Source organism: Osmerus eperlanus, chromosome 22, assembly GCF_963692335.1.
Source record: "Osmerus eperlanus chromosome 22, fOsmEpe2.1, whole genome shotgun sequence".
In the NCBI taxonomy this organism is placed as follows: Eukaryota; Metazoa; Chordata; class Actinopteri; order Osmeriformes; family Osmeridae; genus Osmerus; species Osmerus eperlanus.
The window spans coordinates 8412665-8482442 of record NC_085039.1 but is presented as its reverse complement, the minus strand read 5'-3'; the positions used below and the strand labels follow the sequence as shown (position 1 = coordinate 8482442).

General features: G+C 45.6%; 6 protein-coding genes and 1 long non-coding RNA gene across 8 annotated transcripts; 1 reads left to right on the top strand and 6 right to left on the bottom strand.

Moving 5' to 3' along the window:
* Positions 1-32661: 32661 nt before the first annotated feature.
* Positions 32662-35008, bottom strand: dand5 (DAN domain family, member 5). The gene is made up of 2 exons (XM_062448446.1): positions 33389-35008; positions 32662-33240 (listed from the first exon to the last, which is right to left on the bottom strand). Exons 1-2 carry the CDS (start codon positions 33875-33877, stop codon positions 32959-32961), a joined length of 771 nt encoding a protein of 256 aa, XP_062304430.1. The 5' UTR covers positions 33878-35008; the 3' UTR covers positions 32662-32958.
* Positions 35009-35117: 109 nt separating this feature from the next.
* Positions 35118-38094, bottom strand: LOC134008867 (tetraspanin-16-like). Its single transcript, XM_062448448.1, has 8 exons — positions 37931-38094; positions 37521-37633; positions 37101-37298; positions 36880-36954; positions 36641-36748; positions 36286-36441; positions 35971-36054; positions 35118-35260 (listed from the first exon to the last, which is right to left on the bottom strand). Exons 2-8 carry the CDS (start codon positions 37587-37589, stop codon positions 35201-35203), a joined length of 750 nt encoding a protein of 249 aa, XP_062304432.1. The 5' UTR covers positions 37590-37633; positions 37931-38094; the 3' UTR covers positions 35118-35200.
* A 295-nt stretch (positions 38095-38389) lies between these two features.
* LOC134008868 (tetraspanin-1-like) lies at positions 38390-42615 on the bottom strand. The gene is made up of 8 exons (XM_062448449.1): positions 42534-42615; positions 40908-40988; positions 40011-40226; positions 39835-39909; positions 39536-39643; positions 39226-39357; positions 38983-39075; positions 38390-38803 (listed from the first exon to the last, which is right to left on the bottom strand). The coding sequence occupies exons 2-8, from the start codon at positions 40962-40964 to the stop codon at positions 38750-38752; spliced, it is 735 nt and encodes a 244-aa protein (XP_062304433.1). The 5' UTR covers positions 40965-40988; positions 42534-42615; the 3' UTR covers positions 38390-38749.
* A 1398-nt stretch (positions 42616-44013) lies between these two features.
* rab3da (RAB3D, member RAS oncogene family, a) lies at positions 44014-49408 on the bottom strand. The gene is made up of 5 exons (XM_062448463.1): positions 49134-49408; positions 47286-47522; positions 45549-45667; positions 45160-45284; positions 44014-44835 (listed from the first exon to the last, which is right to left on the bottom strand). The coding sequence occupies exons 2-5, from the start codon at positions 47520-47522 to the stop codon at positions 44648-44650; spliced, it is 669 nt and encodes a 222-aa protein (XP_062304447.1). The 5' UTR covers positions 49134-49408; the 3' UTR covers positions 44014-44647.
* Positions 49409-49473: 65 nt separating this feature from the next.
* pld6 (phospholipase D family, member 6) lies at positions 49474-52980 on the bottom strand. Of its 2 annotated transcripts, XM_062448459.1 has the most exons (5): positions 52860-52980; positions 52071-52182; positions 51480-51664; positions 51099-51328; positions 49474-50401 (listed from the first exon to the last, which is right to left on the bottom strand). In XM_062448459.1, exons 2-5 carry the CDS (start codon positions 52071-52073, stop codon positions 50142-50144), a joined length of 678 nt encoding a protein of 225 aa, XP_062304443.1. In that variant the 5' UTR covers positions 52074-52182; positions 52860-52980; the 3' UTR covers positions 49474-50141. The 2 variants fall into 2 exon arrangements, with proteins under 2 accessions (XP_062304443.1, XP_062304442.1); XM_062448458.1 differs by lacking the exon at positions 52860-52980 and having other exon boundaries at positions 52071-52344.
* Positions 52406-54173, top strand: LOC134008893 (transcription elongation factor 1 homolog). The gene is made up of 4 exons (XM_062448479.1): positions 52406-52496; positions 52885-53027; positions 53120-53190; positions 53287-54173. The coding sequence occupies exons 2-4, from the start codon at positions 52912-52914 to the stop codon at positions 53349-53351; spliced, it is 252 nt and encodes an 83-aa protein (XP_062304463.1). The 5' UTR covers positions 52406-52496; positions 52885-52911; the 3' UTR covers positions 53352-54173.
* LOC134008905 (uncharacterized) lies at positions 53991-59902 on the bottom strand. Its single transcript, XR_009928201.1, has 2 exons — positions 59665-59902; positions 53991-55490 (listed from the first exon to the last, which is right to left on the bottom strand). It is a non-coding gene; the product is annotated as an uncharacterized LOC134008905 (long non-coding RNA).
* Positions 59903-69778: the final 9876 nt, after the last annotated feature.

Below are 69778 nucleotides of genomic sequence, written 5' to 3'. Positions count from 1 at the left end.
TTTTCCCTGCTCATCCGGTTTGTCTAATCATTCTCATATATGCAAAGAGTTCCCCAGAAATGACAGTATAATGTACACTCCCATAATTTTGCCCTTGAGGTAAGATAAAGTGCTACAGTATGCATGTTTTTGGCTGTGCGTGTATGTGCATGTGTGTGTGTGCATGTATGTGTGTATGTGTGCATGTGTGTGTGTGTGTGCATGTGTGTATGTGTGTATGTGTGTATGTGTGTGCGTGTGTGTGTGTATGTGTATGTGTATGTGCATGTGTGTGTGTATGTGCATGTGTGTGGGTGTATGTGCATGTGTGTATGTGTGTGTGTGTGTGCACATAGGAAGGGAGGTTAGTTAGGCAGGGGTGCGGTTTTGGGGGTGAAGTCACCCTGGAGCGCGAACGCCAAGTACTTTAGGGATGCTGGGTAGTTGGAGTCATGCGGCTTTACGAGACCTCAGCTTCAACCCCTGTACATACACACACACGCATGCACACGCACGCATGCACACCAACACGTTCCATCATGTGTTCTCTCATACAGTATAGTATGCGTTCACGGGCATACTCACAGGCATACGCACACTCAGTATCTCGCACAAGCGGGTAAGAAAAGAAAGGGAGGGAGGGAGGAAGGCAGAGGGAGTAAAAAGTGCGGGAAAATAGAAGAGGAGGGGTTGATTGTTGAGGGACTCCCGTCCCTGCATCCCATGTTCTCTCCTCCTCTTCATTCTTCTCCCTCGCTTTCCCTTCCTAACCACACCCCACGGCACAGGCCCAAAACCTCTAGTCTTTGTGCTCTCTCTCTCTCTCTCTCTCTCTCTCTCTCTTTCTCTCTGTCTCTCTCTCTCTCTCTCTCTCTCTCTCTCTCTCTCTCTCTCTCTCTCTCTCTCTCTCTCTCTCTCTCTGTCTCTCTTTATATACATTTTCTGTTCCTCTTAAGCATTATTTCACTCTCTTTTCCCTTTATATCTCTTTATACCAAGTGTTCTCTCCCTCTTAGTCTCACTCTCTTTTTCGCTCCTTTTTCTCTCTTTCTAGATAGCTTTATATTGTTTCCCTCTCAGTCTCTCTCTCTCTCTCTCTCTCTCTCTCTCGCTTGCTCTCTCGTTTTGAATACTCTCTATTTCTCTCTCTCTCACTTTGTCTCTCTCTCTCCTACCCTCCCTGGCTCTCTATCACTTTGTCTCTCTCTCTCCTACCCTCCCTGGCTCTCTATCACTTTGTCTCTCTCTCCTACCCTCCCTGGCTCTCTATCACTTTGTCTCTCTCTCTCCTACCCTCCCTGGCTCTCTATCACTTTGTCTCTCTCTCTCCTACCCTCCCTGGCTCTCTATCACTTTGTCTCTCTGTCTCCCTAAACTCTTTGGCGGTCTCCGTCTGGCTCCAGCAGGGTTGCCAGAGCTGCAACCTCCATCTCAGTATTCCACGCAGGTCCTTGGCTATTAAAAAGCAACTCCCTGAAACCGCACACACACTGTGCACTGCCTCTTTTTTTTCAGAGTACCCCCAAAAACTCTCTAGAAACTGATTTACTCATTGGAACAAATTCTTTCCTGGCCCCCAACCCCCCCCCCCCCCCCACAAAAAACTCACCCCCAAAACAGATTTCCTCTCATTGCAACAATTCCTGCTCCACCCTCCCAACCCACCCACCCACCCACCAACCCCCATCACCACCACCAAAGCCTAGCGCCACTTTTAGTGGTTTCTCCGGCTAAGTCGGCCATAAAAAAAGCACATGTGAAAAGCATGCGCTGCCGGGGCTATAGTTGGAGCTTGCGGTTTCCCCTCCCTGACACACGGTGCAGCGCTGGGCTTGGTACGATGGCCTGTGGGCAGGAGCCGTTAAATATTGAACAGGGATGTAGCACACTGATACCACCGTCATTAGCATGCTAAACGTGTGAGACAGGTGGCCCCGGCTCTGCTTAAAACGGAAAAAAAAGAGAGAGAGAGAGAGAGAGAGAGAGAGAGAGAGAGAGAGAGAAGAAATGTGCAAGCGAGGCAACATTTTTAAATAAAAACACAGAAAAAATGACAAAAGAGAAATAAAAAAACTTTTAAGCGCTGTCGTGCGCGTGTTTATGTGAACGGTCTGCTTGCGCGGTGAAGTGTGGCTGCAGAGCGGCCGGATACTGGAGGCCTGTGTATGGGGGTCTGAGAGAAAACCATCTGACTTTTTCGTTTACAAGACTCGAGTTCTGTGTGGTTCGGCCCGTCTCGGGGTTTGGCCAGTGAATGCTGGCCTCTCTGGTGTTGTGGTAGTGTGACGGTCACCGGCCGCGGGCTGTGGGGTCACCGGCCTGGTTTCAAACGTTTGGGAGGATGTGATAGTGAGAGAAACTGAACAATTTACCATTGGCACATGTTAATCCTAGCCCGTAGATCAAGTCTTACCTTACATCACCTTATTGTAATCTTAATATTACCAGTGTTTCTTCTTCATGTTATACTATGTCCACTTTTTACCCAGAGGATATAAGTCCTGTCCGGGAAGAAAGCTCAGGAGAATGAATATATGACATAATTTACAAGAACTGCCTTTTGTATTCAGCAGCCTGCTTTTCTGTGGAACAGCTGTTGTTCCTTATCTCTTTATTGTCTCTGATCTCTCTGACCTTCATGCCTCAAAGAGACTTTGCTTTGTCTTTGATCTATTCATCGTTCTTGAGTCCTACTTCTTGTCTGGTGTCTGCTCTCTCTGCACTGTGTTGACCGATATAAATGTGTATAAACTCCAGAGCCTCGACTGAAGCGACCGTGGAGAGACACAAACAGAGGTGATGCTCGGTACAAATGACCCTACAAGTACCTGCTTGTGTGGTGAGACAGACGCATAGGGAGGCACAGAGAGGAACAATCGACAGTAGAGATAACGATAACAACAAGAGGTTTGCGTGTGTAGAAAACCGCCGTGCGTGTAGATGTGTGTGTGGCGTGAATGTATGCAGGGTGTGTGTGTTTTAGGTACGTGCATGTGTGTGTTTTAGTGTGTGCGTGTGTTTTAGTGTGTGTGCCTAGACGTGTGTGTACACATACCCGGTAGGTGTCAGACACCAGGAAACACTCCGGCATCCCTGGACCTCTGGAGGGATCTTCGTTCACCAGGTAGGTATCAGTGGCCTGAAACACAATGACAACAACAGTCTTCTTTAATCACCCTCCCAGACTCGTCACAGATTTGAAGTTGTGCGATGAAGCATTAGCGAGTCAAATAAAAGTAAAGTGGTTGTCTTAAAGTGTACCTGAGGAAAACAAGCTCATATGTTCTGGATTTGACCTTGTCAAGGCCCATTTCAGGTAGACATTCACTTTTTGTGATGAACTTGTGCCCAAATGACATAATCTCATTGCCAATTATCCGTCATATCTTTCAGGTTTAGAGCTAACCTCACTGCTGCTAGTGTTTCCAGATCCCTCCACATGAGCCCATTCTGAGAAACCATCCTTCACCTCTCCTTCGCTCTGACAATCCCCCTACACCTGGTTTCATATCCGCCCTGAAGATCTCCCTGTTCTGGAGGACGTATCAACAACTCAGATTCATCCATACATCTCCAGACTGGGATAAAGTGGAACTGCAGTGTGTGTGAGTGTGTGTGTGTGTGGGTGTGAGAGAGTGTGTGTGTGTGTGTGTGAGAGAGAGTGTGTGTGTATTCAGCAGGGTTCATCTGCATTCTGAGGCAGGCGGTCGGGCAGGCTAGAGAGGGCCCTGGCAGGGCCCCGGAGCTGTGAAATGGGCTCTCCCACCCCCCCCCCAGTTCTACCGTTGATTGGATCAGCCTAACCCACTCTACTGAGCTGACTGGAGCCCAAATCCCACAGCCGCGCGCGCTTCTGTGAAATCCTATTTCATTTCACAACTTTCACGGATAGCGAGAGGCGGCGGCACGCTCGGTGCCAACCCAGAAACCCCACAGCGAATTTCATCTTGTGGAGAGAAAAAGAAACCCTACCTGGTGTGTGTGGGGACTCGTTAAACGCACTTTTGAGATTTTTCGACTACACACACACACACACGAATCAACATCTAATCGTTAACATACACATTTTGACATACCTATGGATGCCCTGACACGCAAACACGTTTGTGCTGCACACAGACACCCACCAACGTACACACACACACGTGCATGCCACTTGCGCCGACACAAACCCCTATAATAAGAGCCAGACGTTGGCAGACCACACAGCCCCGAGTTGTGGTGAAAACAAAGGCTATTCATATCCCTCGCAATGAGAGGTCTGTACAACTAGCTCTCTCTCTCTCTCTCTCTCTCTCTCTCTCTCTCTCTCTCTCGCTCTCTCTCTCTCTCTCTCTCTCTCTCTCTCTCTCTCTCTCTCAGCTCTCTCTCTCTCTCTCTCTCTCTCTCTCTCTCTCTCGCTCTCTCCCTTTCTCCCTCCCGCTCTTTTTATTACGGATAATCTGCGCCCACAAACGTTATTTTTTCTGCGATTGTGCGATTTCTAATCATCTTTATTAGCATATAAACATGTATTTTGTTTTTTACGGCGAGGCCCTGCTTTTCTTTCTTTTCTTTCTATCTTTTTCCCTGCGCCATGTGGGCACACTGCTCTCATTGTTGAGACACGGGCTGCCTGAGCGGGGCACGGTGGGGCCGGGAGGGAGCGGAGGCCCGCTGATAAGACAGCAAGGCATGATGGGATAGGGGAGTCTGCCAGGCCACATGTGTGTTAGATAGCGCGGCCGTGTGTGATTGGCCGGTGGTCCTGATGGCCCGGATCCACGGCACCTGTGTTGGGGTGGGGGGGGGGGGGCCGCGGTGTAGCAGCAGTCCCGGCCCACAATGCACCAGGTGCACTTGGACCTCTGCGATTGGGCGTCCTGGGGCAGAGACAGTGTGTCAGGTGCACGAGGGCTCTTCCGATTGGCTGTTCTCTGCCCAAAAAGCTACGGGTGCACACAGGCTGGTTGCATTGGCTGCTGCCTCATTGACTGGTGAGAGTCTGAGTGGATGCCACTGGGACACAATGGCTGGGCGAGAGTGAGGGTGTGTGTCTATGCCCACAGACAGACCCACAGTGGCAGCCAAGACAGAGCCATATCAGCCAGCAGAAAGACAAAGTCCCAACAAAGCACCTCGATAGAACGCGAGCCGCAGCATACTCCGCCATTGTCAACACCGTGAACCTACATCTGATATAGGACCTGCGGGCAAGTAGCTAACTAATGCAAGTATGGCTCAATTATCTCAAGTACCAATGACCTAAATTCACAGGAAGAAGAAAAAACGAGAAAGAAACCCAAACATGGCGACTCTTTTTTATTCACAGGTGGACCAGACTCCACTGTGTACCTGCCAGCGAGGGCCACTACAGACACACTGACTCCCTTTGTACCCAGAACTCTACCACCCTTCAAAACATAAAAGCAACCTGTAGCCCTCATGCTCTCCTGGAGCACTGTATGAATTATATATTGTGCTATACAGGGGCGTCGTTAGACCCTTTTTACTGGGGCACGTGCCCCAGTATACATCTGCTGTGCCCCAGTAAAGTCTAAAGTTTGAGTTTTAACAATTTACTTTATTAGTCAGTGCCTTCATTTAGATTGATAATCCCGGAAAACATTAACGCAGTATCCCAATCAACGCTTGTAAAATCAAAGCAGTTTAACCGAAAACACAAACCGATGCCCGCACAGATTCCATGTTGCGCTCTTCTGATCTTGCCAAATAGCCACTGCAGCGCGCACACCAGGTGTCGGACTCGGCACACAAGTCAGAATTGAGGTAGGCTAAGAAAACATTACAAAACTAAAGAAAGTTTCTAAATGATAGGCCTACCGATCATCTTATTTGACTAAAACATAAAAACAATATTAGATGAATGAAAAAACAGTATTTGCGCTCAAATGAATGCGGTAAAAATGTTTGCGCGCTCGCATCAACTATTGATGTCCCTGCCAAAGCTGATATCAAACTTGCGTCCCTGAACTGTTGTATAGAGGGTTAAGCAAGGGGAGTTTCTATAGCCTAGTAGTGCATTGTGCGCAGCAAGCTTGAAAGCAAAAAAAGGGATATGAATTAGGGGCCTGTGCCCCAGTAGAGTTTTATGTCTAACAACGCCTCTGGTACTATATATATAGAGCATATGCCCGGTCCATATGGTAGGCCCAGAGCGAAAAAATCTCAAAGCCCCCCTTAATTAACATTTTAGAGGGAAGATTCCGAGGCGCAGGATTGAGTCAGTGACCTATTTGGAGTCCATCACCACCCAATGCAAATGTGTTAATTGAGACAGATTTTTCACCAAATAATATGCCGGGGCTGAATGTCGGGGGGGGGGGGTTTGTGCGTGTGTGTGGCAACCATCTGACAGGGAACTGGGTATAGGATTATTATATGGAAGCTCCGGGAAACTGACATCCGGCTACTGCAAAACTGACAAAGAGCGAGATTCTCTCGCTTGTTCTCTCGCACGCTTTCTCTCCTTTTGGTGAGTATATGTTGTCGACCATATGGCCAAATTCTTTGGAGGTGAGATCTCCAAAAAACCTGCTCGCTCGCTCGCACACCTCGGTAGGAAGCTTGCATATGAAAGGGCCTGATGGTGGAATTGGTTCTCAGATGGCTCCGTTTTAAACCATATGAATGGCACCGTATCAATGATCACACATATACATAGTGTACACACACAAACTCACAACTCACACACGGACGCGCACGGTGAAAGGTACACACACATTTGCGTCGGCACATACACACTGGCGACACGCACACAGGCCTACTCAGGAACACGCGCACGTTACATTTGCGCACACAGACGCCCCAGCACACCTGGAAGTTTGTTGCCCCTTCTCCAGAACCGGTTCTTCTGGCAGGCGAACAATTGTCACCGCTTGTGACACCGCTGTCAGCCTCTCTTCAACAAAGCGCAATTATTATCAGCGCTATTGTTTTTATTTACCGTCACAATTTGGTGGCCGGGACTTCAACTCAATGCCAAGTGAAGAGGGGGGAACGAACGGGGAGGTGGTAGGGGGGGGGGGGGGGGGGGGGGGGGACCGTCAAGCCAACCTGCGTGAGATGGCAGCAGCATCAAAGATGCTGGGGCCCGAAAAAAATACACACACACAAAAACGAAAAAAAACGTTACGTTCGGGCAGTGAGCGAGTGAGGGTATGAAAGGCAGAAATGTCCGCCGAGTGAGTCCCTGCCAGAGCCACCTCGGGGAGAGATGTTGGAAAAATGTGATTTTTCACACTGCCATCTCAGGGGGGTTGAGGGGGGCAGATAGGGGGGAAGAGAAAGAAAGGAGATTGGGAAGAGGGGGGGGGCAAAGGGGGTGAGATACTGCTAAGTGAGAGAGGTGCGGTGGGGGGGGGGGCAGGAATGGATATGATGGTGTTTGTAGTTGGGTGGTGGTGATGGGTGGGGGGGGGTTGCTAATTATTTCAGTACACTTCTGTGTTTTTAACATTAGTTCTTCCAGGGGTCAAAAGTGGAGCCAAGATGCAGTGCTGAATATTGTTTTCTTCAGCTTAATTGCACGTTGGTTTACAGAGCAGTAAACTGTGAGATTTGGACAGTATGAAGGATCTGCACCTACAGTGCTGTTAGAGCCCTGTGTGTGGATAGGCCACTGGTTGATTGATTTCAGATGATTTCAGCAAACACTGTTGTAAGTGTTTGTGTGTCTGTGTGTGTGTGTGTGTGTGTGTGTGTGTGTGTGTGTGTGTGTGTGTGTGTGTGCGCCTGCGCAGATGCATTGTTGTGCATGTTTTCTACTAAAAGAAAGTGGTAGGCCATGTGGTATGAGTAAACGTATAAGCGACTTGTTAAAGGCGTGGGTAGCTGACAATATGTAACTGACAGCATATTGTCCAAATAACGAAAAAAGAAAAAAAAGAAAGAAAAGGAGAAAAAAAGGAAAGCATAAAATCCCTTCGCTCCCAAACTAACCACAGCGTGAACAAGTCGGTGCAGAGCTGCAGGAGTTAGTGAGTGAGTCACGGCCCGAAGATGCACCCAACCTGGCGCCTTGTCAACAGCACATCCTGCCAGACAGGCTAGGCCGACCAGCGAGCCTCTCTGCGCTACGCTACACTGTAGCATTCGGGGTAAGACGCACTTCCAGTGACAGTGTTTGGCCGTAACCCGACGCCGCACCAACCCTCTGCTTCTGCATGTCCCGCTCATTCAGAGACAACTTAATAGCAAAACCACACAGTGCTCCGGGAGCCCGCTGTAGCGACTAAGTGCGCTTAACAATGAGGTTTCTCCTAGTACAATCGGGCCCTTTGTGTCTGACAAGGGCTGATCCTGGAGAGATTTCTGCGGTTATGGTTTTAGTGCATAAGAATTACTCCACAAAGACGACGGGCCGGCGTTACATTACAAAACATATGACTCAATAGGGCGTAATGTGTTGAGGTGGGGTGAGGACGGATCAACCTCTCTTACCCAAAAAACTTTGTCTTTAAAGTGGCGTATTGAAACAATATAATTTGTTGCTGATGACGATTATGGAGGCTCACCAACATCAACTGACAATTGGCTTTTATTGGATTGACACGAGACTGCTCAAGGTTGCCAATAATAACCACAGTGCATTGACGCATTCAAGCAATCAGACGAAATAAGTTTCTCAGTAGAAATAAATGTTTGCTAAATGTCTAGTAAATCACTGTTTAATTAGTTAATGAATTAAACTGAATTTCTTATAGGCTTTTGTAGTGACAAAGTTGTCATTGTCTGAAATGGCTTGATGTGTGTGTGAGAGAGAGAGCGAGAAAGAGAGAGAGAAATAAAAAATAGTTTGCAGTCTTTGTGTGTGCAGGTGCGTGGCAGACGTGTGTCAGCCTAAAGAAACGTCCCCTGCTTGCGTTGTGGCCAACTCACATCCACACTATTACAAAGACCAGGAGTAGGTGTGTCTACTTGGATTCATGCATACTAGCGAGGGCCTAAATTAGTGCGTAGCCTACTTTACAAGTACACTTAGATGTGTGCATATACGTACTAATAGAGGATAATTTGCAGGTCTCAGAATGTCATGCAACAGGCAGGTGACCAGACACTTATGAAAAACATGTTTTTTTTTCTCCACATCATTATTTGTCAGTTGTCAACATTTATCAGCAGGTGTGTGTTACAGTTGGTGTGTGTATACTGTAGGTATGGGGCCTATACGTGACCTACAGCATCTTTACGCTATATACTGAATATCCGCTTGCACCTACCCCTCCTTCCTCGCTACAGTATATGAAGTGTCATCAACTACGCAATCCAAGTACCCATTGATAAAAAACCCTGTCGGTCTCACACAGAGGAGAAAAAACTGAAATTATGAGGAGAGTGAAAGAGCACACGCTGTAACGGTTCTAGCACACCATAGGCCTAAACCACCCGGACAGTCCCATCCCCAGCCTGTCAAACGGCTTTGCTGTAACGATAAAACATGCTGTCGTCGCATATGCAATTCCGTTTGATGTGAGCAGCATGAGAGACTGCCCTCCACTTTGTCAAGCTTTTACATCCCCGCTTCGGCGTTTGCTCTTAATGCTTTCGTAACAATATAAGTCCAAATAAAAAGGACATTCCTTCATAGCAATTTACAAAAAATATACATTTGACTATAATACAATACTATTCTGCTCAAATGTGCTTAGGGAATGATAAGATTCATAATAATAGAGCTTGATATAAATACGCTGTGTATGAATGCATTGAGAACTATTAATTAGCCTGCAGAAAAGTGGAAACTCCCTGTACACAGGTGGTCCTGCTGTAGCTTACGTTTGAGTGATGCACTCCAAATGCCATCGATGAATATATGTGTTGTACAAACACACACTTAGCCAAAATAATTATACCTCAAAAACGAATCAATAATACACAAATAATCAACATATGCACAGGTAATGTATGTGATTGATAGACCCTTATCACATCCTTCTCATCTTGCCTCTATATCAAAAGTACCTGTGAGTGTCTGTCAATTATGTCTGCAAATCCCTTTGTTAAACAGTATAAATAAGAACAGATACGTCTAGTTAGCATTTAATTTGTAGATATAATGTCGAAGCTATAACGCTGTACCATAAAAGCTTTCTTAGCCTAAGTGGAATTATTGAATTACATAGCACGTACCATTATAGCGCAGGGAAAATTGCCAACACTCTCAATGCCCCATTTTGCTTTAAAAGTTCAGCTTCCAAAAAGTGAGAGAGGGAGCGAGGGCGAGAGAGGGTGACTCGGTTTCTTCACTACTACCGGAAGCAAAAAAAGACCTTTAAACAAGTCGGCCTGCGGCCCAGAAACCCGTCTTTCAAAAGTGAACCCTCACAAGAAGAAAAAGTGGAAAGGGAGGAACGAAGACCCTCGGTTTCTCGTCGTTATTCGGTGTGGTTTGCTTCACTTTCCGCACAACCTGCATCCATTCCCAGCATGCGTTGGCCTAAGAAGTTCGGGAGACGATTGCGTAAATGTCCCGGTGCGTCCTTTAGCACACTGTTAGCGAAGTTCTCACAACAAAAGACTGAGAGCCGAGCAGTCAAAGTGTCAATGAAATACCATGGACGGAGGTAAGCTTGAAAGTAAGTTGTTTATATTTCTGTTCCGTTTTATAACAGCTCCCGTTCTCCGACGTGATAGTCCAAACGAATATCAGTCCTCTCTCTCCTTCTCCGTGCTCGTTCTGTTTTACCCTGTCACTCTCTCTCCCTCTTGATCCACATGCAATCGGGGACACCCCTGGTCCCTCGCCGCCTCCTCCTCAAAGCAGATGAGATGAAAGACAAGCTTGCCTTCGTCTTCAAATCATAATTGCTTTACCGATATACCAGAATGCCTACACAGTCACCGACAAGTAGCACGTTATCGATATACGCTCACCAGAGTGCTGTCGAAGCCTGCATGTGCTCGCGTACAATGAAGGCTCTCCTGACGATTGGTTTTCAATACTGACACGATGACGTGCTATTCCCCAATATCAGCAACAAAAGAAGGTTAATGCCCTTTTTTTAAATGGAATAAGAATGAGCACAGTTGTTTACTGCATAGCGTCGAGGCCGGAGATTCAGCCGTTTGCGATCGGGGAAGCGTCGCGTTGGTGAATTATTAATAATGCGAGCGGTTCGCAGTCTGTCGCGCTCAGAGCGAGTGGCCAGGGTAGCAGCTGGGGGTTTAGGAGCATTAGTCGGGCTCGGGCTAAATCACGGGCGGCGGGGATTATTGCTGCACTGGCTTGTATACCGGCTGGGGACGGGAGGAAGGGAGAGAGTAGTCAGGGATAGAGGGCATGTGTATAGGCCTATAGGCCTGATTGGTCAAGTCAGGAGTTTAACTTGATCTTGAATTAGCTTTAGAGAAACACTATTTGTTACATACCCCATTTTCAATGGAAAGAGTCGGCCGATAACGTTCTAATAATGACAGAGAATGCACTTTTATCCAAAAGGTAGCTTATTTTAACAGCCTAAAGGCTATAGTCCACTTGGAAGGGTGGCATTTGGCAGTGTCAGGTGTAGGCCGGCAGGCCTGCGATCAGGAGACCTTCCACTCCCTCAAATCATTACATGCGAGAAAAATAGCCCAAACATCTGTCATTTAGACACAGTAAAGACCTTTTGGACCACTGAGATTACCAATATGGAGGCCGTTTGGGGAAATAAAAAGCTTAACAAAATTATCATACGCACACATTTGGGTTTGACTCTATAGGCCTATGTTTGAAAGTCAGGGTTTGGGTTAAAGTTATCCATGTCACTAAACATACACATAAAGCAACAAAAAGTAAAAACTAATCATTTCACACTGAACCACCTTGTCAAGTAAACACACACACATCCACCGGATCTCAACAACACTGCTTGGACTCAAGTTTTATGTTTGTTTGTTGTTGTGCATGTTTTCTCTCCTTTCTGATGTCAATTCGGTCAAAAACCTAAATGACATTCCTCAAGCATCAGGAGTAACATAACGGCCTATGAATTATTTAATATTGACCTCCTCAACGCATTTGGCATCGTCTATTATTGATGCATAATGAAATTATGAATTAGGTTATTATTTCAACCTAATTTAGATAATTCAATGTAACACGATAGATAAGTGAAAGGGGAGTGGGGGGGGGGGGGGGGGGCAGCAAGGCAAGTCTGTCACGCAGTTGTCCAGTCTAGGGCAGGCGTTGCAAAGTGCAAAGTTCTGATTAGCTGAGATCCGTTTCTTTAAAAACAGGCCACACGTTACGAGGTCAAGCCCATTTCACAGAACTGTGGCCACGGAACATTTAGCAAAAAGCCTCGGGATAAATAATTTTCAAGTAGCTTTTTTGTGTCCCTTATGATGTACCGTTAATACAATACTTTCAACATAATCAATTAGAACCGTTTAACAACTATTTAGATAGGCCAAGCTATAAAGGCATGTCAATGCCACGAGGATTTCATGATTCAAGATAAAGCCATAATGAGACTATTGAAGGAAAATCAAAATCCTGACTCCAGCAAGTTGCTAATATGAACAATAAAATAACACAAATGCAACCTTAATGGCCAATAGACTATTTAAAACTTTACAAAACTGGCAACCTTTCCATTCGCATCAAATAATTGACCTTTTTTGTGTGTCTCGGTAAAAAATATTTAATTGTCGAAATGTCTGGTGGACAATAATTTATTTTGAATAAAATCTAATAAATCAAAACTGTTTTCAACTTAGTCACGTTTGGGCATGTTATTCGTTGTTATATTGGTTGATAAAAAATCTTCAACTTGATCATATTTGATCTAGGCCTATAATTCTGACAACTTATTTTTTTTCAGGAGCGGATTTTGCAGTCTCTTCGTTGGACTAATATTTCACATTTGAAAACCCAGAGCAAACATTTTACTATTCTGTACCCCCCCCCCCCTCCTGTTGAATAGTATTCCACCTATCACCAACTTTTTGTCGTGAACCACAATAACCTGTGATCAGGAACCAGCCTACATCATGTTTTCATGGATATAGCCACATTTCAGATTTTTTGCATTTGGTCTTTGAGAGTCACAATTAAATATCCATTAATCATAGTTGTATTTTAGGCAATATTACATTAACTCAGAGTTAAAAAAAATTCAAAGTGAAAATAGTTGCTTTATTTTAATCATGTCGTTTTAGTGACCTTTACAAAAGTTTACATGTGATTGAAATTGGTATCTGGTCTTAACAATTTTTCAGTATGCCTAATACTAAATAGGCCTACAATTAAACGGAGGCTTTACTCAATGTGGTGAGAAAACTGTGTTATATCTTTCAAAATACTAAGCAACACAATGGCGCTTTAATGCCTACCAAAATTAAGTTTCATACTTCAATACACCATTTCACGATTACATTTACTTTTCATAATGCTCTCATGCATGAAATATTGTTTGAAACAAACGAAATAATGATGGAATTAACGAATTGATCAATTATACATATCCTATGGTGATTCCACCAATGGAGGCCTTCCTGTGCATGACCATGCAAACTAAGAAAATACGACCAAAATATTGTCTATATTTGGTTTAAAAAACTAAGTATGATTAAATAAATGCAGTTCATATTTGCGTCTGACATTAAGCATACGAACTGGAGCTACAATCTAATATACAGTGTCCAGTGTACAGCGGCAGAGACTGAGACACAGGGACATTTAGATTTGGACGAGAGAGACGGTGAACGTCACCTAATCGAATAAAATATTACTCAGAAAGGGATTATGTTAGCCAAATTCGTACTTGACCCGTTTTGATTAATTGAATGTATTGGTGGAAATATCTAAAGAATCATTAACTTTGTCAAAGCAATTAAAGCACAAACGTGGCAAACTATTGCTACAATTTCAATATTTGGGTAGACTAGTGGTAACAGAATATTTTATCCCAGTGACCAATTTTAGGTCACACAGTGCAATACAAAGCTAGGCAATGACTAAGAAGGCTTGTCAATGTTTGGGTGCGGTAGAGAAAAAGCATGTTAAATATCCGCACGTTTTAGAAGTACAATTGAAGTCTAATGTGGTTTTTCTTTTAATGTGGTGTTGCATGCCATTGAACCACATTTTAGTGCTCTTAAATATAGAGAATAATAGGTTATAGTGTGTAGTCCCTCAAACCATCAATATTACCTTGAATGACTTAGGTTAAGTAACTTGGAAGCCATTGACCCATATAATAGTTTGTTTACAATTTCAAATCAAAACATGTTTTTATGTTGCGTGCAGTAGAGGCCAACGTGCACATTTTTTTTTGAGATAGCCTATTTGCTTAATTGTAGGTGTCCTGCTTTAACTATCAGAAAGTATAATCGTCAGCACCCCCACACGCCTGAGAAAATATTGTCGAGAGGTTCGTTTTCACTTGGGAAAAGAACGTGGGACGAAACCTTTCTCTTAAAAATCGAAATAATACGTTCCAGAGAGTCAAAAAAACTAACAGTTGAACTTTTGTTGGCGCGCGTAATACGGCCTAATTGTGTTCACACGGCGCGGACTGAGAAGAGACCTTCCACGCATCAATTAGGAGAAGCTTTGGGCTAATGAACGCTTAGCACTGCAAGGTCTTACAGACCACAGCCCCGCTTAACGACCCCTTTAAACGGGACCGCAACGGCTCTGATACCACGCTGTTTAAAGACCAACCATTATGTGGGCAATGAGTTCTTAAAACCTCACTGTGAGCGGGTCTTAACGTGCAGGGATCAGGGAGGAGAGCTCAGGCCTGTATAAAGGGTTGGGGTTTAAAATGTGCTCTCTTTCTCTCTCTCCGCAATATGTTATGGAAAAATGATGCTGGAAAATGAGTTAGAGAAAATAATAAGGGCTATATGAGGTCAGAATGCAAGTCAATGTCCCTTAAGATTTTGGCATATATGGCAGTTATTCATTATAAGAAAGCATAGCCCCTTTTTGAGGAATTGACTTGACAATGAGATTTGACAGGGAGGGAAACTGAGAACTGCTTCAAGACCTTCATTTCCAAACCATGACTGGATTCTTCTGTGTAAATATCATGGAGGAGGGCAAGCCGTTGGTGGCATGAATCAATTTGGGCCAGCACTGGGTTTCCAAAGTGAGGTAAATGTAAAGTGAATGACAGAAAATGACAACAAATAGACGTCCTGGGAAACAACAACTACCCAAAAAACGTTTCACTCTGTGAACAGAAAGCCTGTCAACAAGCTTGCCTGATTTTAACGGACAAGCAGTCAAAACCTCGGGCCTACAGCAGGGCACGGTTTACATTCAGAAATGGTGAAAAAACACCTCATGGCCAAAAAAAAGAAAGAAAAAAAGAACTAAATCTTTTTCAAATTCAGACCGTGGCCTAGTGTTGGGCTCTGTGTTTTCTCCCCGTCTAATTGAAATGGCCCAGGCACAGCTCTCTGTGAGAGAAGTGCAATATCCCGGAGCCTGAAGAAAAACAAGGCTCTTTTTGTCTGTGGCTAGTGGTTTATCCTAGCATTGCCCGAGTGTTGTCTAGCATTACAAATCTCAGCACTCTGCTGGCCTGGCTCCTACCCTCTCACTCGGTCTGTTTCTTGCTTGCTCTCTCTCTCTCTCTCTCTCTCTCTCTCTCTCTCTCTCTCTCTCTCTCTCTCTCTCTCTCTCTGTCTCTCTCTCTCTTTCTCTCTCTTGCTTGCATTCTCTCCCTCTCTTGCTTTCTCTCTCTCCCTCTCTCTCTCTCTCTCTCTCTCTCTCTCTCTCTCTCTCTCTCTCTCTCTCTCTCTCTCTCTCTCTCTCTCTCTCTCTCTCGCTCTCTCTCTCGCTTTCTCTCTCTCTCTCAGAGACTACTGGGCGCAAGTAAACGAGATACAGAGATAGACACGGAGAAATGCACAGAAGGAGGGGAGATATATAGTCAGAGAGATGGAGAGAGAATGACAATGCAGGAGGGAGAGAAAAGAGAGCGTTTGGGAGGGAAAAGAGATCGTTTGGGAGAGAAAGTAAGAGAAAGATACAGAGAGAGAGAGAGAGAGAAGAGAGAGAGAAAACAAAGCGACCCAGGAGCACACTGGCCAACGGAGGGGTGAGGAATGCTCGGCCCTGGCACAGGCGCTGGGTACGTCGGGTGAAGTATCTTCACATTGCCGTGAGAGACCCCTTCCTCAATGCGTGGAGGCGGACTGGAACTCCACTCCCCCCCCCCCCCACCACACCCCTCCGACCCACCCACACCCCACCCAACCAGCTCAGACTTGCTCTCCAGACTCCCCCTATCATGAATCGGGCCCAACATTCTGCCTGTTCAGCTTAAAAGGTAAGGGTCAACTCCGGGCCCTCGTGACAGAACAGCAGTTTGTCCGACAGTGCTGGCGACGGTTGCAGGTCTATTTTACACGTCAACACAGTCATAAGCTATTATTTTCCATTGAGTTGACTGGTTTTAGTGCACATAGATCATTGGTGCCCCTTCAAACAAGTACTTTAAACTACTTTAATGGAGCTGAGTTGAGTTTACTGATACACGTGTGTGTGTCTCATCCTTCTGGGCTGAGGCGTGTCCTGTGGGCTGTAGTGCGGTGTGGGTAGGGTGTGTGTGTGGGTGTGTGTGCGGTGAGTCCAGTTCTTATCACCCCCTGGCATGAGGGGCCCTGAGGGCCTGATAATAGACTAGGCGCATCACGCTGGCACACGCGCACACACACGCACACACATGCACCAACCCACACACAAACACGAACAACAAAAACGTTGACAATGGACGTTTCCGACCTTAACACGCCCGGGCATAATAAACAACCGTTCGGCGTCCGAGTAATTGACGACGGCCAGTGTGTAACACTCAAGCACGTGTGTGTGTGTGTGTCCACATCCCCACGGCTCCCTCCCAATACGAACTCCTACTACTCTGCTTTGTGTCCCAAACAGCTAGCAAACGTGACACGGGGCACCTAAAGCAAAGTCTACGGCTGTAATTACACATCTTAAGTCCACAAGCAGAGTTACTGGCTAGGGGACAAAGACCGCTAGCGGTTTGTTCAGGGCGGGCAGGGTCCGAGTCAGCACACCAACCACTTCTAATCTTCTCCACCCTTGTTATTTGAGAAGTGGACAAGTGTCCACACAGCGCCGTGGGCGCGAGAATTCGTGTTTATTAGCGCACGCGTGCCCTGTGTTTGCCCATGCAAGTGAGTGTACGTGTGTGTGTGTGTGCGTGCACCACCCCCCCCCCTCCCTCCACACCCCGGCCCCCCAGGAGAAAAGAGGACCCCTAATCTGTTTTCCTGGCTCTTCTTTAAAGAGAGAGCAAGACACACTGGAGGCTCCCTCTGATCTGCTGCCCCATCCATCGCTTTCTCTCCCTCTCCCTCCTCCATCACTCCGTTTCTCGCTCCCCCATCATCTGTCTCTCGCTCCCTCTGCTTTGACTCCATCTTTTCTACCAGTCTGCTGTGCCCCCCCCCCCTCTCCCCCCCCCTCTCCCCCCCCCCCTCCTCCCCCTCCTTGTCCCTGCGCTCTCTCTCTCATCTGGTGTTCTGGCCCTGGACTGCCTTTTGTATATCGCGACAGCCTATCTCCCGAATCGGTCGCCTACGTCTATGGATTTGACAAGCGAGCCCCTTTCTCAGTCACCCTCAACGCGACTTTTGGTTTTGTGCGCAGGTTACCTCGCCCTAACCTCTCTCCGTCTCCGCCGAACGACTCTGCGTGGTGTCCTGCTGAGGGGTGTCACTGAGCGCGTCGGGTCAGAACAGGAAGTGAAGTGACGTGGTCAGCAGCCAGAGCTGCACGGGATCCTTTCTTTTGTTTTGCGAATGACTTTCATCATCTGTTCGTGTATTCTTTCACAAAGTGTCCAACTGCTTTATGTTGAATGGGAGGCTTATAATTCTGTATATACGAGCAGTTGGCATCTTTAAAGCCGTGGTTGCTCTCTGAATAAAATATACAGGATATGTATATTGCATCACTACACCGGGAAACACAAAATCAGCCGCCACGACTGCAGAGCCAACATTTGGTCCCAAAATGGCCGCTCTCCCCTAAGTGCTGCACCTCCATTTTGTCTCGTCTGGATTCGGCACCAGGCAGCACCTCCAGCTTTTTTGGATGGATGCTCTCCCTCTACCCCTCTCTGTGTTCCTGTGCCCAAAATGCCTGGTGCCGTTGTCACTGGTTGCCACGCGTGTCTGTTAACCTGCTCGTCCAATAGGAACCTGCCTCTTGACTGATGCTCCCTCTGTTTCCAGGGCGTCCTGCGGCCGAGGGCGACACGGGGAAACCGGCCTTCACCTCCCTGGACCATGGAGAGAGAGAGAGAGAGAGGGGGGGGGGGGGGGTTATACAGCAAATGAGCAACCCTGACCAAAAGAAGAAGGGGAAAAAACGAGAGTTGAGAAAGGCCGGTGTGGTGCAGAAAGGCCGGACCCCTTCCATATTTTTCCTCTGTAGTCAGTGTTTAAAAATATGAATATTCACGACTCCGTGCCCCTCCTAGAGACCCCCCACCTCCCCACCCCTCCAACCTCCCTCTCCCTAACATTTGGGTGGCAACACTTGGTAGTGGCACATGGTGAGACAGCTGTTGCAGGCCAACATGGGCATCTGTGGCACCACGGAGCAGAGGGGGGAGTGGGGGGGGGGGGGAGGTGGCCACGGCTGGGGCAGGGGCAAGGAGAGAGGGGGGCGACCCTGTGACCCCCCCGGCTGGAGCAGAAGCGAGAGTGAGGGAGGGAGAAAGAAAGAGAGAGAGAGAAAGAAAGAGAGCGTAAGGGACAGATAGAGAGAGCAAGAACAGGAGAGGCAGCAAGAGAGATGGAGAGAGAGAGAGTAAGGGAGAGAGCGAGAGAGAGAGTAAGGGAGAGAGCGAGAGAGAGAGTGAGGGAGAGCGAGAGAGAGCGAGAGTGAGAGAGAGAGCGAGCGAGCGAGCATCAGGAGCCTCCTCTGCCAGTGTGTGGGTGAAGCTGCAGCACCTGCCCCGTGCGGTGAGGAGCCAGCGAGCGTCCGCACCCCCAAACACCCAGCAGCAGCACGGCTCCTACTGAGGTGTTGGGCGTCCTGAACCCCACCGCGTTACACACCCACCTATCCCCCTCTCCTCTCCCCCACCTCCTCTTCAGAGGGGTACGGGGGACCATTCCCAGGGTGATTACCCCATGCCAGGTGTCCCGTCCCCCCCCCCCCTCCCCCACATCTCTGCTCCGGCACACCGCACACTCACACACACCGCACATATGCACCACACACACACACACACACCCTTGCCATTTCTCCCTCCCTAAAGCAGCCAGCGCTCTCCCTAGTCGCGATGCCAACGTGGGCAGCCTCTGCTTTGGCACTGCCCGGGCCTTCTGGTGCCCTAGATAGCTGCCTGGGTGTGTGTGTGTGTGTGCTCAGCCCAACTCTGTGTGGCCACAGCCAGCCTTTTAAACTGTGTCAACACTCCAGATGCTGAGAGAGACCGGGATTAAAACAGGCGTCTGTGTGCGAACACACACCCGTGCTTTTATCCACGCGACGTCACACACACACCAAACACACGCACGCTATCATACAGACATCGTTCTTTATCTGCCGGTGTCCCTGTGAAACATCTCAATATAGTACGTCGGCGCTTGGTGGAGCCACATCCGGTTCGGCAGGCTCAGTGAACGGATGAGACGTATCGCGACACTGAAAGGACCGGAAAAAACCCACAGCATGGATGGAGGACTACAGCCGTCGGAAATTCATCGCAAGTCCAAAATGACTTTGGCAGTCTCGCCTGACGGCGTGTGGGTGCCAGTGAGGCACCTTTGAAAGTGGATTTGGAGCGAGCAGAGAGAGAGAGAGAGAGAGACGGAGAGGCGACGAGACCTTAGGGACCTGACATACACACCCCCCCCCGTGTCCGCGCTCCGGGCCTTGAGCTGCGTGCCACTACCCTGGGGCCATGCACGTAACCTGCGCACACACACGCACACACACCTAGTGTCCACCTACGGTTTCTTTAGTGGACTGCCACCACCCTGAGGGTATGGGGGTCCACACACACACACATACATATACACACACATACACACATTCCATTGGTCATTCTGACGTCATTGTCCTATAGGTTAGAGAACATGGCTTGGGAAGTTGCTGTAGAACTAATGTAGAAGAAAGGGAACTTGAAAGCGAGGTAAATACTGTAACCAATATATTAGCTTAGGGATAAGTTCTAGTTCAATTCCAGTTTCATGTATGTGTGTATGTGTGTGTGTACGTTTGTGTGCGCTTGTTTCTTTTAATATGGCCATAATAGCAGAAGGATAAATTCTCGTTTCCAACGTACGTGTGTGTGTGTATGCCTGCTTACTCTTGTTAACAAGGGCCAGTAGGTAAAGCAGACCGGTCAGTGTGTGTGTATGAATGTGAAAGTGTGTGCTCATACACTAGTGTGTGTGTGTGTGTGTGTCTGTGTGCATAAATGCTCATACATTACTGTGTGTGTGTGTGTGTGTGTGTGTGTGTGTGTGTGGGTGTGTGTGTGTGTAAGCGTGTGTGTCCCAGCCTCTCTCTCCCTCTTGCTGAACAGTGGTTGTCGTGCCAGTTCTGGAGTGTTTGCCATAGCAGGAGCCTACCTTGGCACAGTGCCCTAATTTAGGGGAATTAAAAAGCACTAGACAGTCCCCTTTGTGCCACCGCGCGCCCGCTTTAATCTACCCACGCCTCAGCGGGCACCCACAGTGCAAGGAGTGGGCACCGTGCCCACACGACCCCGGGCAATATGGAAATCGCCACCAAAACCCCTAACTAAGCGCCCAGCCTGCCCCCTTGTACACAGGCAGCGCACACACAACGGTACACACACACCAGCACCACACCATCCCTCGTTCTCACAAGGTTCATGAAAATGTGATTCCCATACTTACACATATGATTAACAGCCCGGTTGCGTTCACACGCTAACACCATGGGCAGGTGTGTGTTCACACACACACACACACACGCACACACACACACACACACACACACACACTAGGACTAACGTAGATTGGCACAAAAACAAGTAGATGCCACGAGAGCACTGCAGATGTCACCCATGATGCTGCCTCCTGTTGAAGCTCCCACCCTCACCCTCTCACACACACACACTCTCTCACACACACACTCTCTCACACACACACACACTCTCTCACACACACACACACTCTCTCACACACACACACACACACACTCACACACACACACACACAGGTCTTGATATGTCTTCTTACTAGGATGGAAACGCCTCAGATGTACCCAGCCTGCTTTTACGTGAAGAGATATGAAACCGCACGCACGCACACACACAGACACACACACACATACAAACACAGACTTTGGTGGATATTGGGGTTCTTCTCTTTGAAGTGGAGGTAAGTGTCGAGCAGAGCGTTCACAAAACCCATTTCTCATGAGGTCATCCATTAGGGCTGATAGAACTGGCACAATCTGACCCTGTCTGACTGGCACCTCCCTCAGCTCCTCGCAAACGCAACGAGAAATTGACTGATTTAATTACGCCCAGGGAAGATACGCACACACACACACACACACACCCATAGTCTTCACACACTGTAGGGCCTCTTACTTTTAAATAGTGCTTATAGAGACACACCACTTGTGTGTTTGAGCTTGTTAGCTTGTTGTGAGGCTACCATGGGAAGCTAACTAAGTGGAGCAACTGACAATCAGAATGAGGGCGAAGGTAGCTAATCGATGTTAGCGTGAGTACGCTAGCGGCCCCTCCCCTCTGCAGGTTCACCCTGTTCCTTCCCCTAAAACAAAGACCCCCTTTGGCCCAGGGACAGGATACCCCATCTCTCCTCTCCCTCCCTCCCTCTCTCCCTACCTCCCTCCTTCTATTTCTCTCAATCCGACTCGTTCTCCAGAACGTTCTCTCTCACCGTCCCACTTTCTTCCTCTCTGTGTCTCTCACTGTCCTCCTCCTCTCTCTCTTTCTCTGTTTCTCCCTCACTCTTTCATTCTTCTTTCTCTCTTCTCTCCTTTTTTCCCTCCATTTTTCTCTCCCCACTGGTTTCACTTAATAAGCTTCAAAGGTTTCTGGGCAACGTGGTGTAAAAAAAAAAAAAGTAACCATGGCATTTTTTTGGCACACTGCGTCTTCCCTCTTGCTGAGGATATGGGGGTTGCCATGACATCGGTGGGCACCTTATAAAGCACACCATTGTTGCTGCCATGGGTTTGTCGGTGTTAATGTGTGTGTGTGTGTGTGTATGTCGGACATCTTGTGCCAGCTTCGTCTAAATGCTCAGACACTCATAGTAAACCCAGAACATTGCCCATGCCAGGGACAGAATACAATTATACCAGCCAACTCATGCTTACCAGACTAAACTCCCCCCTGCCACACACACACACACACACTCACTCACTCACACACACACACACACACACACTCTCACTGCCTTTTGTCCCTTAAACACACTCGCATATTCAGCTTACCTGTAAATAAAGGAGCATTGTACAATGTGCACTGTGGTCAGAACATACAGAAAAGGCTAGAGGTCTGTCTGTTGACAAGTTTAAAGGTTTTCGTCTTAGTGCCAGCTTACCCTTCTCTAACAATGGGTGCCTCCCACACCACCCACTCTCACAGTCCATGCCCAGAATTCCTTACTCAGCCACATTAGACCACAACCGAACAGACGCGGCGCGCGCACACACACACACACGCACGCACACACGCACTTATTAGATGCACGAACAAAGGAATACAGTTTCACAAGACTTTCTGTCGCATGCATTGCATAATGTTGACGGCGTTTGGCTCGACTAATCTCGCTGATCTGCTCGAGAGTAATCGGCGTCCATTAGTGTTTCGAAGATCCATGAAACCAAGATCTCCGAGTCATGCGGGGGTGAGCTACTACCTCACCGCCATTTGCTCTGGGCCTCTGGCAGCCTCTTGTGGTCAAGACCTGTCATTGCACGCAATAAAAAAACAATAGAGCACTTGTTCCATACCACACCAAAACAATTGTCCTTATGAGATGAAAGCTGAATATGAACTCGGTGTGATTGTCAAAATTAAGCTGAGCCACGTTTGAACGCTGGTTGCTGAGACTGACGCTAAGAGGGCAATCAGCTGACCATGGAGGAAGAATAGTCTGACTGGATATCCTCCTATGAAGGCCCGAGTCTACTCAGTCAAATTATACCCTCACACAAACCCATTCACATAAAATACCTCACTGACTCTTCCACTCTGAAACAGTTGAATTAGCTACTGCAGCTGCCGGTAGCTAGAATATAATTTAGCCACTTTTTGTTGACCTGTTTACGCTTGCCAGGGGCAAACTTTTACCGGCGACGGAGCCAAGAATTGAGAGCAACAGGGAAAAAAAAAAACTTTAAGCCAAAGTGGACTTATTATGTTACTGGTGGCAGGATTCCCAGTGTGGAATTAGGACTTTGAGATCCGATAACGTTCGTGAATACAACTCAGACGGTGCAGCATCGCTTTCACTGGTGGTCACACACACTGCTCTCTCTCTCTCTCTTTTTCTTTCTCTCTCTCCCTGTCTCTATCAGCATCTTGTTCTCCGTCTCCCTCCCTCCCTCTTTCGGACTCTCCCTCCCTCTTTCTGTTTCTCCCTCTCTCTTTCCGCTTCTCTCTCTCTCTCTTTCTCGGCCTCTAAGCCAGTCTAGCCAGGGATTTGGTCATTAATAGGGGGGTATGTTAAATTGAGCTACTGTGTCTTGTACTGAATGGCATGTGTCCGTTATCAACCCTTCTACACACTCAACACCGAGGGGAGGTGGAACTGAAGTAAAGGAACAGTGAGGGGGGGGGGGCGGGGGGGGGGGGGGGGGTAGAGAGAGGAAGAGAGAGAGAGAAGGAGAAGAGTATGCATGTTTGATTGTGTGTGTCGCTCTATAAAGCCACCATAAACCCTCCCCTCCAGCTATCACGCCGACCGTCACAGACCCCAACTGCCAACTCAACCGGGACTTTCTCTCTCTCTCTCTCTCTCTCTCTCTCTCTCTCTCTCTCTCTCTCTCTCTCTCTCTCTCTCTCTCTCTCTCTCTCTCTCTATCAAACTCAAACCCCTCTAACTACTTCCCTACCTGCTTGTCATTTCCACCCCTCCTGCTGCCATAAGAAAACAACAGAGCGTAAATCTCCCAATCTCCTTAATGTTCTATAATCTAATGGAGCGCGGTGGGGATATTAAGGAGATTGTTCAGCATTAAGTTCCTCCGGTCGGAGAACGGGCAGGGGGCACGGCGGCCATTTTCAGCACTCAAGGCCATATTTTCCCCTTTTCTCTCTCCTCAAAGACCCCAAATCTGATTTCGCCACTCTCTGGTCCAATCGCAGGGGCCCTGTCCGAGGGGCGGATTATAAACTGGCACGATATCGTCGAGTCGTTAAATCCCGGCTCAAGCTACCGCTGCGATGTAAAGAGGAGGGCGACGGGTTGGAGGAAATGACATGGTTCCCGTCATCGCCGTCGATGACGGACGCCATCGAAGAGACGGAGGAGAGGAGCGTGGGCGGGAGGGAGGGAGGGATGGATGGATGTTTGCGACGTGGCGTTTTCGAGTGCCTCGGCGTCGCGGATGAGCGTGATACACCCTACGGCCTGCCTGTTTCCCACACGCACCGCACGCACCACACAGCGCGCACACTCATTAAAGTGGTGTCATTGCCCCTCGGGCACAGCCGTGACAGGTGTGGCTCCCACACACACACACACACACACACACACACACAGGGCCTTGTAGGCTGCATGTCCCGTTCACAAAGGAGACTTTGTGTGCCTCTGCTAACCCCCGTCCCCTCTCTTGCTAACCACCCGCCGCCCTCCAGAACATCCCTTTTTAACAGGAGATTATGCTAATGAGCTCACACCACCTCGACACCCCACATATAGGAGGCGTGCATTCAGGGAGTCTATAGACTGTCTATGACTGGCTGTCTATGGGCGCCAGTGTGCGTGTGAGAGAGAATGTCTCCACGGCGACTGGGGTGAGGAGGAGGGGATTCACGAGAGATCCGACCCAGGTGCTAAAAGTCTGTGTGTGTGTGTGTGTGTGTGTGTGAACTTTACCAAAGGCTTAGTATTTATCTGTAGATGCAGTGTCTGGGGAAGACTAGGCCTATCTGTCACCTCTCTCTCACACACACACACAGTGTCTATATGGTGTACATCTATAAAGTATACTTCACGAGATGAGGCTCTTTAAATACATGGAAACTGTGTGTGTGTGTGTATGTGTATGTGTATGTGTATGTGTATGTGTGTGTGTGTGTGTGGTGGAGCCGAGCACACAGTTCACAGAGGGCCCAGGCCCCAGGGTCAGCCAGGGTCAGCCAGGGATGCAGGTTACAACGGGGTTAAACCCCTCTACACATGACAGAAAAAAACAGCAGAAACAGATTTAAGAGAGAGACGGATGCCAACAGTGCCATCTGTTTTAGTTCCCCCCCCCCCCCCACACTTCGTCTTTCTTTTCCATTTTGTTTCCCAGTCCCTACTCCTCCTTCTTATCCTTGCTCCCTTTCTCCCTCTGCCCATCTCCCATCACATCCTAGTTTGATATCTATTTGCGTGTCAGTTAAAAAAGATACCATCATATATTGTTTGTTTTCCTGAGACTGTGTCGTAATAATACCAGACAAAGATAGGCTTTTCGCTACAGAAGACAAGAGGGATAAGATAATCCAAACCTGGCAACCGCCTTAAGTGTAATGACACCTTCGTCTCTGCGGAAAACGACCATCCTTTGTCTTCGGCTGCATTGGAGCTTCTTTTTTCGCATTTTTTTGTTCCCAGAAAAAAATCCAAGGAACATTTGCCAATATTTTTTAAGAGCTGCGAAAAATTGGATTCTTTGTATGTGCGTGTGTGCGTGTGCGTCTGTTTCAAGTCGTCCACCTCGCAGGTGTTTCTTTTTAAGGCGTGCTCGACAATGCCAAGCTCATCTTGGCTCGTCTTGAATGCCGGAGGCCTCGAGGGGAAAAAAAAAACGTGGTTGGAGGAATCTTATTGATTAGCCGTCGTCGCTTCCCTTCACTTTATCTTTCTCTCTCTTTCTACTGCTCCCCCCTCTCTTCACTCGGTTTAAAAGTGTCGATGGGGGGATGAGGAGTCTTTGTGTGGCGGGCCAAAAAAAACAGGGGAGCAAGAAAAAGAGAAACCTTAACTAAAACTTAAACCTTTATGCTCTCCATAGAAAGTGGGTGTGCTTGAAGTGAAGGAGAACAAAGTGATGGCTTAAAATAAGACTTTTTTAATGATTGTGTCTGTGTATGATTGCATTTGGGTGTGTGTGTTTGTTGGAGTGTGTGTGTGTGTGTTTGATTCCACGTTAGTGAGCGTGTGTGTGTTTTATTTCATGTTTGTGTGTGTGTGTACATGCCTGTGTGTGAGAAGTTGACGTGGCAGGTACAACTTCTTTGCAGGGCCAGTTTGCTGGAGGGTGCTTATATTAAAACGGATCTCATTTCACTCAAACAGGCCTTGAGCAAAACACCTTTCAATTAAAGCGCTTTATGACACATACTTTCATGGTGCTCTCATGCTTCGACTGAATAGGGAGAATAATCAGTGATATCTCACTCAGACATTTGACCTGGGGTCTGTTTGGTACAAACCGAGTCAATGCACAAACTCCCAGCTGAATGTTGAATTACCAAAGTGCCCCGACGGCAAACGCTTCTCCGCGGCCCCACCATGTGGTGGCCCTGGGGAACTACAGGCGAGGACTCGGTGCAGCGAGTGGGCTGGTGTTGGGTTTTTGAGTCACTGGGATGGTTGCGAATATTGGTGATGCGGCTCCTCCTCGGGTGAAGCTCAAAGCCTGATGGTTGACGCGCTGAGACAGATGGACTAAGCTCACACATGTAAATATAGATCTGCGTAGATACATCCGCCAACATAAGGCATCTGCAGGAAGATAAGATGTCGGAGAAATGGTGCAAGAGGGGAAAAATAACAGAAACAGTATGTATTTGTAAAAAAAAAAGAGGGGGGGGGGGCATATGGGACAGAGAGGGAGAGAGAGAAGCAGACAGAGAAAGATAGAGAGAGAGAAACAGGTGGGCAGTCATTTAGGATCAGTCATACACCTGCTAGATGGAGAGAAAGACAGGATGTGAGGGAGAAAGAGGAGGGGGAGATAGAGAGGGGGATGAAAAGAGAGAGCGGGAGGGGGAAGAGGTGCCATCTGTTTTTTGGGAGGGGGGAGGGAGATACAATTGGAGAGAGAAGCCAGCGAGTGGCAGAGTGGTAGCTGGGACACAGGGGGTGTGTGTGGGGGGGGGGGGGGGGGGGGGGTGGGAAGGTGGGGGGCACAGAGAGAATTCAGGATAGAGTGGGGAATGGAAGAGGGAATGGGCAGGGGAGAAGAGCACGTTCTTGAGGGAAAAGGCAAAGGGCAGAGAGAGAGAGAGAGAGAGAGAGAGGGAGGGAGTGAGAGAGGGTGAGAGAGAGAGAAAGAGATGCGGGGATGAGAGCGCGGAGGAGGAGAGGGGGCAGCCTGGCAGCGGTGGGACCGCACTGGACACGCTCACATCAGGAGGGGACATGACTCGACATGCAGGCGCAGTCCAGCTGGGTCAACGCTTTGCACTGCCGTGTTGTTTTGGCTTCGGTTCGGTCACACACACACGCGCGCACGCGCACACACACACGCGCAGTCCCTTGTCCCATGTGTTGTCCAGCTCTCTGAAGCCCCTTCCTCCCCCTCCACCTCCCATATCTACATACACTCTCTCCATCTCGCACCCCAAAATGCCATGGTTTTGGCTGCGCCGGGCTCTCGTCTAATGGAAACGCCAAACTCGTTACTCTAACGCTGGGTGACAAGGGCACCTTGGGCTGCAGATGTTCCCGCCTATGACAGATGGAGCTGGCACTGCCAGGGGACGCCAGGCCAGGCCCGCGCCAGCTCCGTGCCACCTGCACCCCCCTCTACACCCTCTCTGTAGCACACACACACACACACACACACACACAGACCCTTCCCAAAACCCCTCTGCCCAAACCAAAGACGGTATGGTGCTGTTGTTGACAGATACTGAACATCGCATTCGGGTGGTTGTGGGAGGTGTGTTAGTATTTAGTAGATGTGGTGCTGTTATAACACTGGAGTTAGCCACACTGCTTAGTGCGAAACACAGTTTTTAAATGTTCAAAATATGGAACAGATGACAAAACTGGCACCCATATTGGCCGGTTTATGCCATCGGAAAGTCATATGACAACTACACATGAATCGCATCAAAATGTTCATACTGCTCACAGAATAGGGATTCCAGGATGTTTAATCGATGACAGAGACTCTCTAATGATACCATTTATCTTCATGGACCTGCTGGTGACAGGATTCTGGAGTCGACTGCCCCCCCCCCCAGCCTGGCGAGGATCAACGTCCACCAGGATAAATCACTCAGCGCTGCCGTTTGCCAGATTACCAAATCAGCTCCTCTCTGTTCAATCTCAATGATGCCTTTTACAGCGTAGCTGTCGTAAAAAAAAAAGGCCCTTCGCCAAAAAAAAACAAAAAAAAACGTCTAACTGTCATCGCTTCCCCGGTCACACGGGGAACGCCGAACTCATCCTGGAAGCCTCATGCCGTCGATCAGGTTCTCACCTCAGGCTGCAGGGCCTGGGGAACGTTCCGGAGGCACGGGCAGAGAGAACAAGAGCCGGAGCCCAGGATGGATGGATGAGAAAAGCAGACAGACGTTACCGCGAGGCTCGTCAAAAAAAAGAAGCCGTTTCACAGACGTTGCGATTGGTTGCGATTGGAGACTTGGTGGCCATGCCAAAAGCATATCCAGCACTGTCTGCTGGATACCTGCTTGGTGAGAGAAACCAGGAAACAAGATATACATTTTTTTCTCCTTCTCACAGACTTCTATAAATCACTTGTTCTCTTTTACCGGCCAATGTAATGTCCGTTCTCTTGGCGTGGTGGGGGCGTTTGTGACCAATATCGTGTTCTACACTCCTGTAGCCTACCACTCCCTGGGAAAGTAAGGCGTTTGTACATGTTAAATAAATCCTTTTGATGGATCGTGAGAAAGGGACTAATGTGTGCGTGGCTGTGGTCAGGCTCGGATGGTCCGTGAGAGCTTGTGGGATAGTTAGATGGGTTGCCAGTTTTTTTTTGGGGGGGGGGGAGTTTTGCAACCCAGAGAACATCTCAAATGAGGCGTGGGTCAATGGAAAAGAGATGTTCTTGGTTTGCTAGACCGTGACACAACCTCAACTATTGGTGTATTCCGGGAAATTGTATTCTGAGGTTGAAGTTGAATCAATGAATATTTGATCGATTTGATCCTCTAACTGGCTCCATTCCTTGCTTCCGTACCTTATTCCCCCCCCCCCCCCCCATCTTACATGTATTCACCCCCTCTTTCCCCTTTTCTCCCATTTCTCCTTCCCCCCCATCGCCCACCCGCCTCCTCAGTCCAAAAACCATGAGTGGCATGTCACTCCCCAACTCCCACAGCGGCGGGAAAGGGCCCCTAACAAAACAAAACAATTATCTCTGTCATCGTTAGGACCTGGCTGGCAACCCTCCCTCTTTCACTCTCTCCTTCCCTCCCTGGCTCCCTTGCCCTCCGTTTCTGAACGGCTCCTTCCTGTCGTTTTTCAACAACACGTGGAGTTGAGGGTCTCTTAAGTGCTTCTGAAGTGGACCGTTTAGACGCTTTCAAGCGGCATGTGGTTTTTTTTGGGGGGGGTAGGACGCGCGCGTTTTCTTTGACGGCGTTGCGAAGGCAGCGGTTGTTTTTTTCCCGCGGGCGGGTGGCCCGAGCGTGGTGCCGGTCTTCCTGCCCCAGGAGCGGGAAGAGAGGAAGCAAGGGAGAGGGAGAGAGACATAGAGAGAGAGAGACATAGAGAGAGAGACATAGAGAGAGAGAGAGAGAGAGAGAGAGAGAGAGAGAGAGAGAGAGAGAGAGAGAGAGAGAGAGAGAGAGAGAGAGAGAGAGAGAGAGAGAGAGAGAGAGAGAGAGAGAGAGAGAGAGAGAGAAAGAGAGAGAGGAAACGGCGGCAGGACGAGGAGGATGGCGCAGGAACGGCTGCCGCCGCCGCCGCCACGTGGCGATGAAAGCCTGCTGTGGAACAGAGGTGGAGGGGGGGGTTGGAGGTGCGGGCGGGAAACCAGGGCCGCGGCATGCCAGGTCTTAATTACCTTAATTGGAAGCATTAACGGTAGGGGAACGCTGGAGACGTCACCCGCTCCGCACGCAGGACTGCACCTGCCACGGCGACATCGTTATCATCATCACGCACACCGGGAGGGGAGGGGCCCGGGGGAAGATGTCTGACAGCTCCTTCCACCCACGCCTCCAAACACACACACTCACACACACACTCACACTCCTGTCCAAGACGTCTTCTCCAAAGAGACGGCGGCGATGCCAGGTCAGCCGGCCCGGTCGACACGCCACATACGATTCCTTTATTCGATCTGAGGGGGAGACGATATCGTAGCCGGGTGATTATCCGGCAAAGACGCGGCAGAAGCAGCCGGCAAACACAGAACAACATTCCAACGCTTAAAGCTGGATACCAAACACAGCCATTAAAGCTAGAAGGTTTTAGCGGTAAACTGCCCAGGAAGCACTATCCCAAACCCCTCATAGAGACGTATCTTGCCCGACAGACAGGGATCGTCATACGCCCCTTGTCAATGAGCCTCTGGATTATGCCCACCCCCTCCCCCCCCCCCCCCCCCCAGCTATACCTATTACTGACACCCCCCTCTCACAGAACCATGCAGCCTGGCACTTCCCCCGGGCACTCTCTCCAGGGGGGGGGGGGGGGTGGGTGCCAGCTGTGCCCATCTGGTCCTGAGTACCACCACACTGGGTTTGTCTGGACGGGACTGCTGTAGAGGAGCAGAGGCCAGGGGTTGGGCTGGTCTTCCAGAACCCCCCCCCCACACACACACACACACACCACCTTGGTGTGACCCTTATTGTTTTCCAAAGCCTCTACAAAAAGAGACACCGTGTGAGGAATCCATACAGAGGTTACAGAGCTGACATACAGGGAGAGATCACACAGGACAGATACACAACATCTATATTCGGACCTTCCTAGTTATATAAAGTGAACTGGGTTGGATCCTATAAACACTACACCATACATGATGTGGTTTTCCCAACAGCCATTTCCTGGATATACGATTGTTTGCTTTCCACTCTACCTAAGAGCCCCCATACCACTCACCCTGTGCCTTTAAGCACTAACTAGGCCACTTAGCGACCCGCAACGCGATCTGCCCCCCCCGCCCGGCCCCCCGCCCCCCTGCAATGAACTTGGCAGCGTTTTGCACCAATGTCCAAAAAGCCCTCCCGTCGCTCCTTCTAGCTCGCCAACCCCCCCCCCCCCCTTTACCATGGGAACCGTGGCATCCTTAACAACGCGGGAGTCCTCTGCTGTGCTCCCTCAATGCAAGAGGCCTGGCATCTGGCTGGCTAAGTGGTGCACTCTAGTGCACCTTGTTTGTTCAATCAAACCCTCCTCACACCTCCCCTGACTGAATCTCTCTCTTTCTCCATCGCTCTCTCTCTCTCTCTCTCTCTCTCTCTCTCGCTCTAATGAGAACCGAGAGAGAATGGGAGAGGGCTTGTGGATTTTTTTTTCTTCAAGATAGAATGACGCAGATATATAGCCTTGAGGCCTCACAGCAAGGATGAACACATATTAAGATCACAGCAAGGGCCTGGATACCATCAGGTGTGGCAGCATTGTGACCGCATCAGCCCAGTCTCCCTAGATACAAGGCATGATAAATAAAAGGCAAATATTGGAGAAAAAAAACGGTGATAGCAGAGAGACAGAGTGAAGCAGAATGAAGAGAAATTGAACCAAAGTAGCAAAAAGTGGGTACGACAAGCACTGCAAAAATGTGATAGGGATGAGAAAGTATCTGCAGGAAAGCATGTAGCCTCTATAGTTCATGCATATGGAAACCAAACAAGGGCCCTGGGCCCTCACCTCATTATAGCTCCTGATTATACCAGGCCCCTAATTCTATTTATCTAAGACCTGTGCAAATATTTTTCCATCAATCTCACTAAGATATAGCCATCAACACAAGATGCAAATGACATGCAAATGAACCCAGAGGGGGCTCAATGCGCTCCCATAGCGTCATGGCCCGAAACACTGAATGCAAATGGGCCGCATAAGCGGCCATTTTGTCAGCCTGCCAACAAGCCGACGTAAAGAGCCCTTCTTTATGCTCCTCTGGGAATGTATGGGGATGTATGGGATGAGTTCAGTTTACCAGCTCCAGGTGCCAAGAAATAAATGAATAATGCGTTTCTGTGGCCCGGGCTGAAAAACACACTCAAGTGCATCTGTGGACGAGGATGTAAGAATTCCCACCACTCTGAATGGAGATTGGAGGAGAATGGGAGGCTAATACATAATTCAGTATTCATGCTGAAACAATTATGTCTGCTTAGTCTTAAGCACCCCTTGTTCAATAGCTCTCGTATACGCACAAGTTTTTGGTGCTTTTAGCTGTAAGTGCAGTGTGTGTTGCACAAGTTCAGTCAAACAAAGGATTTTAATAAAATATGGGATCAGATAATGTACCAGAAGTGGAGAATTAGTGGATGAAAAACAAAATGTTTTTCATGCTCACAATAGGTCTTGCATGTCAACATAAATGTTTCAAATTGTGAAATCACAGAAAGGAGGGGAAAACAAGTGTAGAGCCAAGCCTTTAAAATAAAGTTTTAATAGTATACAAAAACAACACTATAATTGTGTTTAAATTATGCATTATGTTACATTACACCATCCAGAGTGGATTACTCAAACGTTAACAGAAAACTGCATGACTCCAGGTCACATGTCAATAATCGTTGGTGGCATTTGCCTCCAAATCGTTTCTCTCTGAACAAAACTATTCAGACTCATTAAGTAGACATACAAAACATACAAATGTTGAACTTGATATAGTATTTCAAGACCAGGCCTACTGGGCTTGCTTATCAGAAGGGAACACGTGAGCATCAGTTACATATGTGAGGCCTCTACTTTCCCCTCTTCCCGGCCTGTCTCGCATTTGCACTCCTCCACCACCATCACACGCTTTTCCCGCACTTCTGTTCCACAGCGCAGTGGCACCACGACAGTGCGTGCCTTGGACGGAGCGCAACGGGAACAGGGTGCACGACGGCGTCCTGGTCCAGACAGGCCGACGAATTCCCCTTCTGACGGGACGAAGAGTGAACTGCACTGACCGAAGCACAGATTGTTGTGAACTGTCACAGAGTCGCATCCATCGTCTGTCACCCGCTGTTTAGGAAATATATTTTCGAGGTTAGGTGATTTCAATGCAAATTACCTTTCGCTTAATTACCATAATAAATATGTATAAGCACTTCGCATTTTCTGTTTTATACACCCACATCAAGGTAAGCTTTAAAATGATTATAGGTCTTACATGCGTAAAAGGCACCGCGGTGCAGGTCTGTTTGCCAGCGTCCTTCAGGGTGACGGGGAGAGGCATGGACATGGACATTTTACCATGGTCGCCTTTGTTCATAGCTTTCTGCCACATCGCCAAGCCTTGTTTCTTCTTCATATCCAACCCGGATTGGCTCTCACGACGCAGGTTTGGCAGCGGAGGGACAGCAAATTTAGCGGGAAGTGCAGGTCCCGGACGGCCCATGGCCAAGAAGGCCGGGAAGGGCACCCTCGAACTCGGTACGGTTCTTGGGACTAGTCCACGCCTAAAAACACCAGAGTGGGCTGAATTATGCGGGTCAAGTTTGACCACTTTTACAATTCCTCGACTAGGTTCGTCTGGGCCGTAACCGGATGATTCAAAGTCATGTGTCCTCTTGCCAAAAGGACGAAAGCCGTGGCGAGGAAATGGAAAAGCCAAAGCAGCCACAGCCGGTAAAAACACAAAAGTCATAAGTGCATTCATTTCCTCAAACGAAAATATTACGGATAAACTTTTAAAAAGTTAGAATATACAAAAATAATGTCTTGTCTATAGCTTGTTTTGTGGTTCAAGGTCCAAAATGGTAACCTTGCTGTCAGTGCTGTGAAACACTGAAGTAGATGCAAGCCTTTTTAAAGGCCACAGCTTCCAGACCCCTCAAAGACCATGAAAGGTGTCAGAATTCCCATCCTAAATCTTGCATCACACCTAGGTATCAGGAGGAGAGGGACATTTGAAACATGAAAGGAAACGTTTTAGTGTTTAGTACAAACATTTTGTGTAAGTCTGTAGGATATCATCTGGTAGAATTCAAATTATGAAATTATTTTGTGTATGTAACCCTATAAAGCATGCAGTACACTTGAGTGTTTCTATGCCAGACTGTGTCTCAATTGAGTGTTGACGTGTTGAACATTTGACCTTTGAACAACCACATGGGTAACATTGTGCTTCATTGCAACATGTGTAACCAAGCCAATAATAAAAGGTTTGATAACCAATGAGAATCAGTTTCACCTCTCATCAAGGCACTAACCCCCTAATCATGGTTTTACGTTCGGTGGGTAAACAGCCATCTCACTCTGGATTCATCTCGACGAGCAGCCTGTGGTCTTCTGTGATTACCCTATCGTAATGCCATTAGGCTCTCCTGTGCTCGCTCACCCGTGGCCTGATCACTCACTGGCTGCCTGCCACGGAGGTAGTTCTCATGGGGAGGCTGGGTGTTAATTGGTCCGCTGACTTTCCCATTGCCACCCCTTCATCTCATTCCCAGGGGTCATTTTATTATTCTGCTTACAGATACTGATCTCAGTGAGGCCCTGACCAGTAATAATGTTCTGTTTCTCAGGCCTGAGGCTTCCATTGAGAGCACTGTTTGGATGGCGATTCAGAACCATACCACATTTGGCCACAAGAGGGCACTCTTGTCTGATAAGATTAAATTTTGTCTGCAGGCTTTTGATGATCTACAGTAGCCTAGGTCCTCCTATCAATGTTTGTAGTATGAAAGCAGGCCACATAGCATTCACTCCTCCAAACACAATATTCATTGAGGTTGTCACTTTGGCAGACGTATATATTTTGGAGTTGTTTCTGCAATTTTTTGTTTTCATTTTCTTAACCAAAACCCCTCTCGTTTTAAACACACATCTCCCGCTTTGCCCTGTAGATATTCCATCTGGACATGACTGACGTATAAAAGTATTCCTAATGACCATATATGTTTGAGAGAGACTTTTCTGTGCAAGGTGCGTTTATTGGGATGACGGCTCGAGGACGTCCGAAGATGGTTGGAGTGCTGCTCTAGTAGTAGTCGTTGCCCAGCCTTACGAACAACACCACTGACACGATCATGGAAACTAACTGGAAAACGACACAACAGAGACACATTTGACACACTACACCGACATAGGACCATATTGGTAATTTTGTACTTGATGGTGTACTGATGGTTCTTTTGCAGGTGAAAGTGAAGTAAATTAGGTTGTCGAACTGGTTTCAAACAAAATGAAGTATTGATCAATTCCTGCTTTAAACAAATCAACTGAACCACAAACGTAGATCAGGTGAAAGGAACAGAGAGCACTGGCACCAGTTCAGCAGCCATGACGGCTGTAATATAGATACTGTAGTCTACACCACTCATCTCAATGATACAGTGAGAGTCTATACCACTCATCTCAAAGGTACAGTGAGTCTATACCACTCACCTCCATGATACAAGGAGAGTCTATACCACTCACCTCCATGATACAAGGAGAGTCTATACCACTCACCTCCATGATACAAGGAGAGTCTATACCACTCACCTCCATGATACAGGGAGAGTCTATACCACTCACCTCCATGACACAGGGAGAGTCTATACCACTCACCTCCATGACACAGGGAGAGTCTATACCACTCACCTCCATGATACAGGGAGAGTCTATACCACTCACCTCCATGATACAGGGAGAGTCTATACCACTCACCTCCATGATACAGGGAGAGTCTGTACCACTCACCTCCATGATACAGTGAGAATCTATACCACCCATCTCAAAGGCACAGTCAGAGTATATACCACTCACCTCCATGATGCAGATGACAGCAGCTGTGGAACCGATGATGACGCTCTGGTCCTTGATCACGGTGACAAGCTTGGAAAGGCAGCTCTGGGAAAGCGAGAGACAGGAAGAAGTTATGAGTGCTTACAGCTCAGTGAAATGTTATCAGTGATGCATTGTGAAACCTTCCAGATGTAGTACACAGGGCTTAGAGTTTAAAGCAGACCTTTTTTTTTTTCGACTCTGACTCGCCTGCTAAATACCAGGTTAATAAAGAAGAACTTTAAAACCCTGAAATGCTTCCCTGCTCTTTTGGTTGGGGTGTGTTTGGGTTGGTACCGCTTTGTGCAGTAGTCCCTCTTCTATGGTGAGGCCGTCGCAGATGGGATCCTTCATGTTCACACAGCAGGCCTTGGGGTACAGCAGGCCAGTGTTGGTGCTGAACACAGAGTTCTTGAAGTCCTCCGTGGAGTTATCGAAGCCACAGCACTTGTTCTGCGCACATGACATTTCACACTCAGAAAGATAATTTTCCAGGCAAAATTCATTTGACCGGGTGCTGTTCAATGGTACTTGCTTTTGTAAACGCTCACGGTTTGAGTATACAGCTGTTGTAGTTGAAAAGGCACAGTTGTTGCATGGTGTCGACTGGGGGTTGAGGTGATGTTGACCATGCTTGTCTTTGGCTGCTTACCTTGATCATCACTGAGTTCCAGGCGCTTGATATGGGGTCAGTGGAGGCGGGGCCAATGTAGGCTGTCATGAGAGTCTTCTTACTGGCCTCACGAATTGTAAACTCCACCTGAAATACAGACATGATGTCGACCAATCCTAGTCCGCAAGGCTATACTGCCTAGAAATGGATTAGGTTACTTATAATAATTTAGGCCGTGGGTCATAATAATGTAGATGAGAAATAGATAAACTGCTTACTAGGTCTTTGTAAAACAAGACAGTGATGGTTCCCATGAGCTCAGCTATAAACAATGTTGTCACAACGGAGAAATACTGAAAAACAAACAGGGGCAAGTCATTATCCATCTCAGTTTGAAAGCTGTGGTTGGATCTTTGTTCCATGGATTTTCTATTGCCTATCTTTCAAAAGCTTGTTTAGCACAAGTTCACAAGCTCAACTGTCCGATGATCTCACTTACCAGCAAGATGAGACAACGGTTCTCCTTCTTGGCCCCGAGGTAGCCCACGATGCCCAGGAGAGCCAGAACCCCTCCAACCCCTACGCAGATGTAGCTAAGGGTCACCAGATGGACGGAAAAGGAGCCCATGACCTGCACGAAGGTGGCCGCGCCATACATGATCCACACGCCCATGCCCAACAGCACCAACCCACTCAGCTGAGGGGAAGAGGGAAGAGGAGGGCGCATAGTAAGATAGAAGCTACCGGAAATCATCCTATTATACGACTAACCCATTAGGTTAGTGTAAGTTATTTGCTCTAACACAGGTAAACCCACACCGATTACTTTTATTAGCTATCACTAAGTTTGTTATGGAATTGGTGTGGTGTCTTGTCAATAAGCAGAATCGTAGGAAAGTGTAGGCCTACTTGAACTCACGATTAGGATGCTGCTAAGCAGTAACAGCAGGTTCCTCATTATGGCATACGTGTGGTGTAGTCTGGCCATGGTGGCAAAGTAATGGCATGAACCTCCTGGTTCACTCCAACTTGCTACAATATAAGGGGCCACACATATTTCTGTTGTTTTTCTTTACAGCTTCTCAAACGAGGCACTCAGTATTTGATGTCAAAAGTTCAAGTAGTTAATAACGTTTTTGCTGTCAGTTGGTATACCAAACCTCACTGAAGCTAACAATATTCACTTTTTGCGGGTAACTTGCTAGCTAGGTCGGCTAAGTTCGTAGACCGTTAGCTACAGTAGCACTAGCTCTGACAGTATTAGTACTGACCGGAGACAAAAATAATTTTATGGGTAGCTAAATACAAAATGTCTCCCATTCAAATCACCTTGTTAACAACCGGCAGTAAATGTTACCGAGGCTAACTAAATGTATAGTACACGTTGCTAGCCAGTTACCGGTAAACAAATCCTGTTTGAGGAATTTAATTGCTCGATGGTGCAATTTAATGTCTCGTTTCCCAGGGCAACGCAGGTTTCGGGTCATCAAAGCATCATAAACATTTTGTAACGTTAGCTGATGACCTATCATGTCCTGTCTGTGTGTAGACATGTTGCATTAAAAATCTACTAATATAAACCGCTCGAATATATATATATATATAACGAGCAGTATTTGAGATATATTAGATTAATAAAGAACAATTTTACTTTTGAGTTTATACATTTTGAATGCCAATTCAAAATGTCAAAAATAATTATTCTCGTGTATAGTAAATAGTTTCCTGTTGGGTGAAATCAAGTCAAAGGTTGTGAAATTTTTATTAGTTAAGCATACATTTTTATTAAAAAAAAAATACATTCATTGAAAAACATTGAAGTGATAAGAACATTTCACAAGAGTGTAGAATGATGCAATTTTTTATATGTTTAAACACAAAACATCCTCACCCTTAAGTTAATAAAGTTTTCAGCTTGTGCAAAGAAAAGAATGAGAAGTAGTCTAAATAACAGACTTGTAGTCCAGAATAAATAAAAACCAAACTGTGTTCAACTGCAATGTGCTCTGGTAGTGGAAGAAACCAATGACATAGATTTATCTTCTAATTTCCAGTATATAACATGTAATTTATACATCCTGAAAATATAATTTATGAATGAGTTATGAATGAGAAAATAGGTGCAGGGCCAGAACCAGGAAATTCATTTTATTTATTTCCAATGTCCTGATACAAGACCATCGATACCACCATGGCAGCAATCTGGAACAACAAAATGCAAAGTCACTTACTCCACTACCAATAACTCAATGAAGAATTATTGTCCTGTGAGATTTAAAATTACGTTATCATCTACTATATTTAGCAAGAGGTTATATGAGGTGTGAATGTGTTTTGTTTAGTCCTTGTGAAGAACTCCAGTGAAGAAACATGTTTTCTACCTCCAGAGCAGCGATGCCCAGTGCCACGGCTCCGAGGACCACGGCGTTCTTCTCTATCAGATCCACCAGCTTCTCAAAGCAGCCGTCAATGTTCTGAAAGACAAGAGCCTTGTAAGACACCGAAAGACACACATTACGCAACCAGCCACACAACACATACACTTACACAGACGTAGTATCCGTACTCCCGTACACACGTTAACCCCCCCTGCCACACACACACACACACACACACATCTTTACCGACAAGGCTGCATTTCCTGGATTGCATGTTCTTGTTGAATTGCAACATGTGACTGGATAGATGTTTACGGAACTGTTGAGGAAAGGAGATCCATCAAAATCTGTGTAATTGTGGTATCCACAACACTTCAGCTGCAAGGGAAGCACAGAAGCACACATTAGTATTACACACTCAAAACGTTACATTTAAAGTTACATTAGACTCTACTGAGTGATTAACTTCAATGTACGAACTACCAAAAAAGTAAATAGGGATACAATGTTAGGATATTGGAGGTTAGTGTACCAGCTTAAAAGTGTGGGTATGTACCTCTGTCATTGTGCTGTTCCACAGGACAGTCAGGCTTTCCTCCTTTCCATAGTCATCTCTAATGCTGCTAATAACTTTGCTGCTCAGTTCATCTAGAATTTTCTGGAACTGGAGCACAGAGAGCAGAAGAAGATAAGCAAATACTCTTCAGCAGAAATAAACGAGTGTGCTTGCAGGTTCAAGATCATTTCAACTGGGGGTGGGGGTGGGGTGGGGTAGTTGTACTGTTAGAGGGGCCAGTCACATAAAACATTATTGTTGCTAATCCTAACCCCCACTGACCCCCTTTCTTCACATACCTGAGGCTGGAAAACCAGGATGATCACAGCTCCAGCCACCTCCGCAATGAAAATGATCAGCACGATGATGAAGAACTGGGAAAAGTAAGCAAAGGGCAATTGTCAAAAGGCCTCAAAAGTTAGTACACGGATTGACCCTCTGCATTAAACCTACAAAAGTTCAAAAGCCAACTCACCATGAGCAGCATACACCTGCTCTCTCTGATGGCGCCGCAGCAACCCAGGAATCCCATGACCACTAACACGGCACCGATAGCGATAAGCAGGTAGCCCACGTTAGCCAGTTGCTGTAGCTCGGATGGAGCGTCCTTGATATCGTTCAGGACACCCAGTAAGGAGCCGCTGTCCACTTTCACCCACACCCCCACGCCCAAAATGACAGCACCCGCGGCCTAAGTCAGACAGAGGAGACATCAGGGCAGGGAAAGAGTGGAGGAGGGGGGACAGAGTTTTAGATACGGGGAGTGCGTAAAGGTACCTTTGTACGAAAATGTACCTTTGTTGATCTCCCATTGATTTGCAGATCATTAATCAACTATTTTGGCTAATGTAGGTATAGTAGAGTAATATTGTACTGTACTTGTATAGCTAAAATCGTTAAAAGAATGCATCACAGGCTATCAAACATTTGGTGTAGAATGTGGATGTAAAATGCATATAAAGACAGGTAAAATAAACCGCTTAAGAATTATCAATTGGTAACCATGAAGGTTTGTAGGGTGTGTGACGCAAAATTCCTTATAAAATGTATTTTACCGGTAGTCTCTTATCTTGCAGTTGTTAACCAACTAAACACTCTCATGTATATGTATGAGGTCATTAGCACTAACTTTGGAGTTCAAGTTGTGAGTTGTGTGGATTACACTAAATGACTTCAACCAAGCAATGACTATATTAGTCCAAACTGATCTGTCCTTCCAATGTCACAGATAATCTTCTTTCAGTGAGCACTTCAAACTTCTTACAAATGTTTTCAGAACAAAAGGCTTTTACCTTTTCTTTGATTATTAGGTTCAGTGCACGGAAGGAAGAAATGGATAGGAAAAAAGGAACAAAGAAGATTTTTTACTTACGAAGATGCAGAAATTGAAGATGAACATCATCAGTTTGAGAAAGCCTTTGCAACACATCTTGGCTGCTGTGTGGTTTCACTGCTGAAAATAGCAAATGGACAATTGGTAGAGATGTGTCAGAACCTGGAAGTAATGTAATTGATTCCAGATGTAATTGATTCAAGATGTTGTTGATTGATTTAAATCGATTTCAGTTCTTCATACTCTGATTTTGAGAGACACAGATGACTAGTACCAGGTGTGTTCACACACACACAGGCATGTAAGGTCTTCCTTTGAGTTAAATATTAACCAGAGCGAACAAAATGTTAACGAGAAAAGTTTGGAACTGTCCAAACATAGTTGTATTGATTCTTAGTTTCTGTTGAAACGGCCTGTGAAGATGGGAGACTCCATTTTGAACAGCTTGTTTCTACCACAAGGGAACATCAACAGAATACAGTTGCTGTGTTTCCCCCATTTTATCTAGGGTTTTTAGTGGAGTTGGTTAATTTGTGTGTACATTGATGATCAGTTTTAAGTTCAGAGGAGTTTTGTCTCAATGCTTTTAAATTGTCATGTAATAGACTGAGGGATGTATGTCTTCTTCAGGTTCAGTCAGGGTCTCTTATCTTAGCCTAGCAGTAATTAGGGTAACATTATAGCAAAGACTCCATGAAACACACTCTCTCTCTCTCACACTCTCTCATTCTCTCTCTCTCATTCTCTCTCTCTCTCTCTCTCTCTCTCTCTCTCTCTCTCTCTCTCTCTCTCTCTCTCTCTCTCTCTCTCTCTCTCTGTCTGTCTCACACAGACACAGAGAGACACACAAACACTTACACACACAATGGAATTGACTTTGCACCAGTAGCTCAGTTTCAAAGTAAGAGTTTGAGTCAGTGGGCCAAGCCTATGTTTTATGATTCTGTGGAAGTCACTATCTTTAGGGTGCTCTGTCACCTGGTTCACAAAGGACCATGAAAATATTTCAATAAAAAACAGATGACAGGAAGACAATACATAGTCATATCACCTGACTGGATTTTGTTTATCAGGTCAGGTTTAGCTTTCAGGCATAAGCATCTGTAATTATATTATTCATAATTATTCATTTACGTGTGTGAAAAATATTAAAGTAATCAACCAACCAAAGATACTCTAATTTCAACAATAAACTGAATTTTCTTTTGTTTACTGTTCTATAATGAGAACAATTGTATGTTTTTAGGTCAATGTTTGACACCTATCAATTCAAAAATGTATATCCGAATGATGTCAGTATCCCTGAATAACCTATTTGTAACATTTAAAATCTGACCGTATCTATGTCCAAACACGATATGTAATGTAGCAGGTGCTTTCAACCACAGTGACATGGGGGAAATTTGAACCAGCAACCTGTTATTTTGTAGTCAAATGTTTCAGCCACTGAATTGCACCCTCACTACTCACAATCAAGTTTTGGAGGAAATGATTAATTTACGGAGGAATTATGAATCCTTTCGGCCATATACTGTACATGTTATGAATGTGTATTTCTTTGATTTGTATCATTTGTAATATTCAAATATTGCTTCGCATTGTTCTTAAACTTGACATTAAACCATGGTAACCAGGCGACCAACGTAAACGGCTGGAGGTTCTTACCTGTGTTGAGGTGGTGGTGTCTGTTGAGGTCTGCTCAATGGAGTGTCTGCTCACAGAGGCATCACTCATGTCCCCTTTATCCTCAGCGTCACACACACACACACACACACACACACACACACACACACACACACACACACACACACACAAGGGAGGAGCAGGAGGATTTAAAAGTACTTCCTGAAGTGCATAGTCCATGCTGGCTGACGTTCCAGTCATACAGGCAGCTCAAACACCAAGCTGCTGAAACAATGAACAAGTCCTTAATTTGACTTTTATCATTTTGATGACCAATGATTCAAATAGTAACAACTCTACAGTAGCTGTCATACATGTATTTGATAGTGTAGAGTAACCTAGTTTGATCCAGTCACACCAGAAAAAATACTACTTTGTAGTTGTATCAATCTGAAAAAAAAAACTATATCGTAACATTAAAACAACCTCTTACAGTAAATCATTTGTGTGAAGTCCAGGAAAAAAAGTGAGACAGGAACCTTATGAGTAACCTTGGCATCATTGAAGAAGTAGGCTATCGTACCGCGTTTATGATCTATAAATTATGCAGATAAGTTGTAAAACGACATGTCTACTGTTTCATAACAGAAAAACTTTAGGAGACATGGTCATTTTTTGGCTTTCAGTACAATAAAGATTACCAGCATCAACATTGTCAATGTCACTCAAAAGTACTTCTGGAGAAATACATTATTATGCCAGTAAACCAATTTGTGTTGCCATGACGAAGTCGCAACAAAACCAGACATTTATGTGTTGAGATGTTAGTATTCTCCTTTTGCTACCAGAGGACAAACTCTGACTTGACCTTGTAGTGTGCACGTGCAGTGCTGGGAGCAGGTTATTAAGGGAAGCAAAAGAAAATTAGGAAACCAAAACAGGTAGGGGCATACTTTTTGAAGATTGGACAAATCAACAGAAGACTGGCTTTCAGATTTCGAATAACAACTGCAAATCAGAGAATTGATCAAAAATACTTGCGTATGCATTCAGTTTACGTCACGTTTTATTTAATTTGTTTAAGGAAGTCAGAGAAAACATTCATAGATGACAAAGAAAAGCTTATTGAGACCAGAACTCTCAGACTGATGAGTCAGACTGGCTTTACTCATTATGCCAGATCCTGATACAAAGACATTACAGTTGCTCAAACAGACCCAGTGTAGCCAAACAGTGATTAGGAAAATATAGATGTTTTGGAAGGCTCATCATTACAGCTGGGCATTACACTGCAGGCCTGAGTAATAGTGGCACATTTAGTCAGTCAGGCGCAATTTTAACTGAAATCCTCCGTGATTCAAAAAATGTCAGCCTGACTACACTGACTCGGTGTAGCCTGGCCAGACAAGTCTCAAAACTTGTTGAACAGGTTATAATTTATATAGACTGTGGACCAATAATTTCTGAAGTGCCATCTTTCCACATGGGGGCATCAAAGTATCTCTTATCATACCAGAATTAGCCTGCAAACATTCAAAAGGCTGAACAGCTAAAGCAGTGATATACAGCAGAAAGGTCATGTTTGGGTTATGGATAGCCTAGACTTCAGCCTCCCTTTATGCTACCAGTGTGTATTTGTACGTTAAACTTCCAATCAGAGAGGACTAGAGGAGTGCAAAAGAGTCAACGGGCCAACGGGACAGAGGTGTAAAAGTATGTGTTTGTTCTATGTATGTGTATCTACGCACTGAGCCAGCTCGTTCCAGTCACCAAGATCTACTCATTATCGCTGTACTTATAGGGCAGATTGGCACCGTGAGCTGGTTCAGTGTACAGTATTCCTAGAACAACACACAACATGTGTGAGAAGGTCCAGGGAACCTTCTTTACAACTGGTATTGAAACAGTTGACTGTTTGGGTGTGTAGTGGTGACTGTTGGTTCCAGGGAAGGGGAAGCAGAAGTTAGGGAGGCAGGCTGTGGGCACGAATGGTAGCAGCAATCATTTAACATACTTTCACAATGCAAATATTTTGGGCAATTGCTGTGTGTGCCTGTGGGAGTGCATACAGTACGTGTAAAAGAATAGGTGTGTATTTGTGTGTGTGTGTGTGCGGGCATGTGTGTGTGAATGTGTTTCGTGAGTTTAAGGCGTTATCAGCAGGAGCAGCCGCCCTGGCTTTCCGGGGGTGTGTCCTGTAGGCTAGGGGTCTTGTGATTGGCCACGGGGCTGGCGTCTCCGTTCACGCTCTCGTTCATCTTGTCACAGATGACGTCTACCAGGCGGTCAAACACCTGCTTCACGTTGATGTTGTCTTTGGCACTGGTCTCGAAGAACTGGAAACCTGGATGGGGGGAGAGAGTGAGTGAGAGAGAGACAAAGAAAGATTGAGAGACAGAGAGAGAAAGAGAGAGAAAGAGAGAGAGTAATTAGTCTCTTAAAACAAGTGGTTTACAGTATACATGTGCATATGTTCTGGGTGTCTGTGAGGTTGTTTTTAAAGAGCATGTGAGCAGTTCTGTGTCATTGTGTGTGTTGCACCTACCCAAAAGTGAATGTGTGCTTACCTAGAGTACATGCCTTCTTAAAAAGTGTAATTGCATGTGTGCTCTTGGGTACGTGTGTGTGTGTTTGTGTGTGTGTGTGTGTGTGTGTGTGTGTGAGTAACCTAGATCCCCTGCCAGCCTCTGCCCGTCTTCCGTGGGGACCAGTCGGTCGTCTTCCAGGTCACATTTGTTCCCCACCAGGACCACCTGGGCATTGTCCCACGAGTACGTCTTGATCTGGGTCGCCCTGGGAAACGCACACCACAACTCAGCTTGATCGTTAGCGTAAACGTTGCTAACTCTTCCTCACTCAGCTATGGAGCTTTTTAGCCTTTCATTGCCAAACTCTAAGTCTTAGTACAACAGGCATGTAAATAGGGAATGTATATGTCTATAACATATATTCAGAATGAAGAATAAATGAATGAGGAATCTCATTTCAGCATCTGTTCAGACACTCCAGTGTGCCTACGAGGTCAAACTTAGCGAGGAACAGTGTGGTGCTACCTACCAGTCCTGCACGGCGTAGAAGGACTCCTGGCTGGTGATGTCATACATGAGCAGGAAGCCCATGGCGCCTCGGTAGTACGCCGTGGTGATGGTCCGATACCTCTCCTGACCTGCCGTGTCCTGTCGCCATGGAGACGGTAGGGGGAGAGTGTTAGCGATAGCTGTGGCACCTGTCTCCGAGTCCCATTCCCCCACTTAGGACGGCACACAAGTGAACGAGGGGAAAAATACTAAGTAGCCCGACTCCCTGGGAAGGACGAGTGACTGGCCACAAGAACAGCTCATTAGCGTGCCTCACAATGAACTAGCCAAAAAGCACATGTCAACACATTATAAAAAAAAAAAAACACACACTGTAAAGACCAGGCCTTTATATTGAGGATATTCATTTCACGATACAGCGAGGTCAGCCACAATGGCCGGTCTTGAAATTCTTCTTCCCAAGACACCACGCAGGGTCAGACGGGTGTGGACCATTAAGCCTGCTCTCTCAAGCAAGAGTAGCAGTGAAACATTAACTGTGTCCGTCCCGCCAGACACAGGGATATCCCTGTCTCTCTCTTCCCTTCTGCCTCTCACGCCCTCCTACTGTGATTGATGTCCCCACACCCGGTAAGTACACCAGGATGTAGGATCCTGGCGATGACTCAGCTCAGCCTAAAACTACAGCCAAGGCTTGCAACCTGGCGTCCACCCTGACAACGTGGTCTTCCTTTATCCCGACCGTGTGACCAACTATGTATCCTGACCATGTGACCTGTTCGATGATGTTCTAAGGGCAGCATCTCCAATGAAACCTGTGTAATAGTCACACCATCTCAAGCAAAAGCGGTGTGTGCTCTAGTACTACTACAGAGGGACAAGCCGGTAGTTAACTTCATTTATTTCAAATGACTTGGATTAAATTAATGGAATATGCTGAAAAACGAAAGGGACGTTTATTTGATTGATGTGAGGCGACAGCTTCTGCTGTCGATGTTAATAAATATCGTATCGCCTGTCATAAAGATAGGAGAGAGAGAGGCAGCGTTCCAGGGCGTGTGTGAGGCTAACGCTACTGTAATTGAATCCTATCTGACAGACAGTAATAAATCCGTCTGCTGTGTGAGACTGCACGGTAAGCACATTACGACAGAAAAGCACAACTCATGCATCTTTCAGAAGTTTCATAAGGCCCGGCTACAGAGCGACGACATCCAATGCTGAGTTTCATTCGGCGCGAGGCGAATTTCAGCCACAGTTACCGCGCGGGCAGGTGGTGCTTTTCTAAGGGGCTTAGGACAGGTTCAGGCCCCGGGACTCTGTGTCGAAGTTTCCATTCGCTATTGAACAAAGTGGGTTTGAAGAGTGCCATTGAAACTAACTGGAAAGGCCACGATTATTTTCAGTTCGTCGACATCCGTTTTACTCAAAGCACTGTTGAGTGAGTCTGAGATTTTTTTGGAAGGTTCTTGTTATCTACTCAGTTTCCTCTCCTTCCTCTCTCTTTCGAGCTGACGGATGTCACATATCCGGTGTGATATGTTGCACTCACACGGGGTGGGAAAACATAGAGAAACACTCTCATAGGAACAACATTTAGCATGTTCTTCATGCACACACATGCGCTGCCTTTAGCCAGAGGTCTCCAAGTGGGGGTCTGAGTTTGGAGCAAAAATCTATGAGAAGGTGACTCTCCAGACACAGGGTTGCAGACCCCTGCAGTAGGCACGAACACACACACACACCTTCCCCTCACCCAAATCTGCAGCTTGACCCTCTTGTTGTTGCGGTACACGGTCTTGACCTTGAAGTCGATGCCCACGGTGCTGACGAAGGCGGAGGTGAACGAGTCGTCCGCGTAGCGGAACAGGAAACTGGTCTTGCCCACGCTGCTGTTCCCAATGATCAGCAGTTTGAACATGTAGTCAAAGTTCTGGTCGGCCGCATCCTTCTGGGCCTGGTTCTGCTGAACTGGTTCGCTTGCTAGCGCCATCTAGAGGAAACATGACAGAGAGGGTAATGTAGGCAGTTGAACAGGAACCAACAAGCATGGGTTTGTATGCTGCTATGTCACGTTTATAGAACATTAGGTATGAGCATCAAGTAACATCATATAATAGGTTGTAACAATAATAATACATACTAATGTGTCATCTCTATTCAGGAACTTATACATAAGCCTCTCATGTTGCCCACTGAATTTTTGAACGATGTAAATATTCACCCTACTCTCCATACCTCCCACTGTCCCTCTCCCTCCCCATCCATCTCTCTACTGGATCCTGCACCACAAATTAAAGCCAGTCCATTTTCTCCTTCTTTTATCCCTCCATCTCTTCTGTGTCCCCCTCTCTCTCCATCTATCTCTCCACTGGCGGTTAGCTGCACCATGAATCAAAGCATGTACTGTACATTCTCCCTCTCCTCTTTCCATTTATCGTCCCCCCCCCCCCATCCCTTTCTCTTGCCGCTGGCCCAGACGAACCACATCAGGGACGCTGAACAGTGCTCTTCCCCTGATTACAGCGGTTTCCCTGGAGACCAGCTCAGCACAAACCCGCCAAGGCCATAAAGAGGCACTGGGCTGCCAGCACTACCTCAGCAAAACATACATATGAGAGAGACAGAGAGAGGAGAAAGATGGAGAGAGAGAGAGAACGAGAGAGAGGGGAAAGATGGAGGGAGGGAGAGAGAGAGAGGGGAAAGATGGAGGGAGAGAACAAGAGAGGAGAAAGATGGAGGGAGAGAACGAGAGAGAGAAAGAGAGAGGAGACAGATGGAGAGAGAAAGAGAGATGTAAAACTAACGTGGCTGCCAAAATCACCATTATGTCCAGTGTGTCAACTCTAGTCTGTCCTGCACCAACAATAGCCTAGCAAGAAAAGTCTATCCTGCAGCAGAACAATAATTTTCAGGTGCCAAATTTCATTATGTTAGACATAAAACCCAGGACGTTTGTAAACCATTAAAGAGTTTACCTGACATGAGCTCATAGAAGTAACTTACTGTTCCTAAATGGAAGTTTTCACCTCTAGAAGATATTGGGAAGTATCTGAAATGCAGTTTTAAGCCAGTCGTCTAAGCATATCTTAAACGTAATTTGTGCAACTAACTCTTTGAGCTTGATCAAGAGAAACTGAAGCTGACAGTGGTGGTGTTTAAGGTGTGTCAGTTGTAGGTGACTTAAGAACATTGTCATGAAGGAAACCACATTTAAGACCTGTAGGCCTATTACCATAATACTGTATTAGAAGCAAATACTGCTAGGTCTACTTTTGACAGTGAGAATTAAAACTTCCACAAAAACCTCGTCAAAGGTTAAATAAAATGGTGTAGCATGGCTGTTTGCACGCAAACACCACACTGTCTCACATCCAAATAAATGTCTGTCTTTAATAGGCTCAAGAATATTTGCATTTGTGAAAAAAATAGCCTGCTGATTTACATCTTTAGTATCATAGTAGACTAACGTCTATTCATTAGTTCACGGTTGCCATATGTCCATTATTTTCTCCACCTGTCGATCTAACGACTTTTGCTATAGTAAAGCATATTCATTTTTCGTTTCTTGATGACGCTGAAGTGTATAATTGGCAAGCTTTACCTCGTGTATTGCTGTATCCTTCAGTCGTTCTTATTTCCTGAATATCCTCGGGCTCTCAAGGCTTTTTACAGCGCAACTCACGGATCTCCCACTCGCCTCTCCGTTGGAACAGCTGGCAGCGGAAGTTTTCCTAGTGATGTGTAGCCTATCCAGCACGGGCAGCAACGACTAGGTTCACAGTCGGTTGATAGTGAAAAAAAAAAAGAGGTAAACTTTCAAAATTGTGTAAAGCACTCCGAATGAATCCCAACACTGACTTGCCTACGCACTGTTTAGTTTTTTTTTTTTTTTTTTTTGGGGGGGGGGGGGGGGGGGGGGGGCACAATAAAATGTGCACAATAAAAGGAACAACTCTGAGACAGATATTTAAAACATTCTTGATTAAATACCACTTCTGATTGTCCTTTTAGAAAGTCCCACATTCCGCGTTTTCATACTCTCCAAAACGAGATAGGCTTAGCAAAAAAAAAGAACAAGGCAACCTTTCCCAATACTGAGCAATAAGGGCTGGCAGGCCACCTGTGTAAATCATGTACTAGCAAGGGGTTGTATTGCCCTTGGGCATCGAATTGCAGAAGGCCTGCCAAATTGCAGCTGAGTGGATGAAAGTGGGGAGTTTATTGGAGAATTGCGTGGCGTAAACCACTACAAATCATCTAAATCCCTGCTAACACATATTGCAGTTGTCTGAGGTTTGCATTTTTTTAAACATTGACTGATTTAAAATTAATTTCACTCTGAAAAACACAATTCTGGTTTTGATAAGACTTACTTAGTTCTTAGCGCCACAACAGAACAATAACTAACACAATCTAAAACGTTTTCATATGATAAACCTAGCAAATAAAATTAACAAAGTATCCTACGTCTACATCATTACCCCTTGGAAACATTTGAACAAAATCCATTACTAAATTACTATAGAACCAGAGTACAAAAACAACAATCAATTTCCTACTGTATGACTAGCCGGAATATGAAGGCTACAGATGAGTCAGCCATTTTAACCTAGACAAACAAGCTAGACGGTTTTTCTGAGATGGAGGCCGGGTGGCGGTGGGCTGGATCGTTGGTGTCCCACAGCCTCTCAAACTCTCTGAGATAGGGTCGGACCAGGTCGGGTTCTTCTGTTACCAGAATGTTCTCCTTGTTGCTCTGGATGGCGGTGAGGGTCCAGTTGAGGGAGCCCGTGATCAGACGCAGGCCGTTCACCACTGCAAACTTGTGGTGCATGTGCACAGAACCAGAGTCACACCGCACACAGATGCCTGAAAGGAAGTTTGAGAGACAGAGGAACGTGTTTATGAACCTTACACATTTACCAATGTGGTAGAGCTAGTGTGGGTTTATTAAAATAGTTAATTAAAAGTGGCAAGAATTTGAGAGACTGTTACTGATGAGAGAGAGGGAGAGGGAAAGAGAGAGAGGGAGAGAGAGACAGAGAACCCTCCCGAGTATGCCAGTCGAAAGTTCTAACGGCGGCAGAGCGTTTCTCTGACTCATCCGTGGTGTCAGCTGGTGAGCCGAGCGGCTCTAATCATCCGCCTATTGTCTGAATCATCCTCGGAGCGTGTGGAATTCCAGGCAGTTCTAATCAACTACCTATTTATCACCAGGGCCACAGGTGAGGCTAAGTGAGTCCCTGTGCTTGCTACTGACAGGATAAACAGATCTGGAGGATGAGTAAGACGAGTGTCATCGTTTCCTGTATTGGGAGAAGGGATGCCATGTCATCCCCTTTGCAGTGGTTGGAAACAGATCTGTTTCACAGAATTTTGAAGAAACAATCATGTTTGTGGTGAGATCATGTCGATGTAAAAGAAAGGAAGAAAAAAATAATATATATATATTAAATACATTTAAAAAATATCTGTAAAAAAAATGATTATCCACTTAAAAACGGCACCTTTCCCAGGCGTGAGCGCTTGTTTAATAGAGAGACGTCTACATGGCATGTCCCTGTACCTGCTCTGCGGAGGACACCTATCTGGGAGCCAGTGATGAGTGTGTAGTCCTTGTCGGTGAGGACGCGGATGGCCAAGCCTCTGCTGTGCAGGGTAAGGACCGCACGGCTGAGCTCCTGGTTAGAGAAGGCAAACACACACAGGTCCAGGGTTGTGGTGGCAGACAGGATGTGGCGGAGGAGGCGAGAGAGGGAGGTCTCCACGCCATGGGCAAGGGGACAGGTGCAGGGGCTGGGGGGAAAGAGTTGAGACAAAACGAGAGAAGCATGGGAGAGACGAAAGAAAGGCATGAAATCGGAAGGTCTGTGAAATCTGTGTCATTCTCACAGAAAGTAAATAGCCATCAATTCAGGCAAATTTGGATTTGTGGTAGAATTCTTACAACATGGAGGGTGTGAAGAGATGCTCCACGCAGGCCATTTCTGAAGGAAAGAAGATCACCTCTTTCAGGGGCCCCTGGGAGCCACGCCAGTGCCTGAGCCAACGGAGGCACCAGCCTAGCCACTCCACAGTCAGGGTGAAGACCATAGCCCCAAGTCCCACCATCTTGACCGCCCGTGCCACTGACTGGAGAGGTGGAAGAGACCAGAGTGAGTTAACGTAATAATTTGGCAGTGGGTAGTTTGAGGTTCGATTGACATGGTTTATTTTTAGAAAATATTTATTTTCCTTATACTTTTTTTAGACTATCTTTTTTTTTTATACTAAGGGTTGGAATAAGCTCCATGGCTATATTGGTAGTGAACTACTGCTAGGTTGCTGTCTGGACTAGCCTTCTAGCTGTTAATTAGCTACTACTAGCTAGTTTATGTAAACTAATGTGGACTTATCGGAGGGTCGCTGACTTCGAAAATGCAGCAACCAGTTTTTTTGTCATCAACTTCGCTCACTGATTTTATGGAAACTTTGTCGAGCAACATTTACAAGCACATACTTATTAGTAAAAGTAGCTTGCCAGCTAATGAATACCTACCATTCTTTCCAAATGTTCTTGCAGGCTGCGCACGGTGCACGTAAACAATCAACTCATGCTTATTCATCATCATCGGCCATTCATCCCAGACAGGAGGCAGTCGCACGTGCGTCTACATCAGTCGAAATATAAAATTTGTATTCAGTATGTTTCTTTTTTTATGGGAACACACTAGTGTTTTATATGAAACATCGCTTTTGTTCATAGCATGTCTATGGAAACATTTAAAAACAAGTCATAAATCGTCTATCTGGAGACCACCTCGTGGACAAGCACTCTGTGGGCGGTATTTGAGAACTGTCAATCACAATGACAGAGCTTTTTAAACCAATTGAACGCAGGGATCCGTCAACTTCCGGATCTTGTTGCAAAGTGAGTGAGACTTCCTCCTTTACTAAAGACGAAACGTGTATCTTCTACTGAAAGGTAAACAAATATCAACGATATAGGCACTCTAAAATGGTTATATGCAGTTGATGGTGGTTCGTAACCCATCCATAAATATAAAGTTTTTTAGCCTCATTCTGTTGACTTGATAATGCTTCTTCGGAAAAGTAACCTGTGGACACCCGGCTGGCTGGATTGACTTAAACTACGTTAGCCTGTGTAGCTAACGTTAGCTAGTTTAGCACGTTTTTAGCCAACTTGCTAGCTAGCGAATAAACACCTACCATTCTATCAACAATGTTCTTGCAGACTGCACTGCTAATTCCAGCCAGTTTACATTGTAGCTATACAGTATGCTAGTTTGCAGTATGTTGTTTATTATTCAGGTTATGTCATGCATACTTTTTCCTTTGCTGTATCCTGTAAGTCCCAGAATTTGCTTCACGTGACTGAAATGGGTCGCCGCAAGTCCAAGAGAAAGCCCCCTCCCAAGAAGAAGTTGACAGGAGATCTGGACTCCCAGTTCACGTGCCCATTCTGCAATCACGAAAAGTCATGTGATGTAAAAATGTATGTAGCAACAGCACAGAAACATTTATTGAAAAGTAATTTTTGGAATCAATATTTGATGAGAGTTTACACTTAAATTGTATCAATTGCAGGGAACGAAGCAGAAACACAGGGATAATATCATGCACAGTTTGCTTGGAGGAATTCCAGACACCAATCACTTGTATCCTTTGCATAACAGTGGTTTCATTTACAAAAACAGTCCCATTCCATCATGTTCTGCTGTGTGAGTTGGGTGCCCTTAACTGTTTCTCCAAAGATCTGTCAGAGCCTGTGGACGTCTACAGTGATTGGATAGACGCTTGTGAAGCAGCCAACCAGTAGCCTTCATCAGGGCTGAAGTCCAATCAGAAAGGGAAGCGACCGAGTGGATACGCCATGGTCCGACTCCACTCATCGGTGTGTCTTCAGCCCTAGCTCTGAACTCTCACCCCCATAATCCTTCACTCTAGAGGCAGAGGCTGGTGTAGACCTGTACTCCGTAGTCCTAATCAGACCGCTACGTCTACCTTAGCGTACGTTTAATTTATTCCAAACTGCTGCTGGGAATGCTAGTCCTGTGGTAGTTTACTCAATGCAAACATGCTGTTCACTTGTGTTAGTGTCACAGTTTTAGGTCATTCCAAGGGTTTGTGGGCTATGGCGTCTGCATAGGCCTATGTTTGGCTGCTAAAATGAACTGGAGCCTGGTCCTAACAGTATATGCCTATAGGCTTCCATACTTTATATCTTCATCAGCGTGGTCTTTGTCAAATTACTTCTAAAGTGTGCTCAGGACAGTGGGTCTTAGGGGTCAAGGACAAGGGTTGATAAACATTTTATATACTTGATTTATTGACTGTTTGGGGTTAACATGAAATTTCAACAAACTAAGCATGGGGGTATTTTCATGCTGTTAACCATCAGTATTGAAATATTTCACTCATGCAAATTCAAAGTTTATCAGTATATTTTTTGTGAATAAATGATCTTGAATTTACCAGTATCATTTTTCGAATAAAGAGCAGTTGTTATATTGGATATAACAAAAAGCTGTTAGATTCTTATAGTAATAATAGCCAATTATTTGGAATTGGTTGCCCTTTGTAAATTTGTTTTTCTTCCAAATGACAAATAAAGTGATGTATTTAGTTTACCTACAATGAGTATGTCTGTGTTTAGAATATCATTATTGTACACTATATCAATTTAGTTGGAAGCTCATGAACAGTTAAGCTGTGCCCAGACAACATAACAAACACTAACACAGTCACATACATTAAAGGTCCACTGAAAAGCTGAAGGCAACTTTAGTCATCTAATTTCCAAATATGATGGGGTGGTAAAATTACTTGGAAGGCCATGGTTACATTGATTGTTGAAAATTTAGCATGTTTATTTATGCATCGTGTGACATTGCAATGTCGTAACCGGTGGGATTTTAGAAATACCTGAGGGGACATGGCACATTGTGTTACATTTTAAAAATTGTACGGCTACATTCATTTGCATTTGAATCATCTAACATAGAATCGGTTCTGAAGTAACATAGTGTATACAGGTTTTTCGAAAGTCGATGAAGGCTTCAATACCATGCAACTGGACCTAGAAAACAAGCCTAAAGTGCCCCCATGTGGCTGGAGATGAAATGTATCAAATTATTGGATTACCCAAAAGTGATAGTGATTGCATTGGTAAATGATATGAATGGAGTTAACCCAGCAAAGATAAAAAGATGTTTAAAATATAGATTTACATTGATTGGGGATATACCGTTTAACAGGTTTTTGGCATGGGAATGACCTATGGATAGGCTAGTTACGACACAGGTACACGCACACATTAGCACCATAAATGAAGTGTGGATTGCCTTAGGAGAAGTGATGGATAAAGAGCTGGTGGAACAAAACAGGTTTTACACTGCACTTCTTAAAGGGAGAAATTCGACATGGTGTCTAATTATATCAAAACCGGTGAACGAAATGCAATAATGAAACCGAATCACATTCAAAGTTGGCATTAACCTCTAATACACTTCAACAGGTGCGGCCATAAGAACAGGTTTGAGTTATATTGGATCATTCCGGAGCCTGTTTCCCCTCTCCCACTCCGTTCTCTCCCGGCCGACGGGAGTTATCCTCCAATCCAAAACACAGTGCTGCAGCCGAGGTAAGCGGCACAGAGAGCTCATAGATTCGATGTGGAGTGGCACAGCTTGCTTCTCTGCGAGTGCGTGTCCATGCATGTGTGTTACTGTGTAGAGTGCCTGGGCCTCAGCTGGAGGTATTGATGATGCCTTGCGAGAAGCGGGTGGGGGGCGATTATACAATGAAGAATTATTATCAGTTTCCCTTCATGTCTCCTTCTCGCTCGGTCTCTCCATGTCTCTCTCTGTCCATTCAGCACGTGAGGTCAAGTGTCATTCCATCTCTCCGTTGTCAAGGTTGCCAATCACCCACACGGCGAGTGCTCGGCAACCGTTTCCTAGGAAACAGAGGGATACGGTTGCTAGGCACCTGGAGCTGTGCTCACAATAGTCATTTTGTTGCTTGTGTGCGCGCGTACACACAAATCCGTACACACACAAACACAAGGGGGTGGGGGGGGGGAAACGAAACCTTGCAATATCAACAAGTTTGCATTGCACATCAACATTTGTGTAATATATGCAGCGCTAATGAATAAAGGATTTGCTTACCCAATATCAAGACATTATAGAGTGGTTGGCTAGTGATACTGTGAGGAACTACTCCAGAAACAGTAAACCAATGCCAGGAAATTGCTAAATGTGCAAGAGGAGCTTATTACTTTGATTCATGGGACTTGTAGTAATAATGCTAATGTGGGCTACTAAAACCTAATTCAACACATTTTTTCCCGATACCTTTGCTGCCTCATTCATCAGAGAGCTTTGACATCAAAGTATTCCCCAGGCTCCTTCTTGAGGTTGATCAATCAAAGACATAAGCATTCATCATTTGGACTAAAAATAGCTCCCCATAAGATCAATCGATCGGGTCTGTCCCCTGCTAGTATATGGACCTGCTGAACCCAATCCTGTGTATGGGTGTGCGACAGAGAGAATTAGAGAGAGTGTGTGTGTGTGTGTGTGTGTGTAAGATAGAGAGCATGGGAGAATGAGAGAGAAAATGTGTGTTAGGAAGAGAGAGAAAGAGATTTGTGCTCGCGTGTCTGTCCACACTGTCAGCTGAGCCAAGTGCTGAAATGTCAGCCATTGGTGCAAGCCTCAACATGTCCTGTTAGGTTACTGTCTCAAGCTGGCGCTACAGGCGTCAAACCCACATTTTTGGCATGTGGAGTTATTAATAGTAGTCGGAGGGAAGGGGAAGGGGGTGGTGTGTTTGTGTGTGGGTGGGGGATGGGAGGGGAGGGGCAAGCTGTGTTATCATCATAGGCCTCAGGACATCTTTGGCTTTTGTTCATAAAACATGGTTTGGTCACAGCTCAATTGTCATTGAACTGCCTTGAGACCAGAAACATATGTAAATCCTTCAACTTCAATCCTTCCAAAACTGTATCCGTGCTTGATTGAGTTTGCCTTGCACATGTACACCCGTCAAGTTCTCCCAAAAGTGTAAATTCTGCCCATTTGGCACTCCAGGCTGGACCTAATCAAACGCGCAAAGTACTCCAAAGGATTTTGTAGTATTTCCCCCGAGCATAATGGCAAACGTACACTTACAACCCGTGAAAAGAACGTGTTGATTGGCTACGTGGATTTCCCTAACTCCATTGTTGAACAGAGATGAAAAGAAAGCGACCACACATGACTGTTTGGATCGATGATGGGGCGTCCACTCAACTACGCGTATTCTCAAGCAATAACATCGACATCCGTATTATCAACCCAAGAATACCCGTGGTCGAGATGGGAGCACGGTGCAGCCTCTTCCCCTGATCCTTCATCCCTCTCTCGCTCCATTCTCACTCTCCGTTCATCCTGCTCGTGTGATGGAGGCAGGGGAAGAGGAGTGTGGTGGGAAGTATAGGAGACATACTGTAAGAGAAATCCCATTGGAGAACACACATACACCCCCTGGTTTTAGCTAGGCAGTCCTGTACTGCTGTTGGAGTGCACCCAAATTTGAGGCCAGTTCAGTTTTGACATCTGGTTTTCCGAGATGAAAAGAACATTCTAGAACATTCTGAAATTTGAAAAGCATAAGAAGAGGAGTATCTTTGAATCATTTAAAGAGCTCGTCAAGTGTTCAGCATTCACTGGAGCGGCCTGAGTGCGTGAGGACTAAGCGAGACAATATCAGCTTGCTTCATTTCATAAACATCTATTTACATATACAGTTCCTGCCTCCACATGTACACACACAAACTAGGCGCGAATCGATAGAATCGAGAAGTATTCCGCCCCCATTCCTCTCAGCTCCCCTGCCCCTGCATCAAACAAACATTTAACTAACCACTAAGGGAGAGAAGAGGGCCTGGTGCACCAATTACCACATGGATGTCAGTGTGTATTACACAATACTGAGGGGAGCCCAATTATCAAACAGATGTTTTGTTTCCCTCCTCCTGCCTCCCTCTCTCCTTTATTTATATCTCTTTGTCTCTTACCCTCTCTCTCTCTACCTCCATTTAGGTTCTCTCTTAGGTATCTCTTTCTTGCCTGGTCTGTTTGTATATCAACCACTGTCTTTCTCTCTCTCTTTCTCTCTCTCGCTGCCTGTTCCATTGAGAATAAAACAGTCAGCCTGACTCACCCCGTACTCACTTGCCAATTAGGGAGGCAGTGGACGTCAATCAACAGCTGAGAGGGGGAGGGAGGGAGTCGGCGGCACCATGCATCAGCACCACGGACAGCTCCTTATGGAGGACTCATGGGCCGGTTTCCAAACATTACACTCAGGTTTCTCTCTCAGTCTCGGTGTGTCTCTCTCTCTCTCTCCTTCATTTGGTCTATAAATCATTTGTTCTGTCCTCTAGCCTTGATCTGTGGCGTGGTATTACGTAACCAAATGTAACCCAAATGACTAGGGGTGCAGAAGCCAGTGAAGCACCCTACGCTAAGTGCTCCGAGACAGAGTAAGCCGTGCCCTGTGAAACCTGCCTCCCCTATCTCTCACTCCCTTCAGGCTCCTCTCTCCGTCGCCAGGAAGTGCTAAAACCAACTAGAACCCTCGCCTCAACTATCCTGACACACTCTCGCTCATTACCCAGCCTGCCTCTCTCTCTCTCGCTACCGCTCCTCTCTCCCCTGTCCGACTGGCCGTGTCTAAGCTGATGATAATGACAGCTCAACCGGACATGTTCTGCTCCTCACACTCTGAACTGTGAGAGAGGACAGGCTAGGTGTCAGGGTGATGCTGGTGTAAAAATACTGGCTGGGATGGATACAGACAGGGAGACCACACTAGTCTTGCAATGTCTCCCCACTCATCTGGAAATGTTGACGTTCCGAACACTGCTGTTCATCTGGTAATCCTGCTCTATGGTTGTTTGTGCAGCGGATGTGTGGAGTACGACTGGAGTATGAAATGTAGGATTGTTGGAAAATATGTAAAGGTAACTGTTGTATCCTACTTGAGAGATTCCTTGTTGGTGATAAAAGGTCTGACTCAATCTAATTATTTTATTTGAAGTTCCTCAGTAATAAATAACCGATTTCACGAATGCGGCCTCTTGTTCTGTAACCATATTGCCTCACTCCGGGGATGAAATGATGGCTAATGCTGGACACTGGCCTCCTGCATTGCTGCTTAATTGCTCGTGAGTAAAACGCTGCTGTGATGATGTTTATGCTTTTGCCAGCAGCAGCAAAATCTTTCCAGGCATTGCGTGTGACAGGATCTAGGATTCCCTGCGTCTTGAGTCATTTGTAAAACAAATAGCTTCGTGAAAAACACTCAACGAAATGTGCCCGACAAACAAAATTCAGCCACACTTCCTTAAAGTTTTATGGCATCCTTTTCAATGGATAAACGGGTTCACTCGCAGCCAGTTACTTTACACTCTTTCCCTATTCAGGTGTGGGCCTGAATGCATATAGTTGACCCACTATCCCAAATACCAGAGACCCCCCTGACCTCTGTAAATTGCAGATAGCCAGCACCTGTCTTGTACGTGACATGATTGGGTATTAAGCTTTCTTTGTTTGTAATTACATCCGGTTCCCCCGACAAGAAGAACCCAGTTCAGTTCTGTCCACCCCCCTCCCTTTCAGTGGTAAACGTGAATTGAATCTCTCATTCGTCTTCAATGTTTCATCCTCTTAATTAATTGTCCCTTTACGAATGTGAAAGGGACAAGGGTCTTTATCCTTTCGAGGATAAAGACGTTGAAATAATTCAGGAGTGCTGGAGCCCTTCTTTACAGTTTAACAGACAGTTGATAGAGATGTACAGTACTTGGACGGGACCACGCATGTTTTGTTATGCATTTATACAGCACGCAATATTAACTTAGCATCAGTCCCACCGGAATTAACAATAGGTTAGGTGTGTCGTGAAGACAAACACGAATGTATTTACTTAAGGAATAAGCCTAAAAAGACACACAACCTAACATACTAGGCTTTATGTAAGCGTGTTTTTCTTCCAAGTAAAATTATTTGAATGAGCTGCGGTTCGTGGTTAATTCTACACAATATCCCTTACGTTTGACATAAAATGTTGATAGAACTCACCCGTTTCTCCACTTCCACCTTTGTTCAGGTTTCTCGAGCAAGTCCATGCCTCACTGTACCCACGCTGATTGTAAAAAAATATCGCTGGGAAACGCCCCCAATTCCTTTCTCTTTCGCGCTCTCCTGGTTTTTATTCAACCACTCCTTTTTCTCCGTATGAGAGACGGATGTAAAGGCGCTACAGCATCTTCCTTGCTTCTGAACTGCAACCTCTCACCTCTCCTCCGACCCCCCTTCCCCATCCCGAAGGAGCACGCCCTCTCGCTCGAGCTTCACAAACGCTCCTATTGAGAGATGACATAAAGGCGCAGTGCATTGACATCTGGAGGGGAAATACAGCAATTCTCAAGAGTGGGTTTACGGCTATAGCGTTTTTGGGTGTAATGTCAAGGACAGTATAGCAGGACCAAACGGAGACATTTTGTGCCTTATTGCTTCAGGTGGGTTGAAAAATAGGCTCGGCTAAATTCTTTCAACGAACACGCGTTTGAAGAACACCGATAAATCATAACCCGTCAGCTTTATTGTTGAGTAAGTTATTATGAACTGCAAGCATTGCTTCTGTTTCATATGGGCAGGTAAAGAATGGGCAGGTAAAGAAGAAGGGAAAGAGAATACGAGGGAGCTTGGAGGGGAAAAGAGAGAGAAAAAGAGAGCGAGTGTGTGTGTTCTTAATCCTGTTCCTCAAGGGATCCCTAGCCGGCCTGTGGCCATCTTTAACAGACATTCTGGATGGGATTGCCTGTAAATCACCCCTTAATCCTCTGCTCATCTGGTGGTCTACAGAAGCCCCTAAAACTGAGCCCCTCCAGCCTTCTATCTTCTCCCCCCTCCCCTCTCTTTCTCACCCACATGCAAATACACACAAACACACACGTACACACTGTTAATGGCTCCATAATTGTCAGAGGCAGACTATTCACCGTAATCAGGAGACTGCAGCAAGGCAAAGACCAATATTTATAATTTACTATGACAGATAGTAAATTTTTATTACCCAGGGGCGGGTGGTTTGTATTGGGATGTGATAAACCACACACAGACACAGTTACACACACACACACACACTCATTAGTGAAACCCTGCATGCAGATGCACGCACACCCCCACACACAAAGCTGGACTGGGTGGTCCAGACGTATCGTGCACTCAGGATCATGGGCATTATGCCAGACAGACGGAGTTTGAGTCACAGGGCAGAGATCACTACTACACTCACATCTACACACACATACAGACATACAGACACACATCCACACACACAGACACACATGATAAGTGGACATGACTGGGGGGAGGTGTGGGATGGTTAGGCAGGGCCCCAGAGGCAGCGTGGAGGATGTCCCGCAGGTAATCCAGGAAACGCCTGAACAGGAACTGGGGAGACACATTGCTAAAATGCTTTGTCACCCTCAACAACTTATCGCTGTGGAGAAAAACAATGATTTTCATCCAGTCAATGCCATTTTGTGTCACTTTTCGTTGTCATATGGAGGGGGCCACGGTTGAAATGGGGAGACGGTGGAGAGGAATAGAGGAGGGGCCCAGACAGAGCAGCCTAGAAGGATGGAGCGACAATGGCAGAGAGAGAATGAGTGAGTGTGAAGCAGCGGTCGAGGAGAGGGAGTGGCTGTGGCTGAGAGACATCGATAGAGAATGAGTTGAGGGGAGAGAGAGAGAGGGAAACATACACTGGGAGAGAAAGAGGTGGGGGACAGAAAGAGAGAGAGAAGCAGGTGCATTACTAATGGCTTTTTAAAAAGGTTACAGCATGGTGCTCCTCTTTTCTAATAGGGCTCCGGCTGTGCTTGAGAGGCAATTTCCGGAAAAGATAATGCTGCTGAGAGAGTGCTGAGTTCTCAGTGTGTGTGTGTGGTGCGCATGTGTGTGTGTGTGTGTGAGAGAGAGAGGTAGGAAATGTTGTGTTCTCGTCTGTATTTGAAGATTTTTCTTTTCTTTTTAGAAGCCTGATTGTTTGCATCAGTTCAGTGCATGGCTGATTCTCACAAGGAAAACATTTCATACTTCACATTGTTTGAGCAAAGCAATAATTCTTCCCACAGGCACTTTTCTCAAGGCTAACAAACATGCCACCGTGAGGTGTTGGAGGAGTATTACACTTCAATATGCTAGTCAAAAACAATACAATCAATGAGTTCACTCAGTGTTTGTCCACATATATACAACTCTTATTTATACCTCAAACTGTTTTTTTGACATTTGTTGGAAACCCTCAGAAACAAGCTGTGTCCATAGAAGTATACTTGTGTGCCACTAGGGGGTAGCACTTACCCACAAGTATCAGAATTAGCTTTATTCACCGAGTAAGTTTACACAAACATGGAATTTATTGTGGCAGGAAGGTGGATACGATAAACATATAAGAATCTTAAATATAAAAAATATGAAAATATACAACAGTCTAAATAATTGTTAACGATACTATACAATGTAAAATATGCACCTTCCTGCCACAGTAAATTCCTTGTTTGTGCAAACTTACTTGGCGAATAAAGCCGTTACTGATTTAGATCAAATATGAAATTAAAAGAGAAAAAAAATAATAGCGATATGAATTTTGTGCAACATGCAATTAAATGACAGATGGACTTTATAAATGTGTTAGTGACAGTTTGGAGTCCTTAGGCCTTGTTGATGAGGACAGCTGCGTATTGAAAGAAACTGGTCTTAAGGCGTGAGGTTCTGGTCCTGATGGACCGCAGCCTCCTGCCGGAGGGGAGTGGCTGGAGCAGTGTGTGTCCAGGATGGAAGGGGTCGGCCACAATCTGTCCTGCTCGCCTCAGGGACCGACAGGAGAAGTATCCTATACTGGGTAAGTAAATTCACAATCATCGCAAAAGTAATTTAGGTAATACCGGTGCCATCATTGTATTCACTAGTGCACGGTGCCCATGATTAAAGTATCAGTGAAACACAAATACAGATGACTTGGAATACCAGCAGAGATCAGGCCATGCAGAGAGAGCTGCAAGAGCTTAGGGAGAGAGACCACTAGAGAGACAAGCAGAAGAAAGTCTGGGTGGAGAGGGAGACACTTTAGAAGGAGGAGATGGAAGGAAAGGTGAAGGAGCTGGAAAACCTGGTGGAGGATCTGAGGCAAAACATCAAAGAGCTCCAAAGAAAAAAATCTTTCTTTAACCAACTGGATTGAGAAATTCCAGCGGGTGAAAACCAGGAAAAAGGCTGAGATTAAGAATTCTAAAATGGAGGTATGTCAATGCTATTCTCTCAGCACATTCTGTTAGATTGACTTGGCCTTTTTACACATGCAGGTGCAGACACTCAGGGAAGCAGCATGTGATCGAGAGACTGAGATCCAAAACAAGGATCAAGTTCACACAAAGACGCTGAGGAACATCGAACACTCTAGAATGTGTTGCCTTTGTCGCTAGATTGAGCGACTTTCTACCTTCCCTAGCGACAAAAGAATCCCATCTAGTGATTAGCAACGAATCTGACCGATTTCTGCTACTTTGGCAAGATCAGTTTTTGTTGTTGAGCAGCAGCAAAACAATTGAAATGAGATGGCCTACCTTTTCTTGTAACCTGATTTAAAAAAAATCCACTGCAGACAACATCCCCTGAGAAGTTCAATCCACTGCATGATTTGTTTTTGCATTACTTACTTTACACTTAGAATCCCCTACATGAGTTGTTTGTGAGTATCTGGTGATCATGGAACCATTAGGGGTAAAATTATATGAACGTAAATATATTAAAAAGCAAACAATAATTATAGGAAATGTTTATTTTATAAGCCTATGTAACATACAGGTGGGTGACTGTCACAAGACTTGATTGAATTGGATGAATGCCAGGGTAGGATACACACATAAGGGTTTGGGCGGCAAACTGTTTTTTGGAAATGTCAAAATGCTTATCCAAACAACATTCAAGTTAGCCTCTGCATGTGGCTTTCTCCCCTCTCCATCTCCCGTTTGTTGTCTAGCCTGCTGCATCTATATTTCTTCTGTCGTGTTTTCCATCTTTGATTGTCTTTTCCCCTCCGTTTCTTACAAACTTGTAGCAGCCTCTCAATATCCTCATCTCTTCGATCTGTGTCTGCGTTGGTTCTTCAACCTTTCTCTGTCACTGTCGGTCTCTCCGCCTCTCGTTTAGGCTTTGCAGCTGCTTCAGACTTCCCTCATGGGATCGATTTTCCTCAGCATCTTTGTGTGAACTTGATCCATGTCTCTCAATCACATGCTGCTTCCCTGACTGTCAGCACAATGTGTAAAAAGTCAATGAAACACTATACACAAGGTGGCCTATGCTGTCCTCTATAAACATTGAACTCACATTCATTTTTTGTTCGATCTCTTTTTGTCTCTGCTCCTCTTTCTTATTTTTACTTTGGAGCTTTTCAATGTTTTGCCTCAGATCCTCCACAACAAACAAACCTTGTTCTCCATTTAAACTTGGGTACTAGATAATTTGGCCTTCTTAATGATTTTTACTGCTTATAACCTTTATTTTCCTTCATTCTTTCTGTACTATCACGAACGTGCTCAGTCAGCAAATTGTACGTCTGATGCAATGCATCACCAATGCATGATCAATGTCTTGGTCAGCTGTACCATACAAACCTAGCTAGCTCTAGCTGTAACTAACGCTAAAACTAACTTCTAACTACAATATAATCTAAAATCAACTACACTAAAAACACTAATAGAAAACGATTGATTTAACTACATATACAAAACACTACTGTAATATGAAACTATTCTAAGTTACACAAAAAATACAAAAACAAGATATATCTAAACACTATCTCTAAATAACAACTATCAAAAACAATTACTATATAAAAGATTAAATAATGACTGTAATAAAACTAAAAAATACTATTTCCAACTTTAATCTCTAGCTACTCTACGTCTTTAGCCTGACGTTGTCATACTCATAATTCTAGTCAGAATATGAATCTGATACCGCTCCGTTGGGCTGTGAGTATGGGGCGTGTTTCAACCGAACCCGGAAAAAAATGCCTCTTTGCTCAATTGGATAGACCTACAACCAATCAGAGCAAAGTAGTATGTGACGAATCCCGTGGGAAAGACGGCAAAAACATATTTTCAATCGACAAATGCCTTGATCGCGTTCCTCTGTTCCTCTTTAAAATATTAATGCGCTGACGATGTCTTCTAAAACAAACTCGATGGCAGAATCTACACATCTCAGCTCTCCAGCGGCAGCCATGTTTGTTGAAAACTAATTCAACCCAAGTGCTCTTTGGTGACGTGGTTGATTACATTCCTGTTGATCATCTGTCCATCATCGTTTAAAGCCCGCCCTGACAATTTGATTGGTCCGAACAGCTCTTGTTCGGACATAGTTTTTCCCCAACCGAGCGACCCCAGACCCAACTTCCCGACCAACATTTTTTGTGGGCAGGGCTAAATTCGGCTGGCACCCAGGCTAGTACAACCATAGACATAATAATAAAGAGTATACGCCGCATTGGCTGCTGGGCGCGAGAAATGCGGCCGCCATCTTGGACAGGGCAAATTCCTAGTTGCGTAGCATCAGAATAAACAAGATGCCAGCACTGTGCAGCATATTCCTGCTCAAATCGGCGGACAATCGCAAACAGGACTCGGGGGGATTACTTTTCACAAGTAAGATTTAACATTACCATACTATTGGTTGTATTTTGTGAAAAGAATAACCATGTCCTGTATCATGGCTACATGTATGACCTTTGCAGCAAAGCAAACCGTGTGAAAATCAGTTTGGTATTCAGTTCGGTATGATTAATTAAATGCGCTGACAGCTCATTGCCCCAGCCAAACAGATTACACTGAGTGGAGCGGTTGCCCTTTTTTCAAGATGGCGGCCCCACGGTTCGTCAGCGCCAGTAGGCATTAGCGGTCGATGCGGCGTCTACTCTTTATTATGTCTATGAGTACAACTGCCAAGAATAGAATAGAATTCATTAGCAGAATTTGAATGTTGCTGAACCATCCACAAGACGTGCCGACCCGCAAGCTCAGTCTCTGGCTCTGGTGGTGGTGTTTATTCAGCCAGGTTGGTGTGGTGCGATTCTGTACCCAATATAAATAGAGACTTTTGTCCCATACATGTTGTATAATCCAGCACTGTGTGTTAGTAGTACTGGGAACATGTTACAAACTTGTACAAGTATTTGTTTTCCACTCATGGACTGTTGATGTAACTCATAATGTTTACATGCATTCTCTCAAAGTAACTTGTGACCACAGTCATTTTTTATATATAGATATTGATCTACTTGATACTACTGTCAAACTAATATTACCCTAATAGAAAGTATTTTTGTCTCCAGTTTCAATGTCCTGGGTGTCCACATCTGAGGAGCTCTCCTGGTCCCTCAACACCTCATCTTCCTGAGGACTGTCTTTGGAGGCTCCGAACTTCACCAAGGACCCCTTTCAAGCGTAGAACCTGCACTGCCACACTTAACCCTTGTGTTCTCCTAGGGTCGTTCTGACCCATCAGTCATTGTGACCCACCGTCGTATTGCGACAACTTTACCGCATACAAAAACAAAGTGAAGCATTTTCTTTTAACCGTCGGGCTGTCTCAGACCCCCCACATTGCGAAGGTTAAAAGAAAAGTATTTTTATTTGTTTTTGTATTGGGTAAAATTGGGTAAACATAATGATGGTTCGTTATGAACCTTTGGGTCATGTGACCCGAAGGCAGCACGAGGGTTAAAACAACAAAACACGTCAACTACACTGACACCACATACAATTCTTAAGAGGATTACAGTGAGAAAGGTGATACATTGGCAATGTTACACTTAGTAACTGATTTTTATGACATGATTTTCCCATATGGCAATAGGTTTACAAAGGAAGAGCTGTCTCCTGAAATGTAACTCTTGGAACAATCACCTTGTAATGCCATTTACCACTTTCATAATGGACTGGAGCAGATATTTACATTGTGTGTGATTCTACAGTGAAAGCTTTGGTTTGCAATTCATAATTGTGTTTTTTTAACTCTGTCAAATGACTGTCAATGTTTCACCCATGCCAGTCTAATAGTTTTGACTCTGCCTCAGGAACACACCAGACTGCCAACGACTCCTGTGTTGTTCGTTTGTTTCTAACCCAAACCCCTTCCGTTTACCCATTAAACCTTGACAACGTATTTTTCAAATTAAAAGGCTATACAAAGGCCACTAACAAAACACAGCAATAAAAGCAAGCAAATAAAAGTCACAATAATATCAACCTCTCTTGAGGTCCTCTCCACCCAGACTTTCTTCTGCTGCTCTCTCTGGTGGTCTCTCTCCCTCAGCTCTCTCTGCATGGCCTCCTGCCTCATCTTTGCTGGTCTAGGTGGACTGGCATTGTTGGTGGTGACAGAATGAAGGTTTTAAATGGTAAAATAAGGAAGACTTCATGCTCCTGTTGGCCTGGAGGCTGAATGAGAACCATTACAATGTTCAATATCCTTGTAGTTCACTCTACATGTTAAGCAATCCTTCCCAACATTTAGCCAGGGACGTAGCTAGGAATCCTGGGTCCGTGACAAAGTATATCCTCCGAGTTTAATCGATCTACGTCGGTTACACATGCATGCTGTGCATGTTTCATAACGTATCCAGTATTTCATAACTGAATGTTTTTAGTTGAAACTCCACTTGAACTTTCTGAGTTTCAGAAAACGTGAGAAGTGCTAACTAGTAACGTGCGTGCCTGGCTGCAACTACAGTGCTACATTATGATAGCTTACTACCAGTGTACTCTTGCGGCTCACCTCTCAAATCTTTTTCTGTTGTGGTGAAAACATTTGTTAACCCTCGTGCTGCCTTCGGGTCACATGACCCAAAGGTTCATAACGAACCATCGTTGTGTTTACCCAATTTTACCCAATACAAAAACAAATAAAAATAATTTTCTTTTAACCTTCGCAATGTGGGGGGTCTGAGACAGCCCAACGGTTAAAAGAAAATGCTTCACTTTGTTTTTGTATGCGGTAAAGTTGTCGCAATACGACGGTGGGTCACAATGACTGATGGGTCAGAACGACCCGAGGAGAACACAAGGGTTAAGAGAAATTTCCCAGCATTGACTCATTTTTTCTGTCCTTTCTTTTTCTTCTTTTTTTGCACCTGATTGATGTTGTGACGACATTTACCTGCACTCGGCGTTGCTAACGTTATCCAACTGTCACACTGAATCGCACTGCACAATACTTGGGAATACACCACTGTGGAGACTAGCAGCACAGAAATACACTGCACTGTTGTCTAAAGTTGCTGGCATTTTCCCCAGATACTCCAGTTTTCTGGTGTTGGATTGCTTGTACCAGTAATGATTGTAACTCTGGATGTCATGTCTGCAACTTAGCTCAGCAGAATCTCCGAGGTTCTTAACCCTTTGATACCCAAGCAATGCTAACCCTTTATAATGCTCATCATGGGTCTAAAATAACCCACATTAATTTCCGATGATATTTAATGTATGGCTGAGTGTTTCTTTGCTAAATCTTTTGAAATCAATTCATTTCATTATTTAATATTCTAATCATTTATTAAGTGTTTACTTAGAGACGAAGAGCTGCAGCAGCAAAAGGGAAAGATTGGAGAAGCATCGACAAACAGGAATTCTTGGCCTCTTTCAGTTTGACCTTCCTTGCAGGGGAGGTGAAGAGGATGTGGCCTTGCGGGAGCGTTTTTGGATCCAATTGCAAAATCCAATGTATAAAGCCACCAAGAGGCTAAAGAGATATTGTCCGGGTTTCCCAGATTCGTTAAGAAGCTCTTAACGCTAAGAGCTTCTTAGGAACGTTCTAAGAGCGCTCCTAAGCTCTTAGCGTTAACAGCTTCTTAACTAATCTGGGAAACCCGGCCATTATGATTTTACAAGCGTAATACTTTTGAGACAAGAGAACAAGGGTTTTGTGACAAGAAACAGGTCACATAGCAGCATTCAGGTATGTGTATGACTGTTTCCTGCCTAATTGCAGAAGACGGTTCATTCCCGGTAACTTTGTCAGCAGAGATGAGCAGTGTGTGCCATACATGCCCAGCAAGCCTGAAAAATGTGGAATTAAAATCTTCTGGATGTGCGATGTGAGGGTCCCATACGTGGTAGACTGGGTGGTCTACACCTCTTCACCAGTGTCCCTCTGACAGAGAAGCTTCTTGAGACGAACCTGAACATTGTGGGGACTCTTCGCCAGAACAAGCTGAACATAGGAGTCACAAAGGCATCCAAATCAAAGGAGATGCATAGTTGAGAATTTTTCCATGGTCATGTTGCCATTCAATTTGGATTCAATGGCAATATGACCATGGTGAGGTATGTGCTGAAGAAGGGAAAGGCTGTTGTCCTTCTGAGCACCATGCATGATGACAAAGCAGTGGATGACAACAATGTTGTGATCCAGTACTGTAACAAAAGAAAAGCAGGAGTGGACACAATGGATCAGATAGTTCGCACCTACTCATGTAAGTGGAAAACACGGAGGTGTCTGGCACAAAAAACATTGTTTTTTTACATTACTTTGAAAATGTAAATGTTTTCATCCCAACAGTAGGGGGTGCAAATGCACCCCCTGCACCCGCGGTAAAATCGCCTATGGATGTGATTGTAACTCTGGATGTCCTGTCTGCAACTCAGGAGAATCTCCCAGGTTCTTAAAAAGGCGGGAGGACTCTCGTAAACTTGGTCAATGAGAGACAAACCTCCAGAAGTGGGGTGGAAATATATATTTTATATATATATATATATATAACCTTTCCCTCTGTGTGCATTTCATCACTGTACATCTCTCTTTCTTCCCCTCTCTTGATCATTAGGTAAGGGTCATGGACTTGTTTTGGCCACTAGAGGTGGCAAGGAGATTGTTCGTTTCTTCATCTGTTATTGTTTTCAGCTGTGACTTGTTTCCTGCTCCCTGCATGTGAACTTCAGTCACCATGTTCTTCAGCTCTTTGCTTTAGTGTTTCAAATGCCAGGACCAGCCTTGGTTGGTTGTTCTTTCAGAGCCAATTAGGAAGTTTGTCTTGAGACCTTGTGTTCTGTATTTTGTTTTGGACCTGGACTGTTGGGAGGTACTTTTGGGAACTGTTGACATTTCCTTTAGTTTTACCTCT

What these genes read in the sequence shown, in the direction of transcription:
- dand5 (XM_062448446.1), bottom strand. Translation starts at nt 33,877, where the DNA reads ATGAATGCACTTATGACTTTTGTGTTTTTACCGGCTGTGGCTGCTTTG. An exon ending in CCGCGGTGCCTTTTACGCAT is followed by an intron (nt 33,241 to 33,388) that starts GTAAGACCTATA and finishes TTTCCTAAACAG; the next exon opens with CGGGTGACAGACGATGGATG.
- LOC134008867 (XM_062448448.1), bottom strand. Translation starts at nt 37,589, where the DNA reads ATGGCCAGACTACACCACACGTATGCCATAATGAGGAACCTGCTGTTA. An exon ending in ACCGTTGTCTCATCTTGCTG is followed by an intron (nt 36,955 to 37,100) that starts GTAAGTGAGATC and finishes TTTGTTTTTCAG; the next exon opens with TATTTCTCCGTTGTGACAAC. An exon ending in TCTTGTTTTACAAAGACCTA is followed by an intron (nt 36,749 to 36,879) that starts GTAAGCAGTTTA and finishes TCTGTATTTCAG; the next exon opens with GTGGAGTTTACAATTCGTGA.
- LOC134008868 (XM_062448449.1), bottom strand. Translation starts at nt 40,964, where the DNA reads ATGTGTTGCAAAGGCTTTCTCAAACTGATGATGTTCATCTTCAATTTC. An exon ending in TCTTCAATTTCTGCATCTTC is followed by an intron (nt 40,227 to 40,907) that starts GTAAGTAAAAAA and finishes TGTCTGACTTAG; the next exon opens with GCCGCGGGTGCTGTCATTTT. An exon ending in GGAACAGCACAATGACAGAG is followed by an intron (nt 39,358 to 39,535) that starts GTACATACCCAC and finishes CTTCCCTTGCAG; the next exon opens with CTGAAGTGTTGTGGATACCA.
- rab3da (XM_062448463.1), bottom strand. Translation starts at nt 47,522, where the DNA reads ATGGCGCTAGCAAGCGAACCAGTTCAGCAGAACCAGGCCCAGAAGGAT. An exon ending in TTCTACGCCGTGCAGGACTG is followed by an intron (nt 45,285 to 45,548) that starts GTAGGTAGCACC and finishes TGCGTTTCCCAG; the next exon opens with GGCGACCCAGATCAAGACGT. An exon ending in GAGGCTGGCAGGGGATCTAG is followed by an intron (nt 44,836 to 45,159) that starts GTTACTCACACA and finishes CCCCCCATCCAG; the next exon opens with GTTTCCAGTTCTTCGAGACC.
- pld6 (XM_062448459.1), bottom strand. An exon ending in CTCTTCACACCCTCCATGTT is followed by an intron (nt 51,329 to 51,479) that starts GTAAGAATTCTA and finishes CTTTCCCCCCAG; the next exon opens with CCCCTGCACCTGTCCCCTTG. An exon ending in AGGTGTCCTCCGCAGAGCAG is followed by an intron (nt 50,402 to 51,098) that starts GTACAGGGACAT and finishes ACTTCCTTTCAG; the next exon opens with GCATCTGTGTGCGGTGTGAC.
- LOC134008893 (XM_062448479.1), top strand. Translation starts at nt 52,912, where the DNA reads ATGGGTCGCCGCAAGTCCAAGAGAAAGCCCCCTCCCAAGAAGAAGTTG. An exon ending in AAGTCATGTGATGTAAAAAT is followed by an intron (nt 53,028 to 53,119) that starts GTATGTAGCAAC and finishes TATCAATTGCAG; the next exon opens with GGAACGAAGCAGAAACACAG. An exon ending in ATTCCAGACACCAATCACTT is followed by an intron (nt 53,191 to 53,286) that starts GTATCCTTTGCA and finishes GTTTCTCCAAAG; the next exon opens with ATCTGTCAGAGCCTGTGGAC.